Here is a 72,089-nt window from a genome sequence, read left to right on the forward strand (position 1 = left end):
AAGTAAAAATGCATAAAACTTACAAAGCCATAGAAAATATTTACTTACGACATATTCTAACGTAGAGTCCAACAAATGTGGATAATTGGATACTAAAGTGAATATGCAAGATATATGGCGGGATTATTAATATTATTAAGAAATTAATGGGAGCATATAGACTTGAACTCATAGCTCGAGGCCAACACCTGGCATAGACAGGAATATAGAAAGGAATCAGAAGATCCTATATATATAGAGCTTTCTATCACCTTCATTGTCTGTCATCTCGATGATGTCACTCAACTGCATAGTCAAGAAAGATTACCAAAAAATAAAGAATAAGCCATCTCATGTATCTGGATCAACTTAAACTTTTTGAAAGAAGAAGAGCACTAACAACTGAAACATACAACCAGAATATTGTACCAAGATATCGACATTTAAGTTGGAATAATAAATTTAAGAGTATTTGGGATGAAAAAAGAACAAAAACTAGATTCAACAGAGTGTACGTAACTGCCTAATAGAGAGGACGTGATGTTGTTTGCTGTAGAATATACTTAGAAATATTTTGGTGTTCTAGAACCAGACGACATCAAATCTAAAGAAATGACATTTCACAGAGCATTACATCCAAAACGAATAATGATCGACTCTACTTTAAAAAATGGCAAGATGAGTGGGTTGAAAGAACAAAAAAGACTTCGAAATAAGCATAACTTATACTACAGAAATATCGATCACCGCAGAGAGGAAAGAACGATATAAAAAACGAGGGACCCAGAAAAAGAATAGTGCGAAGTAAAAGCTTTTTCAGTACGATTCATAAGAATGACTTGAAGAGAATCACGAAGTGACTTGAACATGGTTAGTTAAGAAAAATAAAAGATGAACAGAGAAACAGAATCTCTACTGCAAAATTCATAGTACAGTGCGATTAGAACTGAGCACATTTAAGTAAACTTGATAAAGCACGGGAAAATAATGGATATATTACCTGTAGAAAAAAAAGACGAAACAATAAAAATATAAGTTTATGCAGCAAAAAGTCCCGAAAAAATATAATGACGACTGCATTGGTAAGGCCGTGCATCGGGAGTTCTGCTGAGGATTGAACGTCGAATATACGAATAAATTATTCAAACACAAACCAGAAACTGTACTTGAAAAGGGAAATTCCAAATTCCTTTAGATATAAATGGTGCAAATAATAAACCTCTCCCAGCTATACGACTGGATATTATAAGAATGAGCAAGGAGGAAACAATGTGTAAACTACCGTTTTAGCAGACCACAGTATGAAGTCCAAAGAACATAAAAATAAAGAATATGTGAAATTTGCCAGAGAAGTGAAACGAGTATGCATTTTGAAGAAAGTCAATATAATAGTAAATGTTATATGGGTTCTGGGAACGCTGTTAATGAACATGGAAAGAAGTATAAAAGAAATCTGAAGCAAGAGGACGTTTAAGCCTATGAATCAGACGCCAATTTGGAAAGCAGGTGAAATTTTACGAAAATCAGCGTGAGCGAAAATGAATGTATAGTAATAAGAAGCATAAATCAGCTATATAGCAAAAAAAGCAACTCAAGTTAAATAAAACACGCAAACTAGACCACTTGAGCCATAAAACTGTAAAAGTATAAAGTTACCACCAGCCCCACCAAAACAAGCAAACATAGGTTGTTGTGTAGGCATAGCCTGCCAAAAAACTAATAGTCCGTGAATCAAGGAGGACACACACACACACACACACACACACACATATATATATATATATATATATATATATTTAATAAGCGAGATAAGGCAATGATAGAATTCAGATGAAAAATCCTGATAGATATTACTTGAAGTACTACTTTTAAGGTAATCCTAGCTAAAACGGAGAAGCTCACTATTTAAGAATAGAGCAATATATAAGTTTCGTGGTCAAAATTTAAATTCTGAAAAAACAACATATAGAGACATATATTCTATTTAAGAATTTATTGATTGACAAATGTAATACATAGAAGGGGTTATTTTAATTTCCTTAGATCCATGGCTTAAGGAAATTAAAATAACCACTTCTATATATTCCTTTTGTCAAGCAATACATTCTTAAATCGAATATATGTCTCTATATGTTGTTTTTTCAGAATTTAAAATTTGACCACGAAAATTAAATTGTTTTTATTCTTTTTTTTTTCATTTAGTGCATGATTCTCATTTACATCTCTATATGTATTATGTGTATGTGTGTACGCGCGTACACAAACACGCACACACACACGTACACACACACATATATATATATATATATATATATATATATATATATATATATGATTACAGCATCTTGAAAGAGGAGTGCCACTACCTCAGACACTTAAAGTCCGTGAGCCCAATAATGACTTCCATCGGAACAGGACCATTTTAATAGACACATACCTGAGTGAGTATATATACAGAGATGATGTTACAGCGTCTTTGCTTTTAACGACAGCTAAGTCTCTCTTTCGGTTCAAAATGTTGAGATCCAGCAACAAGCAAGAGCAAGATCGCCAACAACAATTAAACAGCAGATCAGGTTAGTGCGGGTACTGGACTCCCGCTTTATGTTTTGTTTTAATCAGAGATTTGCTTCTCCTAGAAAGGTTGCCTTCACCACGGCTTACGGGAGCCCTCTCCACCCAAACACACACATACATACGCACAAACACAGGCGGTGCAAGTTGGGATTTGACCCCGAAAAGGGGTTCATTTACCCTTTGGAAGGTTTTGTTTTTAATCCTTCAGGGAGACTAGCCACTCTCCTAAACAAATATATTTATATATATATACATATATATATATATATATATATATATATATATATATATATATATATATATATATATATATATATATATATATATATATATATATAAACGAACGCAACTTCTCATTCGTCATACCATTCTACTACGTGCACGCAAATCCTGTTCATTAACCGAACAATATGAAGATACGGTCCATTTGTTTTTATTGAATAAAAATGTTTTTTTCAAAATATAATTTGTATTGATATACGTTTACTACTAATAAACAAAGGTAAACTCAATATACACTTTTACATATTTCGTATTCATTGTTTTACATTTTGTCCACACACACACCCACGCACACACACACACACACACATATATATATATATATATATATATATATATATTTATATGTGTGTATGTGTTTCATGCACAATCATGTGGCTTACTGTTATTGCAGTGTATCCACATGACGGTTTTTAACAGTTACAGACGTCACGACAATAATTACTACGTAATGGTTGCTTCAACACAATCTGCCGATTTTACAAAAGCAGTTGAAAGACATAAATTTAACTACCAAATGTTGCATACATAAAAGACTCGGTATATTTTATGAAAAACATCCCGAAGGTTGCTTGTGTTTCCTACGTGGCTATTACAATATCATCCAAGTAGGCGCAAGCGAAATCGAGGCCATTCAGCATGATGTCCATGACCTGCGTAAAAATTGCAAGTGCGACCTTGATTCCGAAAGCTTACCTTTCAAACTTGTAGAGTTCCATGTTTGTATTTATAAAGAGGATTTTTGAACATTCCACTTTGACGGGGATCTGCAAATATGCATCGGTCAAATCCATATTAGAAAATAATTACCACCGTTTAATTTGTTGAATATCTACTCTGGTGTGGAGAGTGGATACGTGTAATCTTTGTAGGGATGCGTTCAGACCCGTGGAGAAATCCGCACATATACGAACCCGGTTTGGTTTCTTGGTCACATATACGGCAGGGGCTGCCCAATCACTCCTGCTTACTTTCGATTGTATTCCGATCGCTTCTAGCCGATCGAATTCCTTGTCCATTTGCTCTATTGCTGCGAATAGGACGTTTAGTTTTTTCTTGAAAACAGGCAGAGTGTTTTCTTTTAGTTCGAATCTATGTACATTTTTCGAGTCCTGGTTAGAATACTTCCAGAAATCCACTTTAACTCGTCCTTCAGTTGTTGCTCCTCCGTAGACGAGTCTTCTAATTTATGACATAATTTATTTATAGGTTAGTCCCACAACTGTAATCGCTCCATCCAATCAGTACCGAACAGGTTATCGGATGTCCTATATACATACACTTTCACTTTTTTAGTAAAAGATTTAAATTCCACTTTATCACCTGCAAGATCTACAGCTTATTTTTTCGCCTTTCGCATGGTCTGCTTACTTAGTATTTTCAATGTCTTAAGGTTAATGATGGGCAGATCTGATCGGGAATCCAATTGTAGATGCACAATTTTGTTTGCGATCTTAACTGTGACAAATTTGCGCCGGTTCTTATCCGAATCCAAGTCGAATCTAGTGGGTCGAACGGTGTTCTTGACCTTGTTCTTCCTGCACTGGGTCGCTTTGTGGCTCTTCTTGCCACATTCGTTGCAGTGCTTGTATTTTTAAAAACATTGACTCGACCAAGGTTTCTCTTCGCAGCGATAGAACGGGCTTGTTGGGGATCCGGATTTGATAACTGGGTTGTACTTATTACGGTGTAACCCGAGTTTTTTTACTTCCAGCTCTGCTTTGTCGGGGTGAGTATTTTTCCGGTCTGAAGGTTGTCTTCATATGCATGTTGCGCCTGACTCCTCGGCGTGGCTCGAGTTGTTCCTTACTGTTGTGTGGTACAAATCACCCGTATTTGAGCACTACGTGGAATCAACCAATCCTTTGAATACCAATGGTCTTAGAGACTGAATGGAGACATTCATACCATGTTTAATCACATGCTACGACCACGTTCCTCTCCTACAAATTCAGTGGCTTCTGTATTCTTTATGAAAAATACATATAATATTTTGTACACTTTCCACTACTTGTGGTTTCTTTTATTTTTAAAACATACCACGGGTCTACACTACTTATGCAGATTACCCGCTGACAATCCTCGGTCAACTTCTGGAGGGTGAGACCCTGCTCGCTCTCAGCCTATAGAGAACACATTGTCTAATCTTAGGGTTTTTGGATTAGATTAGACCCTGCGCAAAAATGAAACACTGGAAGTTATTTGCCGATCAATCAGATAGAGAGAAATTATCGCAGTGTTTATTCACCACGGAAGCGAAGGTAAGGTAATCGTCGTCGGTTTTTTTTGTAGGTTCAAGCACTTCCATCTTCTATGAATTCGGGCTGAACATTTCGGATAAAAGTTTGACCGTTTCAGAAAATTCCAGTTAACTCCTCTTCTTGGGGAGAATACAATCCATAAACTTGCTATGTTCGATTGTCCCTAATTCCTCAAAAGTAGGCGAACTATCTTAGCGTTGCAACACTTTTGACAATCCTCGGTCAATAGGTCCTCATATCTCCGATAGAAATCGTCAAACGTCCCCTCAATCTCTGGTTGGTAGTTGAACCTTTTTATAGCGTTCCATATTGTACTTTGGGAAAAAGCAAAACTGTTGTCCCTGTGTTCCGTTCCATCGAATATATTTAAAAATATCTTTTCTTGTCTCTTTTGTTGAAGTAATATTTTCTCCTCCAACGTTTGTTGCCTTTCCTGATATTTTAACTGGAGCTGTTTATTATTTTCTTTTAAATTCTTCTAGGCTTTATCTTGCTGGTCGTCCTGAGCTTCTATTAGCTGTATTAATACTGCTTTAACGTCTTCCATTTTAATGCGTTTTTTTCTAAACGCGAGAAAGAAACATTTATTTCCGTTTTTGACTGGTTAAGCCAGATAAAATAAGAAAAAAAGAAAATGTCATTTTTGGAGTGTGTGCGTATAAAGGAGGGAGCAATGTACCCCTTTCTTATTCGAAAATCCTTAGAGATAACCCAATATAAGAGTGGACAAAGACAGATTTATTTGCGAAACAAGAATTAAAAATATATACTGTGATAGCATACATCTGCAAAAGAATGATATACTTGCGGAATTGTCAGGAAATTTACAAAAATGGCAGTTTTTTTATGCGTGTGTGTGTTGGGGAGTGGCCCCAACTCGGCAGGAAAAAAGGTTTTCACTATGAACCGACCGTTTAAAATAGAATATTACCGTAACTTCCACCCAATGAAAAAAATATCTATCTACTATTCCAATAAAACGAAAGGGGGGAGGGCATTTCTCTCTCGTTTAAATATGCATGAGTTTGCAGCAAAAAAAAAGGCAAAAAACTGTTAACTTCATTTGAAAGACAGGTTCAAATTTGACTACGCCTGAACGGTCGACATTTTACGATAGAATTGTTAAAGCGGTGAAAATTAGGTCAGATTTTTCTCTTTTTCTTTTTTTTTCTTTTTTCTTTCAATATGCAACCAGCTTAATTTTTCAACATTATAAAAAAATGCGTTTCGCCGAATTCTATTTAATTTAAATATAAACAAAAGATGACTTACAATATCGTCGATAACTGCTATGAGTTTGTTTTCTTTTTTTTAACGTAATTGCCAGCCGGATAGTTAGCTTTAAAATCCGAAGTTCTTTGAAGTCAATTCGAATGGAGTTTTTTATTCTGTGGAGTAAAGCCGTGTTAAAGTCGAATCATCGCCGCCAGTTGTTATGGGATTAAATGGTAATACACGAGAGGAACACAGGGTTTTTAGAAACGAACGTTTATTAACATAAATTACAGGCAAAGACTGATTGAGAATATCATTCTCAACGGTAGGCGTTTGCACACAAACTGCTTGCTCGCGTACCAATCTCAGACTGCCGAGCACCGGTACTTAATATGGAAATTGACGTCACTAGAGGAAGTGACGTCATGAGAGTCTAATTAATCCCTGTAGTGTCGTCTCCAACAATATTCTAAAGAAATAACATTTTAAACATATTTCGTCAATTAATATACTATATATATATATATATATATATATACATAAAAAATCTAAAAAAAAACATGAGAGGTATGATAATCCTTACAAGCGGTTTCGAAATAAGTTCATCCCCTTTTTTAACACGATTAAATATGTAACATTTGAAATTCTATTGAAGTTACAAAGTAAATAATAAGCGGTTAAAGAGTTAAGGATTGAATATATATATATATATATATATATATATATATATATATATATATATATATAGTCATCCACATACCCATATGCATATATATACAGTACTTTTTATTTATATATATGTATATATACTGTTTATTTCATATATAGAAACGCTACTGTTGAATATATACATACGCTATTGTTTCGCTGTTTCACAGCTCATTATTGTTGCTAGACAAGCAACTACCGCAAGACAGGGTCGAACCCGATCCCCAAAACCGCAGTCAGATCTTCTTACCATTGCGCTACATTGCTGGTGCTATGCGGGCAGGTAATTAACAATGTTTTAACAATGTCCATAGTACTTAGTCTCAATGTTTTTACACAATCAGCATCGCTTAATTCGCTGATGGTAATTTGTATATCACTTTCCAAATGTTGAACCTAAGAGAGAGAGAATTTTAGTCATCCAGATACAGAAGTGTTTCGCTGTTTTACACCTAATCAGTGCGGCTAGAAAAGCAATTACCTCAAGCCAGCATCAAAACCCGATCGGCCAAACGACAGTCGGAGCTTCCAACCATTTTACTATATGGTTGCTGCTATGCGGACAGTGAATTAATAACGTTTTCACAGTGTCCAAATTATCCAAGCTCAATTTGTTTACACAAAGATCATAGCTCCATACGCTAATGGTAATTTGTATATCACTTCCAAGGAGTTCAACCGAAGATAGCGAGAATTATATATATATATATATATATATATATATATATATATATATATATATATATGTATATGTATATATATATACATATATATATATATATATATATATATATATATATGAATGGAAATGTATAAAAAAGAATTCGAAAAGTATAAAATTTGAATTAATTAACAATTAATAAGGGCTTCATCCAAGTATGAACTGCACGAATTATGTATAAACGCTTATAATTTTCTTTATTCGTTTTCAATTGGTGACGTACAGGAATACAAAATTATATTATGAAAAAAATTAAAAACCTTTGCTTACAGGTACATATTTTCGACTGATCCTTCAGTCTTCATCGATGTAGTGAAAGTATGAGCATACACGGAGAAACGCGGAATGGAAAAGGAAGGAAAGGAGAAGAAGCAAGTATAGCCAATGAGAAGGTGCCGTCAGTTTTTAATATATACACATATAGGTATGCACATACACCCACACGCACACACACACCCTAATTATATATATATATATATATATATATATATATATATATATTAAGTAATGTGATTGATAATTTAAAATTTGAAAAATCAAATTTCAACTAAATTAAAAATCCGTTTCATAAGAAGGAACAACAACAAAATCAATTATCTGTACGATCGTTTCGGAAAACAGTGATTTTTACTGTGGTAGACATCCAGTTACGAACAATAATTATTACATATAGTTTTTTAATAAGCAAGGTCTCCTCGTCAGCAAATTTTGAAGGTTTTTATTCAATTTAAAAGATACCATAAATAAACCTAGCATTAAAAGTAAGGCAGATGTATCTTTTAATTTTTCGCCTTTTGAAATCAGGAACTATGGTTAAAATACTCATATATATGTTTGCTATAGTTTTTTACCTCTTTGAATGATGAATTTTAAAAGGGGGGACCTCCGTGTAATAAGTTATTTCCGTTAGCGTACTTTTGATTTAAAGACGCCCTATATATATATATATATATATATATATATATATATATATATATATATATATATATATATATATATATATATATATACATATATATATATATATATTAATGTGTTGTGAATCCGTTTCTTTTTTTAATCTTATTATATATTACTGTGGCGTTTTTATTTTTATTTTCACGATTAGTCTAAAACCACGTTTAATGTACAAAAAAACATATTTCTGACGCATGATATATACATTTTAATCTTACTAGTAGTTAAAAAGTAATTAATATATATTATTTAGTCATTATTATAAGATGGAAAATGTTTTGCATTAAACATTGTCAAATAAAAACAATTAAAACAATCGTCTTGGCATTGGATTATAGTCACAATATCTTTTGATTCCGATATTAGGATATATTGCAAGTATCAGGACATGTACATATATGATATCATTCCATATTTTATAGATTAAATACATGCTAATAAACCGCTATTATAATACATTTTTTCTTCGGATACGCATATCTTCAGCTCATAAAAAGTATATTATAATTCGTATGATAAGAATTATTGAATGCTTGCTAATTTTCTACTAATTTATCACGAACGGACTTTAAAAAAAGTTCGATCAGGAAACTTAGAAAAGATTGCATTTCGATAGGTCATTCTCATTTGTCAAGATGATGAGACGCCACATCTCAGACGAATCGTGATTTATAATTCCGCTCTAATCATAATTGTCAAAACAAGAAATGTGTAAAAAACATTAATCTCCGAGGAACACATTAATTTTCTTTGAATGTATTTGTTGGGTTTTATCGCTTTTGTATTATAATGTTATTAAATGATTTCTTTTATTATTTGAACTTTGGCAAATTTTCATCTGAATATCGAAGATTAGGAATCGCAATATAATACGAATGTTTTGCTTGATGCCTCTGTGCATGCGTATGCTGTGGTACCAGGTTGAGAAACATTCAAAGAAACACATAAAATAGTATGCATTCAAAATTAGTGCAGTTCATACTTGGATGAAGCAGTTATTAATTATTAATTACTTCAAATTTAATTGCACTCATTTTTATTTCTGCATTGTTTAGATGATAATTATTGATTTATATTAGTTTGTACTCATCTAAGATGTTGTTGTCTGCATTGTTTAGATGAGAATTATTGATTTATATTATTTTGTTCTCATCTAAGATGCTGTTTTAAGGACAATTCAATCGATGGAAGTTCTCACCTTTTTCAGCGGCGCCTTGCCGAATTCGGGAATCTTTTTGTCGGAGCTAAGAATGATTCCCGTAATTAGAAGGCTACCATTAATTTACTCCCGTAGTTGGCATGAACAACCATTGGCGACTATATGTCTTAAGTTGTTCGCAATTGCATTATGAGTATCGGCATTACTGTGATTTGAACTTTCACTTCCCATAAACATTGAAAAAGATAAAACTAAGGATAAATTATTTAATTAATTGGAATGTTTATTGAGATGAGTATACTTTATTGATTTATTGCGGACTATATTTTTAGTAGTTGTTTCACGACATTTCGGCCAACTATTCCTCTGGCCTTCGTCAGGTTGTAAGCATGAGGACATAGGAACTCCGAATGCAGTTAAGAGATAAAACATATATATATATATATATATATATATATATATATATATATATATATATATATATATATATATATATATAAATTTTATATTGAAAGGATAATTTCCCTGCATTATCATAAAGTTATGTCCTTACTATTAACTTGTGAATGATCGTTTGTTTTATTAAAAAGGAAACATCGTTATTTTGTATTTTTAAGGATTCCTTATCCGTTGATTAAAACGTGTCATTGCTCATTTCCTACATTCATTATTTATTGTTGAATTCTTTTCATTTTTCTGTATTCCCACATTTATAAATGCACATACATCATACTAGTTTTTATTTTTTGTTATTTATATTAAAACATGTTTAGAGTCAGTATAAATCGTATCGTGTTCCTTTTAATCTTTTTAAATGTAAGGTTAGTCTGAGAGGTGCATGAAATAAAATATTTTTACTTAAAAAAATAGTGTTTCCTTGAAAACAACCCTGCAATTTCTGAATTAACAAGTGAATCATGCATTATCCCCCGTGAGTGTACAGTGAATGAGACATCAAAATTAATTATGTTCAACATTGGCACCCCCTTATTTAGCCCAAGAGTCCCCAGGGGGCGTGAAATCCTAATGAAAATGAACAAACGGTGAAATTTTAGGCCTTAACATATGTAAATTTCAGCTCTGCACCATGCAAAAACAAATGATTAATCCATAATGGGCCCGCCCCTATTTAGCTCCTAAAATACCCAAGGTCTTGAAAAATATAAATCTGAGTTTAGCACCATGCGAAACTGCAAATAAATAGACATACATAGTAGCCTTTGAACAAATGTTGTAAAATACCCCCCAAAAACATGAGTGTTTTTATTAGTCCTAACATATCCCCTGGGGCACACTCAAGAATTATCCCGAAGTATAGACACCCAAAATTATATAGAAATCAGTTAGTTACACCTTTTCAGAAATTTTTATAAAAATCCTAGTATCATTTTTTTTAATAAGCACAAAAGTGTCAATTCTAGCAATTTTAACCCTAAAGGCACCTCTACGGGGAGGGGGGCCAGAAAATCCGTTCGCGTAAGTTTTTACATATATCATGTTTAATGTTTGTGCAAAATTTCCAAAATTCCAAGACGCAGTTATTGGTAAAAGTGAAGACAGACAAACAGACGAACAGACACTAGTAAATTTAAAGGTAAAATTTCATTTTATCGGAGAACCAATTATATTTTTCTAATTCTATTAAACTTATATTGAATAAATTCACTTACAGTATAAAGCATGTTTTTTTTTTCTAAATTTAACTGCAATTTTCAAACTTTTAATTATATTTTAAAGCTTTCATTAATCATCCATAGTATATTGTGTTTCACAGCTCAAGCTTTCCTATATCTCAGAGCTGACGCCATTTTTAATTAGCTAGACATGCTATTATGTCGATCCATATATAGTACTCTGATCTCTTATCTATACCCACACAAAGCTATACAATTTTTGCATAAATTATACTTATTTCATTTTATTAAAAACTATACAAATATTTATCCCGGAAAAATAAAGATAATTTTCCAACAGACAGTTTTTTAGCAATTAAAATTAAAATAAATTAACCGAATTTTTAGAATCTTATTATAATTTTAATCAACATCGATTATATAATTTTGAGGTTACTTTAAGTTTCGTATCTTTAGTGTATGAGGTAATTATATCGCATTCATGTGTTCTTTCTTTAATCACCGTCTAATTACTAACGAAAACTTTCTTATATGTCCGAATTCTTAAAAAAAATCTTATATGTCCGAATTCTCTGATATGTTCGAATTCTTAATGAATAAGCTTTGGTCCATTATGTTTCATAAACTCTTTTTTGATTAACTTAATAAATTTCAAGTTTGTCCATGTGAATTGTAAAATAGACAAGGTTCAATTATGTGGGAATTTTAAATTGTGTGACTTACCGAGGGTGGGTCGGTGGGGAAGAAAGTAATGCTGATAGCTGTGACCAACACGGCTGGTATGCCGTTCAGAAAAAAAATTTGGGTGCCTATTCCTTACAAGTTAAATATACATTGCAGTCACGCGTGAATCTCGTTGATGAGAGATTGGGTATATAAAAGGAGTGGCCGCTCTACTGTTGATGTTGTTGCTGTTTTTGTTGCTGTTGTCTTTAAGACAAACTATACTTAGACCATCGTTACTCATCTCTTACTTTTACAAGGAAAGCCTGCTTGTAAGCAATGGTGACATTTCGTTGCAAGACTTCAAACGTCTCCCCCCCTACTCGCCGGTAAGCTAATTCCGACAATAACCGCCTTCGACAACTAGTGAATATCTAGGTGAAAGAAGATGTGCCAAATTTCAAAGTTAAGTAAAATTCAAGAAAACCCAAGGTTGAAGACAGGACTTTCCCGTGTCAGTTAAGGTGAACGTTACGTGTCTTATGTTTGGGGAGAAGGAAATTACCAAATGCTATTTTCTATTAAAGAATAGATAGCATATCATGAATACGCCATGAAGATGTGTTAAAAAGACATCTGAAAATCAGAAATCATTCCTGTAAAAGGGAAGAAAAGGCCTAAATTCGGGTGTCATGAAAGAAGTTCGTATCTGCCGTTATAAACGTCGTTAGGAAAAGAATTGAATAGTTGTAGACATAAAATTATTGAGCAAACACGCTGGAGCCAGTGCCTTCAGCTGCTCAGGCGACCTACATATCATCAGTAGTAGTGGGACTTTTAAAAGAGCGATAACCCCAAATGAGATGGATGTTGCTGATGATGGGCTTTCAATTTTCATCAGCATCAGAGGTATCAAAGCTAACTAAGAACTTTCAACCTCCATTTAACAATTTGTAGTAAAGTAACTTAAATTTAACATAATCCAACGTTTGACTCTTTTGCTAGAAACAGTTTTGTAGGAGACGCCTCTCATTACGTCACTTCCTCTGGTGATGTCACTTCCGGTTGCAAGTATCGGTGCCCGGGGGCAGAGATTGGTACGCAGCTAAGCAGGTCGTGTGTAAAATCGCCGAACAGTTGGGGAATGGTATTGCTCAACCCGCCTGACCTGTAATATATGTGAATCCATGTGTGTTTCTACGTTGGCTGGTTGTTTTTGTTTTACGGCATATCTAACTTTTCATGTTATTTAATGCCGAATCCGGTGATTTTGAAGACATTTTTTTAATAGAATATATTTGTTTTTTGCAAGTCCGTTTCTATTTAACCCATAGTTGGGACCCTAACAGGTACTACCACCACGGGTCAGAGTAAACCTGGGAGCAATGGCACTTAAAGGGTGGTTCAACACTTCCAAAGCCGCAAACTGGGGCCTCGCCATCGGATATAGTTTAAGGTCATATCCAGGACCTTGTTTCTAAGAGTGATGTGTTCCTTTCGTTTTTATTACCATTTAACACAATAGCAGGTTTCCATATTCTTATGGAGCAGATAATTTTCTCAGAAACACGTAATAATATTAAAGCGAAAACGAACTTCATAAGCAAATGCATACACTTTATTGTGTGAATGTCGGACGTTAATTACATGAACAACAGTAAATAAATTAAATTCAGACTTCTATCGATGGCATCTTTAAAGACATTCCCTAATGGTGTTTTTAAATTTAGATTTTCGAGTTGCTCAGAGGAAGTGGGCGTTTACAATCCTATTTACGTGAAAACACGATATAAATGTTATCATCTTCCTAAAAATACAGTGACAGTTTAATTATTTATTTTGATAGAGAGTAGATAGAAAAGAATTACAGTCAGTAATTAAAACTTTGCATTCTGACAGCAACATCTATAATTTCAAATTGCGAGTTGCCCTAAATTATTTGATGAAAGTTATTATTAAATTCAATATCCTCCATAATATATTTTCTTCTATCTACGCACACGCAACACACAGACGGTAAAGACGAACACACATGCACAAACACAAAATGACTCAAGACACCAGACAGAGCAAATAGGTCATAGTTTACTAATGTAAATTTTATGATTTGAAACGGTTAAATTTCAAATCTAGAATTTTAATTAGATGCACAACAATACTGATAAAAATATATACTTACCAAATGTATACTTATTAAACTGTATACTTATTAACATGTATTTTTTTTGTTTTGCATATAATTAGAATTCTAAATTAGAAATTGGACCGTTTATAATTGAAAAATTTAAATTAGAAAATACCTGCACGCTCTCCTGTCAGATTGAAATAAAATAATATGTGATGTAAGAACTTAGTGACATGCAATATGGTGTCCGATCTGCTAGATCTACAGCAAATGTGCTAACATTTATTCTTCAGAGGATTAGACCGACGGAGGCTGTTTTTCTCGGGCAATTGCTCTTGACATGTCAAATTTTGATATGGTATGGTATAAAGTCCTACTTTACGAGATCTTCGACTAAGGCATAGCTGCAAACGTCTTCTCAGTTATTAAATAATTTATCTCTTACTGGGTTCATATATGTATATGTTAGTGAGTAGAAATCGAAAGGCCACCGTATTTTTACATGGTATTCAACACTTTTCAAGGCCTGGAAGCCATTCGGGGATAATAGTTATTCGTGTACAGTAATTAATGGGATAATATCGTAGTAATAATCGTAATGGAGATTTGATAAAGTGTCTTACTTAAGAGGGGGACGATTTATCAGGAATTTGTTTATGTTGGACTTGAAGACATCCAAGGTGGGGTAAAGAGGGTAACAGGCAAACGGTAGAGAGTTCCAGGGGCGTGCACTTCTTAGAAAAAAAACTTTGCTCATGGAATCTACGTTTTGATTTAGGCACAAATAGAGAGTGGGGGAATATTTGACAGTGGTTTCCGCTAGTTTAGGGTGTTTACTCGTGAAACTTTGGCGAGGGAGGACCAGGGCTTGGAGCTCGGAATAGCACTTGCCATAGAAATAACGGTAAAACAAAGACAGGTTCACAAAGTCTCTTCTTTGGGAGAGAGGTTGCAGGAAAGAGAAAAGCGCATCACCCACTAAGCGACGAAGTCTATTTTGTACTATGTAAAGGCAGCATAGGCTGTTTTTAGCAGCTCCTGTCGAGATGTGGCAGCAGTGCTCTATCCTTGGAAGTACTTGGCTTTTATATAGATAGAGAAGTGCATCAACAGTGAAATGTCTTCTGGAGCGTTAGAGGGGTCCTTCTAATGTTGGTGTATCTCAAGGGTTCATTCTGGGCCAACCTTTCTTCCTGATGTGCATTAATGATCGCCTAAATTACATCCTAAGATTATTCGTAGACATTTGATCTTACAACACTACCATACATACCGACACATCAAAGGCCGTAAATGACCAGGTTCTCTCTCATTCTCTCTTCGCTGATATGGAGCACGTGGTAGAATGGGGAAAAAGTGGCTGGTTTCTTTTAATGCATCTAAACCCAAGCTTCTTTCTTTACATCATAAACGTGCTGATGCTAACCTGGCGGCAATAGAAATGAATGTCGCTCCTCTTGGACAGGCTGCATGTTCTAGGTTTGACCTTTACACCTGATCTGATATGTAACATTTGCATCAAATCCGTTGCTAAAGTCGCTGTAAAAATGGTGGACTCCTTCTAGCGCTCAATTAAATATTTCACTGCTGATACAGTTCTCTTCTTATATAAGAGCCAAGTACGTTCACGATAGGGTATTGTTGCTATAACTGGGCAAGAGCTGCAAGAAAGCTTTTATCCTGCCTTGACAGAGTTCAATATCGACTTCTTAGCTTAGTGGAGGATGCCTTTTTCTCTCCCTGTAACATATTTACTACATATGAGACGTTACGATCTTGTCTATGTTTTATCATTATTTCATAGTAAGTGCTCGTCTGGGCTCCACTCTATGGTGCCTTTCGTAAAACTCTCACGAAAGACACTAGTTTATTTGAAAACAATGTCAATAAATTTCCCCACACTTTATCTGTGCATAAACCTAGATGTAGATATAATGAACAAAGCTATTTTCCAATAATTGTCCAGCTGTCGAACTCTCTTTTGTTTGCCTGTTAACTAGATTACTACAATTTGGTTGTTTTACACTCCAACATAAAAAAAAAATCTTGATGAAACGTCCTTTGTAGTAATAAAATTTACCAAATGTTCACTAATAACGATTGCTACGATTTTATCCCATTGACTACTCTACACCTAATATCCCTTATTCTCAAGTGACTTCTGACCCTTGAAAAGTGGTGATACTTATGTAAAAAAGGTGTCTCAAGCCATGCATAGACTAGAAATAGGAAAGGTACATATAGATCGAGTATTTAGACGATTTCAGGTAAGCAATATTCACAACATAAAAAAACGAACTGTTTAATTTTATGTGTAGTGTTTTCTGTTGTTGTTGTTGTTGTTATAATTTTTTATTATTATATTCTTCCCATTCTTCTTTTTCTTCTCTTTCTTGTTCTTGTTATGCTTGTTCTTGTTCTTGTTCTTGTTCTTGTTCTTGTTCTTGTTCTTGTTCTTGTTCTTCTTCTTCTTCTTCTTCTTATTATTATTATTATTATTATTATTGTGTAAGAGAGTACGTAAGCGCGTAAGCAAATACATATACAATAACGCCACAGGTAAAGTAATAGCCACTTAAGAAGGAGTAGCATGTTAGAGAAACTATCACCCTAGAGACGCGTATGACGTACGAGATCACCTTTGTACTCACGATTTACTCGGGAAAGTAAATGGAAATAAGTATCGTTGTTACAACGAAACTTGAGCGAGTTGAACTTCATTCTTATCTTTTGTCTATTTTTCAACTAAGTCTACAATGTGTTGGGAAACTTTATGATAGTAGTAACATTTTTTTTTTTTACAAAGGCATCACCACATTATCAAGGCCCAGAGGCCACTCAAGGATAAGGGTTAAAGAGTGTACAGTAGAAGTTGGTCAATATAGTAATCATTAGTAATGAAAATTTGGTAAATTTAATAACTTATATGGAACGGCTCATCAAGAACTTATTTACCTTAGACTTGAACACAACCATATTGTAGTCAGCCGGAAAGCAGGAAAACGGAAGACAATTCCACAGGCGTGCAGTTCTAAGAAAGAAGCTTTGTTCATGGAATCTATGTTTAGGTTTAGGCACAGATAAAGAGTGGGGGAAATTATTGATAGTGTTTACAGCTAGACGAGTGTTTCTTGTGAAAGTTTTGCGAGGGGGGACCATAGATTGAAGCTCAGTTGAACACTTCCATGAAAATAACGATACATCAGAGACAAACTCGCAACATCTCTTCTGTGAGATAGAGGTTGTAAGGAGGAGAAAAGGACATCTCCTACGAGGCTACGAAGTCTATTTTGAACTCTATCAAGGCAGGACAAGTCCTTTCTAGCAGCTCCTGCCCAGATGTGGCAACAGTATTCCATCCTTGGACGTACCTGGCTCTTATATAGATAGAGAATAGCATCAGCAGTGAGATATCTACTGGATTGATAGAAAGATCCCACCATTTTTCCAGCGGCCTTGGCAACAGATTTGATATACGTGTTCCATTTAAGATCAGGAGTAATGGTCAAGCCCAGAAGCTTGTCAAAACTTGAGGCCTCCTGAAGACGAGAACCATTCATTTCAATTGATGACAAATGTGGATTAAAATGTTGATGATGTAAAGAGAGAAGCTTGGTTTTAGATGCATTAAAAGTAACCAGCCACTCCTTTCCCCATTGTACTACATGCTCAAGATCAGAGGAGAGAGAATTGGAGAGTACTTGCCTGTTTACTGTCTTAGATGTGGTACCATAAATGGTAGTGTCGTCAGCATAAATGTCTACAAATGATGTAAGGATATGATTTGGAAGATCATTAATGTAGATCAGGAAAAGAGTTGGGCCCAGGATGGATCCCTGAGGGACACCGGCATTAATACTGTGAGCTTCTGATTTTTGCCCCTCAACTACTACTCTTATGAACCTATCAGAAAGAAATGATTTAATAATTGAGAAGACTTTTCCAGCTATACCATAGCTAGCGATCTTATGAAGTAAACCTTTATGCCATACCCTATCAAAGGCTTTAGATATGTCAAGAGCAATTGCCCTAGAAATATTGCCACCGTCGAGAGATTTGCTAATCCTATGCGATATAACTGTAAGGACATCTGCTGTAGATCTAGCAGAACGGAAACCATATTGAGTGTCACTAAGAAGGTTATTTTTGTTGAGATGTTTGATGACTTCTGTATTTAACACAGATTCTAGCAACTTACTAATGACGCACAGGAGACTTATTGGCCTGTACTGAGAGGGGGATGAGCGATCACCTGAATTCTTAAATACAGGGCATACTGATGAGATTTTCCAGGGAGATGGGAAACTATTCTCCTTAAGACAACGTTTAAACAGTTTTGTAAGTATGGGCGCTAGTTCAGGTTGAAGTTTTTTGAGTACTATAATTGGAATACCATCAGGGCCAGTTGCTTTACTGGAATCAAGGTTTTTGATTAGCTTGGCAACATCACGTACAGATATACGTATATCACATAGCGTGTTTTCTGATACAGGAGGAAATATTGGGGGTTGGCGGTCTTGGTCGCAAAGGGTAGAATTAGCTGCAAAGTTCTTGACAAAGAGTTTGGCTTTGTCTGATGCTGACGAGATTACCTCAGGTCCATTGATAATAGTTGGGATTGACCACACGCTTCTGTTCAGGATTCTGTTTGCTATTTGCCAAAACTGGTGGGAACCAAGCCGCTGCTCAGCTACTTTGGACTTAACAGATTGAGCATACAACTCTCTTGCGTTCCTTATTACTTTCTTACAATGGTTGCTGGCAGTCCTGAAAACGGCTTTAGTTTCCATACATCTATTACGTTTGAAGCAGTGGAAAAAGTGATTTCTGTGCGCAATGGCAGCAGCACATTCTTGAGAGAACCATGGCTGGCTGTTAGGTTTTTGCTGAAACTTTTTAGAGGGTATGAAATGGTCAATACCTACAATTAACCATTCAGTTAGGTCTAATACTATAGAGGACACATCCTTTTTAAACATGGAATGCAGAGGTAGATCAGATATAAATGTACGGAAACTATCCCAGTCAGCCTTAGTGTATCGATATACTGTACGATGAAGTGGTACGTCTGGGGACTTATTACATTTCATTTTTATCTTAATTGATACAACAGAGTGGTCGGAAGATCCAAGAGGCGACAGAACAGAAACTGAACATAGTTCAGGGCAAGTTGTGAGAAAAAGGTCTAGTAGGCTCGCATACTGGCCGTCATTATCGGGCACACGGGTAGGTTCCTGAACAATCTGAGTGAGGTCATAGGCAATGGAGAAATCATGACAGAACCTCCCCTCATCATCGGTCTTGTTTGAGTGGGTCAACCATTCAACGTTGTGAACATTGAAGTCTCCACATACGTGAATGTTAGCTGAAGGATAAGTAGAAAGGACTTGGTCAATTTTCTCAGATATGCTTTGAAAGATAGTAACTCCGCTGTTGTGGGGGCGATAGAGAGTAAATATAAATGCAGTAGTGTGAGCTAAAGCAACCCGGAAGCACATATAGGGTAAGTTAGGATCTTCCCTGGAGATGTTCCTCCCACAGTGAAAGCTATCTTTAATATAGGCACATATTCCATGCCCATGGCGATCTTGGGGGTCAGATTTAGAAGTTAAGTTAGAGTATCCTGTAATTGCAAACTCATCTAGGGAAATAGCCTGTCCAATGCCAGTTTCACTTAAAAATAAAAGGTCTGGTTTAGTCTCCTGTAATTGGGTTTCAACCTCTGGAAGGTTAGAACGTAGACCCCTGATGTTGGAGAAGGAGACATGGTAGTAGGGGTCTACGTTGGAAGTTGGAGAACCGGGTTTAATCGTGTATTTTTTCTTGAAACTTGTCATGATGAAATTTTGGAATTTGTGGACCAGGTCGACAGATTTACTTAGAGCAGGACAGAGAGGGGAAACTAAGAGAGAGAAAGAAACGAAGAATTTTTTTTTTGTACCACATGATAAGGTAAAGCCGTAACAATTACCCACTAGTATGGCATCAAGAGGCCCCACCAGAAGCTACTGCATGGTCCAGATTCCATTCACCAAATGGCAATACAGCAGCCCCAGTACTTTGCACCTGCTGATAGGACAGCCTCCTTAGTGGTTAATCCAAGGTTCGGGTCCCTGACTATCAGGCGGATAACGTCAGCCCAGACAAAACATTTACCTCCAGCACCCTTACTAGTGACATGGCTACAAGGATAGACATAGAAACAGAAAATTTCCACCAACTCTGCCAACTGTTCGCGCAAAAATACTGCCAACCTAGAAAACAGCTTTTTCTTCTCCCTTTGTCAGAAAAATCACTCATTTAAAAAATTTAAAATAATTGTTAAAATTTTTTAGACTTTGACAAATATGTCATGTTACGCTTTGTTTCTGATGTGTGTGATGTATCACCAACTAATCCTTGATGTTTTACATAGTGTGTAACTTTATATTTAGCAAAAAATACTTACGCAATGAAATAAGTTTGAAGAATTGTAGATGCACAGTATTCTAAAGTTGTTTGTGTACTTAAAATGTTTTACCTTACCAAACAACGATATATTTTTAGGCAGACAGGCGAAAACTAATTGAATTTATGGTATTCTTTTAAATAATTTTTATTGGTTTTCCTCTGACATGAATCTAATACAATCATAATATCTATAAACAAACTGCCCTTTCAGATGCATCTTTACGGTAGAACAAAATGCTACACAGCTATTTCCCTATAAAATTAAACGTATTTGTCCGGAACTAAAATATCAAGAATTATTCGTCGAGTTGTCGTCTTAACAAATATTCGTTGTTCGCAACAGTTATCAAGGTACTGTTCGTTGTCTCTCATACAATCTGATAAAACCCTGTCCTTCAGTTGGATTTAGGCCCGATAAATGGTGATTTTTCGCATAAAACTTATACTTCCTATCTGATCTGTAACGCACTAAGTTTGACATTCTCTGGTAAAATCTCATTAATTCGTTTGCAATATAAATGCTGTATTATAACTTTTTTGCAACTTTTCCGATCCAATAGATTTAACACACCGCATCCTATCCAATTTTACATATCAGTAACACGCATCGTAAAAATACTCAAAAAGGAATCAAGTAATCAAGATGGAAGCCTCAAAAACGGAGACTCTTCGCAAAGAAGATTGAAATTATACTATCAAGAGGCTGAGATCGATAAGGATATGATTGATTACTTTCTTCAAAAGGCTCCTTGACAACGATGATATTACTTTGTGTATATATATATATATATATATATATATATATATATATATATATATATAAGTGTGTGTTTGTGTGTGCATGTGTGAACATATGTGCGTGTGCTATTTGTATATGTGTTGTAAACTCCATAAAGAACGAATGACTTAAACATATTTGTATAGTTTTTTTTTAAGTTTGAAAAATATCTATACTAGCACGAATCGTTTCCCAGCGTTACCCGTGAGAATTTCCAAAAAGTTAACTAACATATTAAGTACACATTTATATATATATATATATATATATATATATATATATATATATATATATATATATATATATATATATATATATATATATATATATATATGCTCCGAACAATTATATTTGTTATAATTCATTAGTCTTGTTTCCATAAGAATTATTTTCAAATTAATGAAAGTGTATTTTTTGGTTTTAGTGATCTATGGTTGCAAATTCAGTGCTTGCCCTCGAATCGGTGATATAATAATTGTGTGCCTGATTTACAAGGCTGTACTTCTACATTGTTTATTACAGAATTTGCAACAGTGTAAACAATCAATTGGAAGGTAACTCTAAGCTCTATGTATAAAATGAACACTTCAGAAAAAATAACATGTAAACCATCTACCTCGTTTAATAATCAATTACTTTCCTGAATGTTTTGTCTTTATAGTTTATCAGAATATATCTATTAATGAGATGTATATTTTCAAAAAAATAAAATTTAAATAATTTCTCGGTTTATATATTAATTCAGGGTAAATATAAAACAAATAAACCCTCTGCATAAAGAAGGTAATATATTCTTCTGATTGCATTAAATAAATAAGAGGCAATAGCATAACGTAAAAACATAATATTCAGACTCCTCTTACCATTATTATCTAAAATGTTAATACAGCTTCTTTGGAAAATACTGCAACCAATGTTTTTTTCTTTTTTTTTTTTTTTGAACTAGATTGTTTCCGTAAAAGTGTGATATTAATCAAGAATATTAAGCTACTGGTATATTTTACAAGTACATCCCGTTTAAACTTCCCAGATAGTATTTTATAAACAGAGTTTTTCTTGGCCGTTTTCTTTAAGAACAAAGAGCAGTATTTGTTCTTATGTTGATCTTGCTCTATACAGTTCTAGATCAATGGCGTAGAAATCGTTATAAATACTACTGCTGATGTTTCATATATTTGTTCGTACGCATTATCCTATTTTTAGGGGGCAAGGTGTCTCACATTAGGAACTGATTTAGTGTCTATGTTTGGTAGGGTATGAGAGACAAATTAATAGAAACAAACACCTAAGTAATATAAGACATTATTATTTAAAAATCCTTATTAACCTGGAAACGACATGAACATAATAAAGTATGGTATACTTTCACCTAAAAATTTAAATGAACATGATACCAAATCGTTTCCCTCGCATCAATTACACGTTAGCCAGAATTAAACGAACATAACCGAAGACGTATTAACATCAATATCATTGCATTGTATTTGTAGTATATTCCTATCATTCTCTATCACAGATAATTACGTTTCCAACCCGTTTCCCTGACCAGCAAGAACAATACGCACCCCTTTTAGATGTGTTTCTGACCACAGCTGCTGATGATTATGTTACGAACGCCTACAGCTCACTTGTGAGTGCTGATCATGTGTGATAATAGTTGAACTCGACCTAAACTCTAGAGCAAAAACGGAAGAACCACTGTTCAAAACAACGAGATATTATAAAAGGGCTGACTGAAAAAGCCATCAGGGATCTCATAAGAGACACCCCATTGCGAAATATCTTTTCACTTCCTGCTAAACAGTGCACAAATGAGACCAGTGAATGGTTCAAAACAGCAACTTAAGTACATGTTCCCACGCGGAAATTTTATAGCAAGCACCCTCCCCAATGGTTTACTTCCACATGTGCAGCTTCTCTCGCGCAAAGCAGCATGCGTACCGCATATTTAATCGACATAAACCCACATCAACCAGACAGAAGTTACTGTAAGAAAGAATTTGCGATAGCTAAGAGAGAATTTACTTAAACCGCAAAAACGCATCGAAGCACAAAAATTAGGAACCCGTGACTTCTGGAAAATCTACAGCAGTGTAGTAAATAATCGGCAATCAACAGTTCCTTCAATATCAAACAATCATGAGGTTGTTTGCTCAGCAACCGAGAAGGCTAACATGCTTGCCAGACGGTTTACCTCCGAACCTGCTAACCAACCTTCCCTGACTTTCCTTTGGGGACAGACGTCACACTAAACGATCTGAAAACCACCCCTTCTAAGGTGCAGGCTATCATAAAAAAATCTTCACACTTCAAAAGCATGTGGACCTGTTCTCATCCCGCTGTGCTATTACAAAACTGCTTCGCCGAAGTAACCCCAATCCTCTCCTTGCTTTACAACAAATGTCTTAATGAATCTTGCTTTCCTGCCTGCTGGAAAACTGCTTCTGTGGTACCAGTTTTCTAGCATTATAGCGAAAGAACTGACCCAGTAAATTACCACCCCATTAGCCTCCTCCCACTTTTTGCCAACATATTTGAGTCCCTAATGAACCAAGCTCTCGTCCATCACTTTACAGATGCTAAACTTCTGACCGACCAAAAATATGGATTTAGACAAGCCTGTTCCAGAGCAGACATACGAGCGTATATTCTATTCACGTGATAAAGCAGGGGATGGTAGAGCGGTAGCTCTAGATATATCTAATACTTTTGACAGGGTATAGAATGAATGAAGATCTCAGGAAAATCAGATCATACGGTATCACTGGAAGAATATTTAACATAATTAAATCCTTCATAGATAAGAGAAAAAATCCTGGTTGTCCTCGATGGTCGTACATCAAAACAATATGATATAAATGCGGGAGTGCTTTAAGGGTATATCCTTAGACCTCTATTATTCCTTATATTCATAAATGACTTCCCTGACAAAATTGTCTATGAGATGGGTATATATGCTGATGACACCACGCTCTACAACAGACACGACAGGAAAACAAATGAACACATATTTAATGAAATGGCAGAGACACTAGAGGATGGCCTCCAATCTATAGTGGAATTGGGACAAAAATGGATGTTCACATTCAATACTGCCAAGAGTAAACTTGTTTACTTCAATAACTACAAGAAACTTTATCTACCACCAATAGTAATGGCCAAATACTCTTTATCTGAAAATAATCTTTTAAACTCTTCGGCCAAACGTTCACAGGTAACATGAGTTGGAACAATTACATTGAGAGCATTGGCAGGACAACTGCGAAAATGTGGGTTCACTCTCCCGTATTAGAAACCTACTTATGCCCGAAAGTATCCTGTACCTCTATATGTAATTCATAGCGATCTTGCTCTTGATGTTCCAAGTAAAGTCGTACTTTTCTTATGTCTTCATCTTAGGTGAGGATATTTGGTGAATTCTAATTGTGCGCCATATCATTATTATTATTATTTCGGACTCTGTACGAAAGGTAACAATAAGGAAATAGTCAAAAGGTTACCTTTTGTATATCAACTTGATAGACAATCGGCATCGCTAATTTATTTGAATGACAGTTACTCCGATTTAAACTATAATTAATATCATAATAGCTTTGTTGAGTGGGGTACCCAACCAGCTAGCTATTCTCCTCAACATTTACTTTAAATTCCTTATCCTATATAAAATATTTTGATTGCAGAAATTCCCCTCTGGACAAAATTACCGTAGGTTTGCAAGAACACATGCCACATACAAATTTATTATAGTTAAATTAATATCCACAATATCTAACTATAGAACGCCGTTATAGACACATCTATTCGTTAAAATAAACTCTATATTCTATCTTAGGAGAAAAATTTTCACAATCGTCATCATGTTTAGACGAATTAGTTCTTATTTTTCCCTCACTATCTGCAGTATCCTTCATAGGTATATATATATATATATATATATATATATATACATATATATATATATATATACATATATATATATATGCGTATACATATGCATATTTATATAAACATATGTATATATTTACACACGCACACACACACACACACACATATATATATATATATATATATATATATATAGTGGGAACCGGTGCATTTCCCTATGAATACAAAGGCCGGTATAAATATTTGTAAACTATTTGCGTGTTAAAAACAAATGTATACCGCATTTTAATTGTCCGCAAAAAGGCAATTTTTCGAATATTAAGCAATCTACTTTGTTTATTACTATTTTTGTAAAAAAATACAGTTGAGATACATCAAGGTGCATCAATACAAAAAATCATTTATAGAAACTTCAGTTGCTTAATTATCAAAACATCATTTTCGTTTACCTACGTATTTGTGACCCGTTTCGTTTAAAAATAACTAATAATCGAAGTTTTCGGGCAAGGTAATTACAACGAGTGACTTATTTGGTGGTAATTTTATTTTGCTTTATGATTAGACGTGCAATTTTCTTTCATTTTTTAATATTTTCCTAGAACGTCGCTACCCTCTACCTAAAAGTAGGTATCTTGCTATAGGTTTTTATCTCCATTTGGACATGAACAATTCGTCCATATTATAAAAGCTTCAAAATTTGTAGACGTAACATTTAATCACGTTCTTATTGAACATGTAATTATTCCATTCTCAAATTTTTAGATAGAAGCACAGATTATTACAAAACACCCTCCTACTACCTGTTCAGAATAGCGTTCAAAATAATAATAACATTCTTATTTTATCACGGAAACAAAATACATAATACCTAACATTTAGATTTTTCAGACAACACAGCACACACCAAATTTCAAGGTAGGTTCATAGTGGTCGCGGTTGGGATCATGTCAATGATTATCAAGGTAAAATTTGGGGCGGATATATTGACCCCGCCCCACATGGGATGTATGTTCTGAAAACCGTTCTTAACAGGGGAAGGTTGGGGGTTTCAATTACGAAAACCATTCTTACCATGCAGATATGAAGAGTTTGGGGTTGGGCAATACCAACAACAGCAGTACTAAACTTTTTGCGAGGGATGGCATGCTTCCACCGGGAAACGTTAGTTAATAGCTCCTGGTAGTACTAAGTAAAGTTTTTGTGGGTATATATATATATATATATATATATATATATATATATATATATATATATATATATATATATTTAGATATATATATATATATATATATAAATATATATATATATGTGGGGGGTGTATAATCTGTATTTAAATAGACTCGAGTATATATATATATATATACATATATACATATACATACATTTATAAATATATATATATATATGCATATATATATATATATATAATTTAAAGGAGATTAGAATAATAGTCTAAAGAGCTAAGTGTATTTTAATGTAACAGTGAAATTACTAGTTTAATTAAAATACAGGAAATGCTCGTTGTAATTTAGATATATAATAAGCTCGATAGTTAAATGTCCTAGAGCTAATTCAATATTAAGTAATATGATTTACAATTTAAAAATTTAAAAAAAAAATTAAAAATTTAAAAATCAAATTTTAATTTAATTAAAAATCAGTTTCATACGATCGTACAGATAAATGACTTTGTTGTTGTTCCTTCTTATGAAACTGATTTTTAATTTAATTAAAATTTGATTTTTAAATTTTTAAATTTTTTAAAATTTTTAAATTGTAAATCACATTACTTAATATATATATATATGTATATATATATATATATATATATATATATATATATATATATATATATATATATATGTCATCGCAAATAAAAATGATACATGTAAAACATATAATTCTCTTGGGTGTAGGAGATTTATAGATGATCTGGTATGCATAAGCGATAATGATGAATTCCCCCCAAAAAATAAGCATCTTGTATATCCAAAGGAGTTAGAAGTGAATTGTGAACATACAGTAAACAGCCTTCATTTCTGGATTGAGATATAAAAATTGAGGATGGGAAATTTCTTTATAAAATGTTATATAAAAGAAACTCTTTCCACTTTCAAATAACTCGAATGCCACATAAAGATAATGCCTGCCCTGATTTTATGTTTTATTGAACAATGATGTCAGAGTTTTTGAAAATAGCTAGCGTTTCTTTAAAATTGATAGATTTTATACCCCCAGTGTCTAGCTTAGTAATAAGGATAGTAAACAAGGCGGGGCTGAAACTAAAATATTTAAACAGTCAAAGAAAGCATTTGTTCTGTTATCCTGATGCTTTTGAATCGTATAAAACTAAACAGAAGACATTACTAAAGGAAATACAAAACTATATGAGTAATGTATAAAATGTATTATATAAAAAAATGTATATATTTATAAATATTTTTACTCTTTATATATTCTTAATTTGAAATAAATAAAAATATAAATATATGAAGTACTTATCATAGTAAGGGGTGATAAGTAGTCAAATCGATTGATCATAATCTTATGAATATAAGACTGGTAGATTTAAAAAAATATATCTATTTTGAATTTGGAAACAAATGAATCGCACATGTAAGAAATGTATTTTTATAACATGAATAGGCTATCCAAATTACGAATGAGAAACTAGACTAACATCTGTAACATTTTTTTCTTCTAAATATTAAGGGCGGTTGTGTTTCATCAGCATTGCTCGGGAGCCAAGATTAAATATACTGTTGTGTTGTGAAACCCTGAAACAGTGTTTTACAGTAAACAAATGATGAACCCTTAACTTAACATTAGTAATATAGTGAAGTTTTCCAAAGACTGATAAACGATATAAAAATAAAATAAGATTTTTATATAGTTTTAAGATTAAAAACTTGGAAAACAATATATATATATATATATGTGTGTGTGTGTGTGTATATATGGTTTGATGTATATATACATATATATATATATATATATATATATATATATATAATTTATATGCATTGACTTAGTATACTAACTAAGCAAACCCAATTTATTGTACTAATCTAAATTGAAATTGAAATAAATCAAATCCGACTGGATGGCAATAAATATTACAGGTATAGAATGTGCCGTATAGATAAAGTACAGCGTATATACGGAAAGTTGTTTAGATTGGCTCTTAAATTTTGCGATTTCCTCTCTATTGAAAAGTTATATATGTTTTTGGTCTAAGTTTTAAAACATTAATTAGACTATGAGAATAAAATATACAGATTATAACACGTATAGGTTTTCTTGAACAAACATAGACTCCATAGTTCGTTAATGTCCTTATAAGGTTTCAGTTATTCTCTAAAAACTAAAACTAAACGGAACACTTTACAAATACTCTACAGTATTTGGTAACATTTCACAGATAAAGAAATATTTTTTTCTAATTTAAAATATGTTGCAAATTTTTGTGGAGATTACTAAAATTTATAAATAATAAATATCAAATAATTAGGAATCCAGTTAACCGAACTGATTACGTTAATTTGTTGTTATAATATTACGTGCACTAACGTGCTTATATATATATATATATATATATATATATATATATATATATATATATATATATATATATATATTGGATACCTAAAATGCATAAAAATCCAGTTGGTACTAGATTTATTGTAGGTTCGAAGACGTGCATTACTAAACCTTTAAGTACACCTATATCTAAAATATTTAAATTAATTATAAATCAAATAAAAAAAATCACCTGAAAAGAAAATTCTATAGTAATATAAATCTATTTTGGGTAGTAAATAATTCCCAACCAGTGAAAGAAAAATTAGATAAAATAAATTCCAGAATCAAAGCAAAATCTATAGCTACTAATGATTTTAGTACGCTATATACTAAAATTCCGCACGAAAAACTTATAAAAGAATTAAATGATACTGTAGATTTAGCTTTTGAAGGCGGAAAAGCTACCAATATAGACTTTTCAAACTCTAAAGCTTTCTGGTGTACAAATAAAAACATCAAAACTAGTGTTTCTAAAGGTATTTAAAAATACTTGTAAGTCATCTTATTAAAGAATGCTATTTTCAAATGGGAAATAAAATATTACTCCAAACGATAGGTATCCCAATGGGATTGGATCCTGCGTCATTTTGGGCAAATTTGTATTTACATAGACTCGAGTGTATATATATATATATATATATATATATATATATATATATATATATATATATATATATATATATATATATATATCATCACTATTAAAAACACTTATATCTGAAACATATAACTTTCATGGATGTAGATTTAAAGATGACCTTATATGTATAAACGATAATGATGAATTCGAAAAAAAAATAAACATCTTATATATCTAAACGAATTAAAATTGAATTGTGAACATAGAGGACAACAGGCTACATTTCTGGATTTAGATATAAAAATTGAGGATGGGATTTTTCTTTATAAAATATTTGATAAAAGAAACGCTTTCCTTTTTAAAATAGTACGTATGCCCCATAAAGATAGCATCTTCCCTGATTTTATGTTTTATGGAAACATTATGTCAGAGTTTTTGAGAATAGCTCGCGTTACTTTAAAACTAACAGATTTTATACCACCAGTTTCTAGTTTAGTAATAAGGATGATAAAACAAGGTGGGGATGAAAATAAAATATTTAAACAGTTAAATAAAGCATTTGTTCGTTATCCTGATGCTTTGGAATCGTTTAAGATAAACCAGACTATATTAATAAAGGAAATCCAAAACTTTATTAGCAATGTATAAAATGTATTTATAATTACATATAATAAATTTATATTATATAAAAAAATTGTATATATGTAAAAACATTTTTAACCTTTATACATCTAATTTTAAATAAGAATGTAAATATACTAAATACATATCATAGTGGGCGTGATAAGTAGTTAAATGGATTAATCCTAATCTTATAAATACAAGACTGATAAATCAAAAAATAAAAAAAATGTATCCATTTTAATTGTGGTAATTGATGAATCGCACAGGTAAGAAATTCATTTTTATAGTATGAAAAGGTTAGTAATTGCAATTAATAATAGGAAATTGGATCCGTTATTTGTAACATATCTTCTTCCTAAAATTAAGGGTGGTGGTGTTTGATCAACACTGCTGGGCAGCCATGATGTAATATACGGGTTAGTGTTTAAATCCCCGAAACAGTGTTTCATGGTAAAAAAATGATGATCCCTTGAAAAATAAATTATCCATCACCTTACCTAATATATATATATATAATATATAAATATATATATATATATATATATATATATATAATACTTATAAAGACACACAAACTCAAAAAGACGCACTCACACATAAATAACTGCATACATGCATGCATATATATACATATATATATATATATATATATATATATATATATATATATATATATATATATATATACTGTGTGGTCGCTAAAAAAGCGGGGAATTTGCGGGTCAGCTTGAATCATGAATGAAATGCAAAATTGTTATTTCTTATGGGATATTTTGTTAGTTTTCTAGGTTAAGACGCTGAAGTGAAGTGCACCGACGACGTTTTGAGTATGCATGAGTATAATATAAGATTTGTCTTTGGAAAACTTTGTAAAAATTATTCTTTGTAAAGACAAATTACTGTTTGACAAACTTCCTGCTTTTCTAGCGACCAGACTGTATATATGTATATATATGTATATGTATATATATATATATATATATATATATGTATGCATATATATGTGTATGTATATATAGGTGTATATATATATATATATGTATATATCTATATATATAATTGTATAAAAATAACATTTACTACAAATAATACGCAGTGAACGATTTAATATATAATGATATATTGTGTTTTTATTTTCATGTTGTTCTGAATGTTGCCTTGAAGATAATTCTTATATTCTAACGAAACTCCCTATTAACATTTCCGAATTCAAGTTTTCTATTCACCACTTAAAATCGCTCATCGCATTTACAAAATTCTTTAAAATGCTTTAACACTTCTTACTGAACAAGGAAAAACGGATTTATTCCAGTCAATTCGTTTAATTTCGCCTGAAGACGATGATAAACCAGCTCTTATGTTTAAATGTTGCAACTCAAGTGTTGCTTTAAAGAATCGTATTCAGATATGTCAGTTTATGAAAACCCATTTTTCCTTTTTTAGGTTACGGCAGTTGGTGTATTTTTTTTATATTTCCTGCATATGGCTTAGTTTTGTACATTCATACAATTGAACATTTGAAATGTCAGCAAGAAAAAAACGGTTAAACAACTATTAATATACATACTTGCATGATTATCGTTCTAAGCAGAATATACAGTACCTTTTCCCATGATTGCATATCCTTCAGAATAACGCATGCGTATAAAACTCCCAGTGACCTTGACGTCAGTGATGTCGATTCCTATTGTTACGAAGGTGGCAAAAGTTATACATGATTTGCTCAAACCGAAATAGAAATTGATGATTTAACAAACGATATTAAAGCTCATTACTATCCATAAAATGCATTTGTGGTGTCTATAGTTTAAACATAACGCAATCCAAATGAAAGTATTTATAATAATAAAGTTTAATCGAAAAATATACATACATATTTTTTAAGGCAGGCTGTTTAAAATGATAATAATACCGAATGGTATCATTTAATTAAAAAGTAAAGCTCAAAATTAAAATCTCTAAATAAATTTATCAAATACTTATCTGACTAAACCTTTTTGTCAAATAAGTGTCTGCGTTCTTAATTCAAAAGAAAATATTGTAATTACATTCATTTCTAATATTTAAAAAAATATATAATCAGTATTTTATAGACAAGATTAAAAACTTAGTTTTACCGCATTTAAAGCGAAACAGTCCTTAAAATTCAATATTGCATTTTAACATTTATATTTAAAAAGGGAACAAACGACAGAAATCCTTTTTAAAACGTAAAACTATACATTAAAATAAGGAAAGTTTAGTTAACTGTAGTAATAAGACTTACTTATATATAATAAATAAACACATTTAGGCTAAACTGGCTTAGATATCTTGTTATTTTATTATTATTTCTTTTGATTGAAAACTATTATCTCCCACCCTAACCTGCAAACAAATGATTTGTGAGATAATGAAAAACATTTGTGTGTGCCGCTAACGTTCTACGATGGGACGCATGTGGCCGGCGGGAGGCGTGTTTGATATATCTGGAATAAGGATTTACATCGAATAAAATCAGAAACATTATATATGCCAAGATCATTCGCCTTATGCGAGTTCAAATGGTATCCTATTTCATTAATGGGAATACCAATGTCACAAGCAGATCTCATTCGTGTATATATATATATATATATATATATATATATACATATATATATATATATATATATATATATATATATATATATATATGTATGTATGTGTGTGTGTCGGGAAAATACGAGTCTGTTTTAGTTCTTACAAGGAGGTGTAAACGTCTTCCTATATATAGCACCTGGTATTCTTAAATGGTCGTCTATCTTGTATTGACCACAGTGAATTTATATACCTTTCCTGATATAACGATGACCTGTGTATAAACATGATCATATCATATAAAAAAGCTGCTCACTAAATGAAGCTATTTTGTTAAAATGTAAGTTTATAATTTTTTCTTTCCTTGTCTTTCCCATGCAATAGGTAAAACTTACACTTTTTTATTTTCAGTAAAATTAGAACATATGTTGATCATCAGTAGTAATGCTATAATCGATGCCCCCCTTATACAAGTTGGAATGATTAAATTGTCGCCAAGAAAAGACGACATGATTTTGTTTCCGTTTGATGAAAATCTGTTTGCATTTTTGGTTTCATACAATCTACTTGTTGGCCTGTTGTGTACGACTCTTAAGAGATATGGAAGCCTTTTATTATGTCTCAAAGTAACACAATGTTAAACGAGCGAGACCTGGGATGTGTTGCTATACAACTCATGCTCTCTACCGATCCAATAGCTCGCACCCTCAAAATGCAAATCCAGATGATTCAACGCTCGAGGGAATAGCTGATCAAAGCTTCCGATCACTGTTAAGAGGTCCTGATTATGCCCTTGGTGAGCTTTAAAGTGAGGGCCACACCACGACACATCATACCTTTGAAGTCGGCTTGTAACTCAGCACCTAAGTGTACATTGATGTGCGGAAGAGTGTGGCGATACTCTGGTGCTATTAGTTGGCTGTGTGACAAACCTGGGTATAGCGACAAGACTCGGTGCCGGCCCACAAGTTAAACGCGACCCAAGCTTGACTTCAGAAACAGCGATACGACTTTGCACCCGCTTTTTACTGGCCCTTCTCCTACCAGAACCTGAACCTGCTGAACTTCTCTGATTGGTCCTATGTCGGCAAATTGACCATCATGATCTCCCCAACACCCATGCCAGCTTGATCGCCGCCATCCGTCGAGCAGTAATCGAGCTCCCGCCATTGCTTTTGGAAAAGGCATGCTACCATTTACGGACCCGTATCGAGGCGGTTTTTTATGTTTAATATATATATATATATATATATATATATATATATATATATATATATATATATAAGTTATACCACATAGTCAAGTTAGCTGAAGTGATATTTCTAATAAAGGTTTTAAAATAACACTGTAGTGTTGTTTTATTTAGGGCGATAGATTTATCGTTCCACCCTGTAGATGAACTTAAGAATGAGAAATAAAAGCAATATCTGAATTTTCAAGTTAAAATTTATCTCATCAATCCAGGATAAGTAAAACGACAATTATAATGCAAAGTACCTCAAACCTCTATGTAATTATAAACTCACTCATTGAATGCAACAATGATTAAATAATGGAAACACTAGCCCTAAAAGAAATAATAAAACATGTAGTTTTCCGTTTAAATCCTCCCTTAACCGGAACAAAAATCGCTATAACGAGGTATAAGAGACCATCAGTGAGTGGGAATGAATAAGTAGTTAATGCGCTTTAAAACTTGGAAAATAAAGGGCATTTACGCATACCCCTTTTCCAAGGGGTCCCTGTCGGTGGGACAGTAGAATACGCCGACTGCCCCCCCCCTGCAGAGGGTAAAAGTCCCTCAATGGAGGTCCTGGATATGACCTTAAACTATATCCAGTGGTGAGGCCCAAGCTTGTGGGCTTTGGGGAGTGTGAAGCCACCCTTTAATTACCATTGCTTCCAGGTCCACTCTGACCCGGAGTGGTAGTACCTGTTAGGGTCCCAACTATGGGTTAAATAGAAACCGACGTGAAAACAACAAATATATTCTATTAAAAATTTTTTCTTCAAAATCTTTAATTTCGGCATTGAATACCCCGAAAAGGGTTGATATGCCGTAAATCAAAAACAACCAAGCAACCAAACCTTTTCAAAGGAGGCGAGGATTACTTAAAAAATCCCGTGACTGGGTTTGTACGATTAACAGTCAACACCACAACTGACAATGTGGGTAATAACGGAGACGTAACAGTAAATAATGCAATTAATGTGTTGCTAAGCAACGTGTTTCCAAACACAATAATAAACATCTTGCTCTTCTAGTTCATAGAAGATATGGGCGTGAACCCATTAATGGAAGCAAACATATGTTCAATCTTTCAAAAACTGAACTTACAGAAATTGAAAATAAAGTTCTGTCTAAGGGATTGGATATTCGTATTCCCAGAACTAGTATAAATAAAGAGCGAACATTTTCTGCCTTTGATGTTTTGTTCTCTCAACTGAGACGTAATGTTCCTACTTCCCCGGAAAGAATTTCTGGGATGAAATCTAGTTTAGTTGCTTTAGCTCACCGATACAGTGACACACCTGTTGATTATAGCGACTGTGTCTGGAACATAACGCAATTTAAATCTATGAAAGCGTTAAAATCTAATGCTAATATTTATATGTGCAAACCAGAAAAAGGCGCAGGAATGGTGATTTTGGACAAATCGGACTTCATTTAGAAAGTGGCAGTTATTCTCAATGATGTTTCGAAATTCCGTATACTCGGTCCTGTCGAGTTGACGGATAATACTTGCAAGAACGAGGCAAAAATGCAAAGATGTCTACTTGCATAATTTAAAAAGAAAGTTGGTCGGCACAACATTCTTTGGCTCAGTGGTTTGTGGAAATTCTGCAACCTGTGCGCGAGTTATATACCAGGCACTGTATCCTTGATTCTTTTCAGTTCGTTGATTGTGTACGTTGGTTAGATTCTAATGCAGAGACATATCTTATATGCTCATTTGATGTCTCTAGTCTCTTCACCAACATACCGTTTGATGAGACTATACGTATATGTACCGACGTGCTTTATGATGGCCGGCTGACTGCTCCACGTGTTCTTAAAGAGATTTTATTGAACTCATTTTAACGTGAACAAGATCTGTGGAGTTTAGTTTTTGTGATATTATGTACTGTCAGGTTGACGGGGTATCAATGGAGAGTCTGTTGACCCCAACTTTAGCGGATATTTTCGTTGGTTACAATGAATCCGTTCTGTTTAATTCTACAACAAAACCCACTTCATATTTCAGATATGTTGACGACACTTTTACTTTTTTTTCTATCGAAAAGTGAAGCGTCTATATTTTTGATAGGTTGAATTCTTTGCATGGAGCTCTAAAGTTCACTATGGAAAGAAGGATGATTCGCTTCCTATCTTGGATGTTCTTGTCGAACGTTCAAGGGGGAGCTTTCTCACTAAAATTTATAGGAATCCTACATTTACTGACCTATATGTGAACTGGTTGTCTTTTGTACCAAAATCATGTAACGTCGGCTTAATTAATACGTTCAGCTAACAGATTGGACGCCGAACTCGATAAGATCAGGGAAACATTCATCAATAATGATTATCCTGTCGACCTTATTGATGATTGTATTTTCAAAATGGTTGCGGATTTTAAATCCCCTAGAAAGTTTTAACGTTTGAAATGCCTGGTTTATTTAAAATTACCGTGGATTGGGGAAAAGAGTAACATACTTTCCAAACGGATTCGCAGAAGTATTTATGGCTGCTTATAGGCTGTGTCCTTGCGTTTGGTGTACACTACGAGACCTGCATATATATATATATATATATATATATATATATATATAATGTACACCGTCCCCCTATCATCAAGCCAGGTGTTATCATGATCCATCCATTGATGTTGGCTGTAGACGAATTGTACTGATAGACACATCCGCACACGTGAACGTTTACTAACATATATATATATATATATATATATATATATATATATATATATATATATATATATAGTAGTGTTCACGTGTGCGGAGGTGTCTGGCTGTACAACTCTTCTACATCCCACATCACTGGAGCGATCATGATTAAACCTGGCTTGATTGTAGAGGGACGGTGTGTATTATTTTTCAAGATTAAGGGAAATGTCAAAGTCATAGGTAATGTATATACAACATTCTACAGCACATAGCTCTGAAGCGATCATGACCAAAATTGACATGATGATAATCTAGCAATATATACCTAGTTAACACTATGGTTAAAGGTTAAGGCCAAAGGTCAACGGCATAGCGTATGTATATATATATATATATATATATATATATATATATATATATATATATATATATATATATACACTGTTACAGGAGACACCATTGGACAGATCATGACTGGCCATGTTATATAGATGGTCCCCTACCTAGAGATAGTGTACATTATTTTTCAAAAATCAAGATCATAACCTATGTATATATACTTCCTACAGCCCATCCTCTGGATCAATAATGGCCAAATCTGACATGATGATTGTGTCTTCAACCTAAATATGAAGTACACTATTTTAAAGGTCGAAATCAAAGGTAAAATTAAGGAATTTACAGTACACTCATGTACTTGCCAAACGGGTAATCGGGCATACAGCAAAACAGAGTGCGAAGTGCGGATAGTGTTGCTAGTATATATATATATATATATATATATATATATATATATATATGTGGGGGGGAGGGGGTGTATGTGTGTGTGGGTTTTCAGCGGAAACCTTTGCGCTTGTGCCCCCTCGACACAAATTCACACCTTAACCATTGAAAACCCTTGATGCCGGAACCCGTTATACTCGAATAATTTCATCCGGCAGACGCCGAGATATTGACATCCATCACTTGATTCCGGCTTTCCTGACTGTAGTAAACCACAGATGTGTAAATGAAAAATGAACAAACATCTCGATGTTTTAATCACCATCGTTCTTTTTAGATAATCCCCTATTTAGTATCTTTTTACGTTTAAGTTTGCAATTGGAATTCTCTTGGGGTGAAAAAGTAAAGAAAAATCTTAGCTGCCTTATTTTCACGTCTTACACGTCTTAAATTTCACGTGTAATGTTTTCGCTTCAGAGATTAAGAAAAAATGTTTTATACGATGTGTTAGGCTATACATATAAACGTATCCTTGTCTTGTTTATTATTTTGGAATTATTTTCTTTCTTCTTCAAACTAAGTAGATGCCACCCTGCTCTCATAATATATGTGTATAAATAAACAAGTAACTCGAATACGATGTGATCATATGATCAGCCGACTTTAATTTTGTATTTTCAGGTGCAATATCTTAGTAAGTGCTATGTACAAAATTTTGTTTTTTTATAGTTTAGAATCTCCACAATATTCATAAAACAGACTATTTCTACAAAAAAACTAGTGCTATTATAATTTCAAATATTTTGTGTCCGCTGCCGGATAATAAAATTAAAACAAAAAATAAAATAATAAATTAAGCACTAAAATGCCCCAGGAAATGGAAGTCTTGAAAGGCTGGCATTCATCAATTAGATGTGATCGGCAAATTGACTGCTATAATCCCCATTTTGCAAACATAATTAAGTTTGAAGCGAGGCTGGCAATAATTCTATTGCATTATTGAAAAATATATCCAAATAAAACCATCGTCACAATATCTGCATAGTTAAAGCGCTAAATTGCATTTTTTTAAAATTGCTTTATATTATTTTTTTTTAATTTCAACCGAGAAGAAATAGTTCTGCTTCAATTAAAATATGACAAATGATATTTTCAACGATTTTAGTAAAAATAAAATTTCCAGATTATTTTTATTAATTCTCTGAAAATAATAGAAAACAACAATAACAGATGGGAGCCATCTGCATTTTATCATTATAACGGCTATTCATATAAAAATGATTGTAAGGAATTTAAAAATTGACTACAATTATATAACATATCTGTGATTTCGTAAAAAGTGGCCCTTATATATTTTGCATATGAATTTGATCTATGAGCGATTTGAGTGCGCTCTCTAAACTCTAAGCCTAAAATTATTATGAAAATTGACACATTAATCTATGTATCTATAAAAGGGAACATGTCTGTGTATGTGTTTGTGTATATGTGTGTATGTGTGTATTTCCCTAAGTCCTATGTAAATTTCATGACTTTCGACGTGAGTTAGGCGTCAAAAATCTAAGCGATATCAAAAACGCACTCATCGACGTAAACACCATCAAAAGGCCAGGTGTTCACCTCAATGGCATAAATACATTGTTTTGCGTTAGTAAAAGTGCTTTGATTCTGATGGTGCTCATTTCGATCAGAAAGGTTTTGTTCGAGCCGAGATATGTTGATCTGAAAGTAAAAACTGCAGCCACTTGCTTGTCAACCTGATGCATATTACATATACCAATTTGTCCTTTCTTAAATTAAAATATTCAATTCCAATCCAGAATTTATTTCTTAAATATACATGCAAACAAAAAGATAGCATAGAACACACGCACACACACGCGCGCCCACACACACACACACACACACACACACATATATACGCATATATATATATATATATATACATATATACATTGTGTTTTTAACATTATGAGAATTTTTTGTGTAAAATTAAGAAAGACAGAATAACTATTATTCAATATTATGACTTTTTCTAGCGAAAATCTGTCGCTATAAAATATTATCACATATTCTCAGCATCAAGTCGAACTAATTGCTTATCACTTAAGTCCCAAATGTACTTATTAGTGTCAAGTTTTATTCACATTTGAGATTCAGCTTAACGCGGCGTATTATATTAACGTAAAGTCGGTACTCAACGCATTCAATCGTTATTTTTAAACAGGTTTAATCTCCTTGTCTCGAACATAAGGTCGTATGTTTTTACCACACATTTGCACGTTGTTTATTTCTAGGTAAAAACTGCTTGTCAATTTAACACACAATCTTCTGGAACATGATTCGTTATTTTTATTATTATTATTATTATTATTATTATTATTATTATTATTATTATTATTATTATTATTATTATTAATTTAATTGGCTCACAAGGAGATTTTTCAAATGTTATCAAAGACCTCTCCTTGAAAATAACATGTGGCGTTCTCTGAAGCTGAGTGAAAAAGTGTCCATAGATTTCCAGTAGTCTCCACCTCTTGCAATTATATTTGCAAATAAATTTGCATTATCGCAACAGCTGCTTTCAATTGATTTCTTGCTGGCAGCGACCATTGGTCTATACTGGTATTTGAGTGGTAATATCCGTCTCCAAGTTCCCAGTTCTTGTCCAGTAGAAGATTGGTCAGCATCCTCTCCTTATTCTTCAATCCTCATTGATCTTTCTCGGATATTTTGCATCAATCTTTTGGGGGTCGATGATGAGGAAATAAGGTGGGGGCTCGCGGACTTTTAGATATGCAACTTCAATGTTCTTGTTTTAGATGTAAGCCTTTATCTTTTGCCTCTGTAGCCGATGTGTATTAGTCTCCGCATTCAAGGGTTTTCCTTAATATTTTAGCTATTTTGATTATTGTTCTGTTTTCATTATTGTACTGTTTTTTTTTTCAAGCTATTACTCTGATTCCAATTACTTCCCTTCTATTTTTTAAGTTTTCGGAATTGTTCTGAGCGCTCCTACTATTATAGGTATTGCCTTTATTTTCTTCATCATACATATTCCTTATTCTCATTATTATTATTGGCTTACAAGGAGCTTACACGCAGTTCATCAACGATCTCTTCTTGAAAACAGTTTTAGCGCTCACTGTAAGCTGAGTGACAACAAGTCTCCCCAGATTTCCAGTACTCTCATACACTTTCGATAACATTTGCAAATAAATTTGCATGATCGTAACAGTTGCTTGACATTGATTTCTTGGCAGCGGCTATTGGTCTATACAGGAATTTGAGTGGCAATAAGCCTCCTCGAGCTCGGGCCAGTTCCTCGGTCTTTCCTCCCTACTTGACTCTACATAGCTATTTTTTTTCACTTGTTTTTTGGGGGACTGGGTAGTGATCTGGTAAGGTAGGTGAGGTTAGAAAACTCATAGATACTCGTCTTCAGTGTTCTGGGTTCCTTGTAGCGCTTCGTATTGTGCCTCTGCAGCAGTTTGTCTGACCCGAACTTTTCCTCTGAATGTAAGTCTCATATTCAATTTTTTTTTCTTATTATATCAGCTGTTTTCATTATTGTTATTTATTATTTTTATTATGGACCATAAAAAGGCTTTTCCTAAAGTTATCAAAGATCTCATTTATTACAGCCTGTTCTAACTCCCTGGAAGCTGAGTTACAAGTCTCCCCAGATTTCCCAGTACTCTCCTCATTTTTCAATAACATTTTCGAATAGATTTGCATTATCGCACCATCTGCTTGCCATTGATTTCCTTTAGGCAGTGGTCATTGATCTTTACTGGAATTTGAGTGTCAATAAACCTTCCCAAGCTACCAGTTGTCTCCACATTTATAGAGTGAAAATCTGGTCAGTGCTCACTCCTCGGTCTGTCCTTCCTCCTTGGGTACTTGTCTATTTAGTTTCACTCTTTTTGGGGGTAGTCATGTGGTGATGCGGGATGGGGTAAGGTTAGAGAACTTATAGGTATGGAGCTTCAATGTTCTTCATCCATGCAGCGCTTTATGTTTTGCTATGTGGCAGTTTGTCTGGTCTACGCTTTTGGTTCGTGCCTGTTAGTCTCGAGATGGAAGGGTTTCCTTAATATTTCAGCTTTTTTTCATTATTGTTGTTTGTTGCATTTTTCCAGTCATTCCTCTGATTCCAATTTCTCCCCATTCTTTTTTCTAAGTTTATCGATATTGTTCCTAGTATTCCTACAATTATAGGTATTATTCTGACTATCTTCATTTTTCATATACCTTTCATCTCTCTCGCTAGTACTATGTATTTGCTCCGTTTTTTCTTTTCTTTGATATTCACAATGTTGTGAGTTGGAATAGCAAAGTCTACGATTTGACACATTTTTCTTTCTTTTTAATTATTACATCTGGTCTTCTTGATTGGATAAGTTTATTAGTTTTTATGCCTATGTGCCATATGATTTTGTGATTCTCGTTTTCAAGTAGTGTTGCCGGTTTATGTTTGTACCACTTGTGTGTGCGTTCGAGCCGTAGTTGTTTCAATAATTCTAAGTGTACTTCTTTACTACTTGGTCGTGTCTGTTCTTGTATTCCTTTTGGGTCAGTTGGCTGCATTTAGTTAATAAATGGTTTATTGTGTCGTTTCGCTTTCCACAAGGTCCGCATTTAATTTTATTTTGTGTTGTATCGATATTTGCTTTGATGTGGTTGGTTCTCATCGAGTTACTTTGAGCACCGGTTATTAGGGCTTCAGTTTCTCGGCTTATGGGTCTTTTTCACACCCATGTCAAAGTGTTTTCGTTATTCTCATCTGTTGCCATTTTTATGAATCTTCCATGTTTTTGTTTTCCTTCCCATTTTTTTCGCGCCTTGCACTTTATCTCTCTGTTTTCTATTTTATCGATTTGTTCAGTGTTTCCAGCTTCCATGATTATCATGTTCGTGTTTGCGTTATGTATGTTTCAAATTTGTTTTGTGTGTCATGCACACATCATCCTATACAAACTAGCCCTCTTCCGTCTTCTTTTATTTTCACATAGAGTCGTTCAAAATCGGCCTTTGGGTGTAGCGCATTGTGCATCGTCATGTGTTTCCTGGTCTTCTGATCGAGGTGTCTCAGTTCTACTTTGATCCATCCTATGATCGGTCCTGATTATCTTTTTTATGGCACTGTACACGTGTTTATTCCTTTTATTAGGTACCTAGAAGTTTCCTCGTTTTCCCGGGGCATTCCTTTCCCATTCTCTGTTTCATTTTTGTTGCTTTGATTGCGTCTGCTTCCAGAAACACAAGGTATTTTTACGCGTCTTGTTCCCCGAGGTCACTCATCTCCGTTTGATTGGGTAGGTCGATGCACGCCTTTTCCTCCATTTTGCGATTTCTTATACCTAATAGTGAACACTTCTCTATACTCCATTTGGATATAATGGCCGCAGATTCCTCTAGTGTTTATTAGTGTTTTAGTTCTTTTTCAGTCCTAGCAAAAAGTTTCAGGTCGTCCATATACATTAGGTAGCTCATTTTTTTCCTCTGTATAAGAGAACTTGTATCCAGCTTAGCACTTTCTCAGTATATTGTCCAGGAACATCATAGCTATAATAATCAATAATTGTGAAAGTGAAGCTCCTTGGAAGATACCGCTTTATGTGTTATTTTCTGTTATGTGTTGTCCTTCAGCTGTCAATTTCTAGTCTCCAAGTACTCATTACGTTTTCTGTTACTTAGTATTTTATACATTTTTAAATATTTTATCATCCATATTCGTGGGATCTTGTACGCATTTTTGTAGTCGATCCATGGCATCGCTAAATACTTTCTCCTTCTTTTTACCCCCTTTAGGATCTTTTAAAACTGTGCATAGCTGGTCATGTGTGCCGTTCTTTCCTTTCTGGCATCTCCCCAATATCTTACACCAAGAGAGCTTTGTTTCTGTTGGGTTTTGTCGTTCGGTTTTTGTTTTCTACCGTCATGTTTTGATAGAATTGTCTTTGTTTTCAAATTGTTTTTCTTGCATCGTCCAAATTTGTATTTATATCGGCTCAGTTTCCCGCCTTTGCTGCTCTCCTTTGCTTCAGATCTTCGCGTTTTTTGTTTAGCCTCTCCTTGCTGGAAATTCTTGTAGAAAAATGTGTAAAGAAAGTCCTTTAAAAAAATTACTGCGCCCTCTGTAGATGTATAATGTTGCAGCAACGTAAAGCAATTCAGTAACCAGTAAACACCGGTTCTGCACGGAATCCAACTAGAAAGGTGCCTAGACGGACGCGAACGGTTACTCAGACCGGAACCAACAACGGTAAGATATCCTCACATGGCACGAGAAGCAACAGTAACACGATTCCCGACCAAGTCAATCATCGCTCTCCCAACGTCTTTCAATCACCCGCTTTTATGGCCGTTGTAGGCCTGCTAAATTTTCATATTGCGAGAATTCATGTGACTTTGCGAGATATCATCCTTTACAAAAGACGGCGGCCGCCATCTTGATCTTTCTTTATCTATTTTCGGTCGGCGACGCCGAGCCGGTCCCGAGGTAAGTCTTTCCTTTTCGTCCGTCTCTCTTACGCACCCACACAACACACAAACACGCGGGCGCTTGTCGTCTGGATGCACATTACAATTGTTCCGATTTGAAATTATATCCACATTACGTTCTTCCTATTCATCGTTTGACTTTTTTATTTTCATGTTCGCTGATTTGGGTATCTAGCTTCATTGCAATCCAGGTTTTGTTGATCCAGTATTACCTGGGTGTTTTTTTTTCTGTTTTGACCTTTATACTTATAATCTTGGCGCCTGCGTAGATGTAATTTTTAGATTAGTGATTTTGTACGTTGTGATGTGTGAAAGGAGCTTGTTTCCCTTCCCATTTTTCCGTTTGTAATTTCTTCTGCTCTTGATTCCTTAATCATGGGGACTTTGTTTTTGACTCGTTCATAAACTCTCTTATTTTTTCTATTTCTTCTGCTTCATCCTGTTTTCTCTATTTCATTGTTCTCAATTTCCTCATTTGTAGCGTCTAGTATTTCTGGGTCAACAGCCTGTGGTGCTTCTTCTTGTGGGGCTTCTACAGGTGTGATTCCAGTCGGGGATGCTCCATGCTCATGTTTATTGTTTATTTTCTGCTGTATTTCTGTTAATTCTCAGTTTTGAGAACCAATCTCTCTTGACTATCAGTCTTGCTTGAGTCGCAATCATTTGTTCTGTTGCATGGTAGTCACTGGTCTAGGGCCATAGCTCTTTTATTTGCCTCTTATAACTTTCATATCTATATTTATAATATAATATCATTCCATTACGAGCCTATTATCCTACATTGTCCATTTCTTCTTTCGGGTTCGCTTTTGTTGGTTATGTTGGCTATGTTCATCTTGGTTAGTATCATTTTGGTCTCTAGAATTTGAGATTATACTTACCTCTTCCTCGTCCGTGCTATCTGTGTTTCTGAAATAAGGAAGTGAGCCACTATTCACAGGATTACGACCGGGTCCCCTACGTTGGCCACCGTAGAAGCACCTGCCGTTCATGACCCTCGATCTTTCTTCTGGGTCCAACGGTCTGTGTAATTTGTATTAGACATTTTTCATGTGGTGTTGTTTGTGGCAAGACCAGACCGAGAATTGTCTCACCTATGTTTCTGACGCAGGGATAGTGTATAACTCTCATGCATATGAGAGGCATCATGCATTATCACACTTACATAAAATACATGAATTGGAAAGGACACTAAAACAAAACAAAAATAAGTATTGTACTTAGTATAAGTGCAAATACCTACGCTGTGGAAATGGATTTGAAGATGGGGTTCCCTAAAACCGTTGAATTTGTACGCTGGTACTCAAAAGTGTTGACAGCTTTATCTTTAATTTGTTTCCTCCTTTCCCAAATCGATTTCCTTTCCTGGGGAGTTTCATCTTAAGTGTGTTAGTTGTGTCAAGTAAAACAGGAAATCATATTAATTTAAGTTATTATTATTATTATTATTATTATTATTATTATTATTATTATTATTATTATTAGCATTAACATTAGCATTAGCCTTGCATTTTGTGTCTAGCATTTGATGTTGGCGATTTAATACTGAGGAACGGACTATAATAAACGAACATTGTATATCAACATCTCTTTGTCTCAGTATTCCAGTACTTTTTGCAGGATTCAGGCGGGCCCCAACATTTCAGTCTTTAAAGTACTCCAGCATGCAATGGATTCTAATTTTTTCAATCCACTTGTCTAATCATTTGGTTATACTTCTTATATATATATAATTTCCGCAATATTGTCCTGCCTCTTATATTTCTTTTGAGCTTATTTATTACTCACAACTACATTCTCACCTTTCAGGCTACACCGTCCACATAGGGGTCTTGGAGCTTCTTTATTAAAATACTTTCACATAATTTGCCATGAGTGCATGCTCCTGCCCGGCACATATTAGGGCCTCTGTCCCAATTTTTCCTCTCATATATAACCTATCGTCATCAGCTTTTGAGCGATGAGCTCCATTTATTGCCACCGTTTTTTCTTTTATTTTCTTGTTTAGGTTATTTTCCTTTCAATTAAAAATTACGAGTCTTATATCGAAATATAGCCACTGCACATGTGTTTACTGCGGATGTTTTGTTTCTGTTTTTCAATGTTGACCTAAGAGCCAACCATAGTCTTCTCTTTTATTCTTGTCCTGTTATTTCGTTTATTCCAGCTTTTGTTTATTTTATCTAATTGCGCAATTTCTAAGTAGGTGTATTTATCTACCCCAACTTATTATATCATTTTCACATTCAAAAATTTATTCCTATAATTTCGACTATTTCTCCCATTTTCATTTTCCAAGCACCACACTTCTCCCTGTGTAATTCTATACATATGCCATTACTGAACATTTTAACAGTTCTTACGAGTATATTGCGCTTGTATTCGCTCTTTGCCTACAACCCTTAAGTTATCCGTAAATAATAAATGGTTTCCCCACTCATAACACACATATTACTTTCCTAATAGAAACGATAAGTGTATAATATTCAAAACAAGTAACAGTGACAACCTCATCTCCTGCAAAATCACTCTGTTTAAACAATCTCTCCCAAGAACCTCTCCATTTGATTTTAATTGCACTTTCCATTGTTTCATGATTATTTACAAACCTCGCAAATTCGCCGCTATTTTAATTATTTGTAAATATTCCTACGTCAACCCCGATCCTATGGTTGTCGGTAATCTATCAATGACCGCATAGATTTGAGAATCTTCTCTTACAGTCCCGAAATATTGTCCTATTAATAAGCAATTGACTGTTGATCCTTCTACTGTCTTGTTTATATGTCTTTTCTTTCTCCAGTAAAGATCTATTGCTTTTCCAGATAATACTAAATATTATCTGCCAAAATGCCTGGCAGCAGTCCCTACATTAGGGAAGATAAGTGATGAGCCGATAGTTATCATCTGCATTGCATTTTGTAATATCTTTTCGACAGAGAACTGTTTCTACGGATGTTCAATTCAGGAATTACATCTTTTATTATTATTATTAATCCTATTATTATTATTATTATTATTATTATTATTATTATTATTATTATTATTATTATTATTATTGCTGTTGTTATCTATACATTACTACGCTAGTTTGCTTCGACCGTGATCATTTTAATATCATTTAAAAGGTAAGTGAAATATTCCTAATGGCAAATAAAAAAAAATGATTGGTTTCGCTATATAGCAAAACCTTCATAAAAATACTTTGTTGTTCACCTTATTCATTAAATATAACAAAGTTTTAATATAACAAAAGTGCTCTTGAAAAGTAACTTCTGATTGATGGACAGAAAAAAACATTTCGTTTTTATTTTAACTACTATATTTAATGTTACACTATTTTAGTATAATAAAAATGCCATGAAGCAGTATCTTCCAGAAAATTTTAATGAAATGTTCTGGAAAGGTCCATATAATAATCACCCCTCCGGCATCGCTATCGCAGTTACAACCACAACCATTGCCGCCGCTATTAGTTAATGATTGACAGCCAATGTGTGGCCGGTACAGATCACCACCAACATCAACCACCAATACCGTAGACACCAACACCACGCCCACTACAACCATCACTACCGCCACCACCAACCGCCAACATCGCCGAAAAGATTATAATCTGGCTAACGCCAAAATCGCCACTACCACAGCCACTGCAGCCATCAGCAAGGCCTCTATACCAACTGCAAACACCACAGCCGTCACAACAACAACCGCCAAAACTGGCACTACTGCACATATCACTGTGGCTACCACCATCTCAATGTTTACTGCAACTGCAACTACCATTGCCAACCTCACCACTGCCACCTCAACTACCGCCTCCTTCATCTCCACTCCAACTGTCACCAAGGCTGCCACGCCTGTGAATACTACCGCAGCATTCAGCACAACTTTAATCACTACCATTGTCACTACCAACGCCACAACCACTGCAATCACTAATACCGCCGCCACAATAGTCACCACTGTTCTAATGCTATCACCACTACTTCCGCTTGGACCACTGCCGCCAGCACCATCGCCAATACCACAACTACTACCTTTACAGCAAATATAGCCACATCAATTAGGTTTTAGCGTTTGCAGTAAGCCTAAACTAGGTCAATTTATGTTTGGTGGTGTCCGTTTTTCCATGGATTTCCGATGTTATGTAATGATTTCATAATAAAATAGTGTATTTCTGTATACATTTGGAACAACTGGAGATTTATTTTCACGAAATGACGTAAAAATCGTGCTAGTGGGGGTATAGCACGATCATGCTGCGTTTAAAAGTGATCTGTAGTTTCCAGGGATTACCAAACCTTTTTTAGGAGGGGAAGGAAAAGTACAAGATAATCTCAAAGGCATTATCTGTTCCGCTTTTCTTTAGGCGGGAGTGGCGGTCAATAGGGTTCGTTTTGTTTACTACATTAAAAGACTCCCAAACAGTGTTTTATTTTTCTTAGATTAGTAAAAGTTAACATGTGGTATAACTACTTATACGAAATAAAACACTCAGAAAAAATTACGTGTGAGGTACATAAAAGTAATTAACACCGAAATTTACGCCAAATCATCGCGTAGTATAACATTTTAAATAATAAATAAGGTGGATCTGCAGTATAGCACCTATATGAAAAAAAGCAACTCTTAGCCAAAATGTACACGAATGGAAGCACAATAGAAAATAAAATTTAGTAATCGATGAGTAATTTTTGAATAAGAATTAATGGTCTTGTACAGTAATCGAATCGAGAAATAACGTACTTGTACGGTATAGGAGCCAGATGAAAAAATATTATCTGTGACGTATATCAAATGGTTAAACTGAAAACCCCGTAAAAAAATTGAGAAGTGTGGGTTTTCATTTTTTCTCATAAACGTAGAATACTGTATAAGTACATTATTCTTTTGTAAAATATTGTACTAGTACCTTATTTCTCCTCATATTATTGTCGAAGAAAGGAAGTGGTATAAGGTGTCAGTCACGAAAATGGCTGGATCAGTTTACGATCTGAAAATCACTTAATTGCATATATATTTTTAGAGCGGAGTGTATGCTGTATCTTCCGCTAATATCCGAAGCAGTTTAAGATCTAAACATCACTTTTTCACATATATTTTAAAGAGAATGGAGTGGGCTATAAGGAATCAGTTCCTGAAATGACTGAAAGGATTTACGATAAAACTCACTTTATTTCATCTAACAATTAAAACATTCAATCTCATAATAAATTAATATTATTTATCTTAAATTATATGTATATATATATACATATATATATATGTGTATGTATATATATATATATATATATATATATATATATATATATATATATGCAAGCCTTCTATATTATTGGCCATCATCATACACTTATAGTTTTTATCCAAATCCCACAAATCGCACTACTTACTGATTCATTCAATATTATTACCACCAGGAAAATTTGTAAAAAGTTTCCCTGTAATATGTTTAATTAAAATCTTATGACTTACATAACAAATTATACGATCACCAAGACAACATTGCAGGTCATCACCTATCAAGGCCCGGAAGCCACTCGGGATAAGGGTTATATATGTATAAATCATAATATCTAAAAAAGGTGATGTCATTCTATAATTCTATGTCATGTAATAATATATCTTAAGCACTTCCCCCATTTGTTTAGAAAAATGATTTTTTTAAGTCACGTTCTAATCGGAACTAATATTGCATTGAGTATTCTATTGAAGAATAATCTACAGTTTTCTTTTGTGGTGATGTTTTCACCTAACGTGGAAATTCCACGTGTTCTGCAAATTATTATTGTACTGTGTACTTACAAGGATTGGTCGCACAGGTCATCATCAATGTGGTTGTTCTTTCAAATAACCCATGTAGTTTCATAAAGTCTGGTGACAAGTCTTAACAGATTCTCAGTACTCTCCCTTATCTTTTAAAACTTTTTGCAAATGCAGTTCCGTTGTCGCAACAACCATTTACTATTAATCACTTGCTGGTAATGACAATTAACTTTCATTGGTAATAGGGGTGAAAGTATTCTCCCCGGGGTTTTTAGTCCACTTCGCAATGATTCAATGGAGATATGCTTAGTGCTAGCTCTCTACAGATTTTTTATCTTCCTTGTATTTTAATGTATATTTAGTGTCACACTTGTTTATGTAAATACGTCAATTTTTTAGGAGTATTGATTTACAAGTTTAACGCCATAACCACTGGCGACAAGGACGCGATTTTTACACGAGTTTACTCCACAAAAATAAAAAAAAAACAAAATTCTAATTGACTTCAAAAGAAATTCGAATTTTCAAGCTAAGAATTCGGCTGGCAATTACGTTGTAAAATAGTAAACGAACTCATGGCACAGTTATCGAAAATATTGTAAGTAATCTTTAGTCTCTATATTTAAATTGAAAACAGCTGGGCGAAACGCATTTTAATAAGGTTAAAAATTAAGTTGGTTGCCTATTGAAAGAAGAAAGAAAAAAGAAAAAGAGAAAAATTATGACCTAATTTTAACCGCGAGAACAATTCAATCGTAAAATGTCGGCTGTTAAAGCGTATGCAAATTTGGACATTTTTCAAATGAAGGCAAAAGTTTTTTATTACCTTTGTTTTTGCTGATCATTTATGCAATATTTTAACGAGGATATAACTTTTCCTTTCTTTTTCGTTTAACTTGGGCTAAAGGAAATACTTTTTTCATTGCGTGGATTTTTCTGAAATATTCTATTTTTAACCCTCAGTTCTAAAGTGATTTCTCTGCCGCCTGGGGAGACCCACCCCAACACGCACATAAAAAAAAGACATTTTGGTTAACGATCAGATAATTCTTTAATTATTTTTATTATTTTGCAACTGTAGTGTACCACAGCAAATGTATCTTGTTTTGTTTCGCAAGTAACGAAAAAAGAAAAAAAAAATCCGCCCTAATATTTGGTTATTTCTAAGATTTTTACCAAGAAGCAAGGGATACATTGTTCCCTCCTTTATACGCTCACACTCAAAGAAATATATCTTCTTATTTATTATTATTTTATCTCTCTTCTCCAGTCAAAAACGGAAATATTTTTTTTATCGTGCGTTTGGAAAAAAACATTAAAACATGGACGATGTTAAAGCAGTAATTATACAGCTAATAAAAGCTCAGATGGACCAGCAGCAGGCAGCTGGGGAAAATTTAAAAGAACGTGATAAAAAGCTCCAGTTGCAATTTCAAGTGAGGTTACAAGGGTTGGAGGAGAAAATGTTACCTCAACAACAGAGGCAAGACAGCTATTATTAAACATATTCGATAGAACGGAACACAGGGACGACAGTTTTGCGTTTTCCCAAAGTAAAATACAAAGTATAGAAACGTTCAACTACCAACCGGAGTTAGAAGTGACGTTTGACGCTTTCTATCGGAGATATGAGTACCTATTCACTGTGGATTTTCAAAAGTGGAGCAACGCTTAAAAAGTTCGCCTACTTTTGAGCACATTAGGGACAACAGAACATAGCAAGTTTGTGGATTATATTCTCCCCAGGAAGACGAATGAATCGTAATTTTCTGATGCGGTCAAACTTTTATTCGAACTATTCAGTCCGAATTCTGCGCTCTTTCCTAGAATATGGAAGTGCTGGAACCTGCAAATAAGTGACGACGATGATTACCTTACCTTCGCGTCCGTGGTAAATAAACACTGCGATGATTTCCGTCTATCTGACTTTTCGGCAGATGGCTTCAAATGTTTAATTTTTGCGCAGTGTTTAGTCTCATCCAAAAAGGCTGAGACTAGACGACGTGTTCTCTCCAAACTTCAGAGTGAACAGGGCCTCACCCTCCAGAAGTTGGCTGAGGATTGTCAATCGGAAGGCTGCGTAAGGAACAACTCCAGACACGTGGAGGGGTCAGGCGCCACATTCATTAGAAGGACAACCTGCAGACCGAAAATATACTCACCCCGTAACAGCAAACCTGGAAGTAAGAAAATACAGACAACACCTAATAAGTACCACCCAGTCGCAAGGCCCGGATCCCCTAATAGCCTGTCCTGGATATGACCTTAAACTATATACCATGATTAGGCCCCAGCTTGCAGGCTTTTGGGGAGTGTTGAGTCACCCTTGATTTACCATATCTTCCAGATCCACTCTGATCCGAAGTGGTAGTACCTGTTAGTCCCAACTTTGGGTTAAATAGAAACCGACTTGAAAACAACAAATATATTCTATTAAAAAATTTTCTTCAAAATCTTTGGATTCGGCATTAAATAACCTGAAAAGTGTTGTTATGCCGTAAAACAAAAACAAACAACCAACCTAATAGCCCGTGCTACCGCTGCAGCGGGAAACATTCGTCGAATCAATGTTTTTACATATATAAATACTGCAACGAATGTGGCAGGAAGGGTCACGAAGCGACCCAGTTCAGGAGCAACAATGTCAAGAACAGTATCCGACAGACTAGATTCGACTTGGATTCGGATAAAGACCTGCGGAAATATGTCACAGTTAACATCGCAGATAACACTGTTCATCTACAATTGAATTCCGGATAAGACCTGTCCATCATTAAACTTAAGACATAGAAAAGGCTAAGGAAACCGACGATTCGGAAGACGAACACGTTAGCTCGAGCTGTGCCAGGCGATAAAGTTGAATTTGAGGGAGAGCTTACATTCCCGGTGACCTTAAATGGTGTTACTAACAAAGTGAAAGTGTATGTACATAGGACATCTAAAAAACTGTTCGGTACTTTTTTTTTACATGGAGTTCACCTCTTATCAAGGCCCAATGACCACTCAGGCATAAGGGTTATTGTGTGTACAGTAATCAAAGGGATAGTGTAGCAATAGTATTGGAGAATTGGTAAGGTGGCATTACTTAGGGGGGGCGGTTTATCCGGAATTTGTTTGTATTGAACTTGAAGAAATCCAGGTTGAAGTCGGGAGGGAAACAGGCATGCGGAACAGAGTTCCACAGGCGTGCAGTTCTAAGAAAGAAGCTTGGTGCATGGTATCTACGTTTTGATTTAGGCACAGATAGGGAGTGGGGAAAATTATTGACGGTGGTATCAGCTAGTCGGGTGTTTTTCGAGAAAGATAAACGAGGGGGGACCAGAGGTACTGATTGGATAGAGCGATTCGACTTATGGGACTCAGCTATGAATAAATTCTGTCATAGGGTAGAACCTCGTCTACAGAAGCGCAACGACTGTAGATCGAGTTAAAAGAGGAATTTCCAGAAGTATTCTCAGCAGGACTAGGAAAATATACAAAGGCTATAGCATTGTAAAATATGTGAATAGATGGTTTGTTTATTACCATTTAACCCCATAACACATTACTATTTTATATTTATTTAATTGTTATCTTTTACTAGTTTAATAGTATGTCGCTTTCATATTTTTGCGCAGACACATATAAATTCATATATTTGGTGTTTTATTTATATAGATTTGCTTTACTCGCTGAGTATAGGAACATTTATTTTAAACTGCGGTAATTTAAATACACCCAGTATAAAAATTAAAAAAAAGTGTTGTTGATAATATATCGTAGTATTTGGAAGGTTATCCATTTTTCGCGTTTTTTTTTTTTATACAAATCGGAGCTTTCTATATATGGTGCGTGCACCAGATACTCTTCTTTTGTGTGTACTTTAAAACAAAACAACGTTAATTCTTGTTTTATTTGCTGATGAATTTTGATTCCACCGGCTTTTCTAATTACCTAATCATTCTAAAGCAATAAGGGTAGATATTTGTGTTTTTCTTTTTTCTCTCTGTAATACTCTCAAATCGATTTTCATTAATTTAAATAAGTGTTTTGCATTTTCTTCAGGAAACGCCGGCACACAGTTCTTGCTAGTATATTTATAAATATATCGTGTCTAATACATAACACGTTCTTTGTTTATAGTGACCATATTGCTTTAGAATTTGTTAGAATTTTCATTAGATTCATTTGTCTTTTCTTTTTTTTTTTTCTATACATGTTCGAGAAAGCATTCTATTATTATTGACATCGCGGTCTCCTTGAAGAGTCCACCACAGAATTTGCATATCGTAATTCGTTTTTTTGTTTATGATGACAACTCATTGTCAACCTCCGGAAACAGATTGAAATAAACTAAACTGTTACACATTTTTTTCTGTTAGAACTGAATGTTTTCTCCATCTCCAAACTCTATTTTTTGTTTTACACCTTTTCTTCTATTTCCTAAAAATCGCATGTAATTATGAAAATGTGTCACCATAATAGGCGCTAAGATTCCTCCCGGCAAGACAGATGCTTATTACTATCACCTGGAACGCAATGCTTATCGCTGCGTTTCCAACCGCATTTCAATTGTCGGGTAAACAATGAAATTTGACATACCGCTGAACGTTGTATTGGTGATAGAAAGGCAGAGTAGGTGGACATTTTTATCAGGTGTTTCTATCTTTGCTATTTCGACCCTTCACACGTGTTTATGTAACACAGCTATTATCTCTCTTGGGAACCTGACATAATAACACAACTGTGGATAATAAATGGCATCCAATAAAAAGATAATTATCTTTGCTAATTATTGCGTAAAGTGTAAAGACAATTTAACGTTGTATTCAAGTTAGGTTAATCTAGTAATTGCTGTTCGGTTTCCACAGAATAAAATTTGCTTTCTTTTCGTTAAAAAAAATGCTTTCCGAATGAGAATGACCTTAATCATCAAAACATCGTGTACATATTTAAAAAAAAATGACGTATGAATGAAAATAGAATTTTCTTAGTACTTTCGGACGGAAAATGCACTTCCTTTTCATCAGGTATTATTATTTTATCTTGAGATTAACGTACTTTTAACTTCAATAATGTCTATGTTTATTTGGAATACTGCAATTAAAACACATAAAGGTGTTATTCTGTTGTTTTAATATTTCAGATACAGACGCAACGCTTGGTATTATCATACACTTACTAACATTATAACCTTCGACGTTCTTCCGGTGTGTTTTCCTACTCGGGAATATTTTCTCGAATTCGAGTCTTGTAACAGAATTTCCAACAAAGCAGTTGTGGATGTATGAAGAAACCAAACTACCCCAAATTGATTAGAAAAAAAAATTAAACTCATTATAACTACAGATCTCATGTTAAGATTTATACTGCAACATTTACGTATGACCGTTGTCAGGTTTATCTTGACAAACTCTGGAATCTTTCTGTCATCATCGGTAATCTGCAAGAAATTTCCAACCTGAGGGATGTCCTTTTCTCCTCCCTGCAACCTTTTTCCCACAAAAGATGCTGCGAGCCTGCATCTTCTTTATGTTTATTTCCATGGTAATTGCTTGTCTGAGTTTCATTCAATCTATTGTCTTCCCTGGCCTGACTTTCACGAAAAATATTCGTCTAGCTTAAGCCACTATCAATAATTTCCCCCGCACTTTATCTGGGACTACACCTAAAAGTAGATTCCATGAACAAAGCTTCTTTCTTAGAACTGCACACATGGGGAACTCTGCTCTCTCTTCCTGCTTCCCACATGGCTATAATATGGTCGTCTTTAAGTCCAATGTTAACATAATTTATTAGACACCCCTCTAAGTTATCCAAATTACTCAATTTTCAATACTAACGATTATCACGGTATTTTACTATTGACTACTGTACAATCATCAACACTTATCCTCGAGTTGCCTCTGGAACTGGATAAGTGGTGATTCCTTTGTAAAAAAAACAAGTAATTTCTTTAATGCACGGGATTTACTTCGCCTATTACAAAGTAGAAGTTCTAATAACTTCACGGTTTTATTTGGAGTAGAGCACCCACTGCACAGGATAGATTATATTGATCGAAACGTTTTACAATTAGTAGTTTAGAAATAGTAAGTAATATGAATTATATAAATATTAGGACATGATACCCCGTATCACAAATTAACCGAAAGTGAACTGCTTTATTATTCCTAAAAATAAAGATTGCCTTACAAATCACGTGACCGGATGTCAGAATAATAAGTTGGACGTGGATGAAAAAAGATATCAGCACATTTGTCATTTATATATATAACTTCTAATAAGGTCACTGTACTTCGGCCTTTAGCCCATAATTATTGGCAGTGATAACGATTTAATAAGTGATAGACAAGGGTACACATTATTTGTTCGACAAACTATGAAGTTTTCCAGTGACCTGCGGCGTCAGACAGCAGAAGAAATTGATGGGAACAGAAAGCAACTGGGAGTTGGATGTGTTCCATCTTTCTCATATTTCGATCATAATTTGGCGCAGAATCACAGATTCAAAAATAATTTAGCTTTCCTAATTAACACTTTGAAAGGGTCATATTTTAAATTCTTCATAATTATTGCATATTATTCATAGTCTGTTGTTATAAAATCATGTTAGTCGGATTTTATATGCTGTATGTTAATTGACCTTAAGTTCACTATTTTTACTGGAAAAAATAAAAACGCAAAATATTGTTAACAACAAAATAAAGTATGCATTCAATCCATGTTTTTTATACTGAGTGTAACAATCCAAAAATAAATGAAATCATGCAGTATTTGTATCTGTTTACCATAAAATATAGGAATGAGCTACAACAATAACACATATCGATGAATTGATTATTCTTATGTACTTAAATTCAATGCGAAAATGGTTTTCGTTTCATGTAGTAAATATTCAACTCCACTAAAATAGGAAAAGAGCCTTAGTTGAATGTAATTTATTCTTGATTTGCAGAAGGCTATTCAATAAGATAAATATAGTATCTCTTTTTCTGTCTTACATAGACATAACCTTCCTGGATATGACCTTAAATTATATCCGATGGTGAGGCCCCAGCTTGCGGGCTTTGGGGAGGTGGAGCCACCCTTTAATTGTCATTGCTCCCAGGTCAATTCCGACCCGGAGTGGTAGTACCTTTTAGGGCACAAAGTATGCGTTAAATAGAAACGGACTTGAAAATAACAAATATATTCTATTAAAAAAATCTTTTTTCCAAATCCTTCGATTCGGCATTACATAACCTGAAATGGGTTGATATGCCGTAAAACAAAAACAACCAACCTACATAGACATATTCCTACTCGGATTTTTCTCACATTCTTGATTAAAGGAATAAGCATACTAACATTCAAAGAACATACACCGATGGTCGGCATTTATACATTGTTAAAACTGACTATTGTAATGTTTTCTTAAATCACATCAGTTACATTAACAAATATATTTAAGGAGTTCAGGTATAGGGCACAGAACAAGGAAAAACAAAAAATAAAAGAAAATATTTTAGATATTAATCTGGGTTATAGTGATTATATTCTTTGCTTCAATTTTTCTCTCATTCTATTCTGTTTCCACCGCCATATTTCTATTCTATATTATTATTTTAATCGTAATTATACATCGATTTAGCTCTACTGAGCGACGTGTGGACGCGATCACCTTGATTTTTCCCATTTATTTTTTAAAATGATTATGTTAAAATATGATTTATATTTTGCTAGTATTTAGTTTTGTAGTTTTACACATCTTGCGTTAGTTTTTTGTGTATTTACAGATAATTTTAAGTCTATTGTAGTCACAGAGAGCGTGATTATAAATTTCAAGACAATGCATATGTCAAATGTCATTCTTAGTTCTTTCAGCAGAACTGAAAGAAAAATCTTTATTAATTTTAGTAAAATTCTATTCCACATCTTTCAGATACCAATACTTTTTTAAAGCAAACATCATTTATGTTGTTTAAATGCTTATTTATGCCGTTGGCAGAGTACAAACACCCTCGTAAGAATGATTTAACACGCTTATTTTTACGATATGTACAATGCGGAAACATTCGTCCATGAATTAATAGTTTGATCGCTAACATTTGGTAAATATAAATGCTGTCGCTTACATAGGCGAAGACATTTTCTGTTTTGACCATTCTAATGCATAATAATACCTATACATTAATATTGTTTGCAAAGTAAAATAGCCTCAGTTTTCATATTAATTTTTTCATAGTATTATTACGCTATTGTTTTAGAGGTGGGCAAACTTTGGTTTATCATCTTACTCGTTCTTACGTAGAAACATTAGTTAAGTATTCGAGCAGGGCAACTTCAATATAAATTATATTTTAACATCCCGTTCTGTTATAAACCGCGTTTCAGCGGTTAGAGTAAGAAATATTACGGAGGTTTAATGTTTGCTTAATACATTTATAAGTTAATTACAATATACAAGAAAGAAAAACGTGCATTTTTATTTTGATTCAACAAAATATTCAATAGTAACGGGCTGCCATCATCTATAAAAAAACAACAACTTTTTTTTCAAAGAGATTTATGCCTCTCTCTAGTGACGATATGATTTCTGCTTGAATTTCGTCAGAATAGGCCGGCGAATATTTGGGTTATCTCACATTTATCTTACGCTTTACAATTTCGTTGCAAGCATTGCATGAACACGGTTTCAATTTTTTCTCTGTATTTTATTATTAAATCTAATAACAAGTGTTGCAGATACATATAGAAAAAAACATTGCATCTGCGTTATTTTTTTTAATTTTGCAATATGATTCTATAACAGAAATAAATTATACTATAAATAAATAGCTGAAATAAAATGATAATTATCAAGTGTATGAAATAATATTTTACTTTAAAGACGAACACTCGAACATTGTACGATTCTTATAATATTCATGTACACAATTTTAATTGTTTCCTCAATACTAATTCGTAATCTCATCTTCATAAAAATATTATGGTATTTTTAAAAATATTTCTAGGAATATTGTATTTTTTAAAAATATTTCTAGGAATATCTGCCTTAATAAAATAATGCTTGTTTGTTTGGGAGACTTTGTTTATATATAAAAACATCTTTTTATCAAATTATTGTTCAAGCCATATTGTCAAGATTAATAAAAAAAACATCGTTTAAAAAGCGATCGTACAGACTATTAGTCTTGTGTTTTTTTTCCGTTTGGAACTGATTTATAATTCAGAATGATGAATCATTTTACTCAATATATATATATATATATATATATATATATATATATATATAATTTATTGTAACAATTTTTTTTATTTTGCGTAAAATCTCGCAGATTAACTATCTGCATTTCTTTAGATGCATGTTATTTATATAATTGCTTTTTTCTCATTATTCTGTTATAGACAGTTACTTTCACGTTCTTAGACATACCATGTATCATTCATGTATTCTAATATGTATATATATATATATATATATATATATATATATATATGTGCGTCTACGAATTTACACAAATAGTATTAGTAGAAAGTTGGTAATATATATGATCGAAGTAAATACTAAAAATAACAACTATTATTATAAATATTTGCTCATTCTCTATCCTTGTCTAAACCAAAACAATCTGTCTACAGCAAAACCTTTACTTCATTCAGGACAGATTGTTTGGGAGAGCCAATACCGGAGAGTGGTTTCTCAGGTAACTATAAAATTCGCGTTTTCCTGCTAAGCGTAATATACTGCTTCAGAAACTCCAACAAGAAATAGCTCTCCTACTGATAAGCTGTTTAAGCGTTATCTTAAGGAGCATTGCTTACCAACACCCAAGAAATCCCGATCATTATGCCACACATTCAAGAATACAGGTGATTGGTCATCTCCCTTTCAGTAAAGACAAATAATACTCTGAACGGCATAAGTAAATGACTTGAATATTTGTTGTATAGTCGACCACCTCAGTGATAAACACCTAGTTTGCGATATGCAATGTTTTACGTTTTGTTCGACTTACAGCAAATATGCTAACGGTCTGTCGCGGTACGTTTCATAATGGTTCATAGTCTGATGTGCCGGTCATTATTTCCAATGTAAACAATCACACATACACCGTTTCCCAGCCTATAAAGTCATTTCCGCTGAATGCTTAAAATAGTAACAACGCTTTTTTCTCGTTTTAATTGGATGAGAAAAAATTAAATTCAACCTTTTTTACACTAACTAAATGGAAGAGACTTTGTTTACGAAATGAATCAAAATTAAACAGAATAAATTCTCTTTGGAGGCTCGATTTGTTGCGAGTGAGTTAACGGGGAATTAATGCCATTCGTTTGTTTCCTTATTGAGAGCGACGAATGATGTAACACCCTCATCGCATGAATACGGCGCGGCTGTCGCAAAAAGACAAAAAAATCAACCGAAAACGCAGGAGGAAACTTTGGGCCGCCCAACCAGGACTTTCAGCAGCAGGAAGTCAATGCACCAGAAAGCCTTTTTCACAAACTCAAAGTTTTTTTTCCCCACAAACAGCCCTTTTTAGGGCTAACCTTCCGAAAGTTTTACTTTCCCTTTTTCTTCTCCTTCACTGCCTGCTGTCTGCGTTCCTGACGACTTCCAGCAAGTGGTGCCTTCCTTCTCCTGCAACCGCTCAGCACCAGTTGACGTCAGGCTATTAACTTCACAAGCCTGTAAAAAATCCGGTCTGCCTGCCAGATACCACTAACGTCCACCACAGCAGCATGCTGAAGCTCTCCCTGCCAGAACCATCGAGCCCACTGAAGATCTCCATGCCAGATACCACCGACGTTCACCTTAGCAGCCCGCTGAAGGTCTCCCCGTCAGATACCATCGACTTTCTTCTCAGCAGCGCGTTGACACTAATCCTTCCAGTTCCCACTCACATTCAGTTTCTGTTCCTGTGAATCATCCTTTCTCTCTTCATCCCCCCCCCTTTTTTTTGACAATCTTTCCTTTTGAGTTGTCAATAAACGAGGACGGTCATTACTGTCCTTTTAAACTAAACACTGTGCGTTTTGTCACTCTTCTTTTTCTATGCCGTCCGATTTCTTCGTTTCTGTTTAATTTTGTTGTACGATCAACCTGTTTTTTTATAATTGGCGGTTAAACCATCTACAACAGGTTATTTTTCATAGGATTCGTGAATCTCTCGACTGAAGCTTCCTTTCTAGGGTAATTACTCTTAACATATAAAGGGTTTTCATAGGATATGGTATAGCTGGCAATGTTGTTTCAGTTATTAAATCATTTCTGTCGGAAAGGTTCATAAGTGTAGTGGTTGATGCGCAGTAACCAAAAACATACAGTAGTAATGCTTAATTCCCCCAGGGACCAATTTACGGCACAAAATTCTTCCTGGTCTGTATTACTTATGCTCCAAATCACATCCTACGCTCATTCGTAGACATGTATGCTAATGACCCTATCATCTATAGTTATACTCAAAAGGCTGTAAATGACTAAGTTTTCTCTGAGTCTCTCTCCTCAGATCTTGGAAATGTCCTACAGTAGGTAAAGAGTGATTGGTTTATTTTAATGCATCTTAAAAAAAGCTTCTATTTTTTATACCATCAATGCTCTAATCACTGCTTGACATTAATTGAAATAAATGCACCTCTTCTTGGGGAGACTCCATGTTTTACAAGCTTGAGGGTTTTACCTTAACTCCTGATCTGAAATCCATCACGTACATAAAACCCGTTGCCAAGTTCGCTCGAAATATGATGGGGTCATTTTACCGATCTAGTAGATAACTTTACTGCTGATTGAATACTCCAACTTATAAGAGGTAATACGTCAAAAGAATAGAGTACGACTGTCACAGTTTAGCAAAAACTTCTAGAAAGATTATATCCTTCGTTGATGAAGCAAAAATTTATTTCGTAGTCTAGTCGGGTATTCTCTTTTCTCTTCGCTACAAACTGTTCCAAAAAAAAATGACGTTGTCAGACTTTCTATGCTTCATCGTAATGTTCATGACAACTGCTCATCTGAGCTTCACTCTATATGCTTCCCTTACCAATCCTTCACGGAAAACACTTGATAGATAAAACCATCAATAATTTTTCCTACTCTTTATCTTTGTCTAATGCTAAACGTAAAAACAGATTCTGTCTTAGGATTACACACCTGTTAAAATCTCTGTCGTTTCCCTGCTTTTCAGCAAACTAAATATGCTTATCTTCAAGTCCAACGTGAACAAGTTTTTCACTAGCCTTCCTCAAGTAATTCAATTTACCAAATTTCCACTGCTAATGATTTCTATTATATTGTCTCATTGACTACTATACACTCATTAACCCTTATACTTGTGTGACCACCGAGCCTTGACAACTGCTATAAGAAAACGAGTCCCTGCTGTGCTATCATCTGGATTAATACCTACGCAATTGTCAATATTACAAATCATCACAGTACGGTTACACATGACAGAAATTTAGCCTTATACTGCTAGTATTAATAAACGCTGAGAGCAGATGACCTTTGACCCTGGTGAACTGGTCTGGACGTTGATCGTCGATCTTCCGAGACGACTCAACAGAAATTCTCAGCGTCGCAGGCTTCGTGCTTACTTCTGCTGAAAATCATTTCGCTTTGCATGCCAAATAGAAAATAAAGACAAACTCTAAGGGTTCTAAAACTACGAGAGTTTTATTTCACGAAACTACAGTTTTTTTTTTCACATATGTACATTGTTCAGTTCGATTACACCAGAAACATCAAGCTTCTCCAAAATCTTATTCTTCGTTCTCCCGGATGGCGGTCAGGTGGATGTAGGGGATTTTGGCGTTCTTAAGAGTGTGTATCGAAATTCGGTTTCAATTTGCTAAACTCGGCACGGAATTCGCTTATAAACCAAGAGGAAGGGTTGGTTGGGACAATTAGCTAAACCAATCAGGGTCCAACACTTCTTTTGGGGGATCCCCAAATACTTTTTGCGTGTGTGCATGGCAACAGGTCTTCGATGGCCTGGGAATTCGGGACCAAAACTAATTCTATCTTCACATGCCCCCAAAAAGCCAACATTGACACCTTTCTCACCCAGAAAGCCAGTAAGTCTGATCAGGTCTTCCTCAGACCAACGAATGTATGATTAAATTTTCACATTAATCTGACATTTCCTGTCATTGTTTTTAAACAATAAAATATGTGTATGCTTTTTTTACGAAACACAATAACTTCATCCCCTTTGATAGGTGATCCGCCGCTGTCCGGGATTAAATCAACGTTTAACAGATAACCTCAGCATATTTCCCGGCCTTACTCAGGGTTTTAGGAGAACACGTCATAATTCTCCTCTTGCCAATCGTTCACGGAAACACTCGTCTAGATTAAACTACTATCAATAATTTCCCCTACTCTTTACCTTTGCTTAAACTTAAAAGTAGAACAAAGCTTCTTTCTTAAAATTACATACCTGTTAAACACTATGTCGTTTACAGCAAACTAAATATGGTCGTGTTCGAGGTAAACGTGAACAAGATCTTCATGAGCCTTCCTCTTAATTAATGTACCTATTTACAATGCCTCCCCACGGGACAGAGTTAGACACCAGGGTCGTTTTTTAACGTGGAGAAAAAGTACGAAAATAAAAATATATTGTTCGTATATAAGATATCGGCAAATCTTTATAATACTTGTATTAATCGGACTATTGTTCTCATTTGGAGAGGTATTTGTGAAACGTTTCGATCGGATTGTCCTTAGACATGTAGCTTATTGTTCGGCAAATAGAATAGTTATTGGGTAGGATGATGTTTTCGTATTCTTTGAGTTAGTCTCGATTGTATGGTTATTGTTTTGTATTTGTAAAAAAAAATTAGTTGACAACGGAGCGGCAATTCTAATATAGATCGAAAAGGGATTTATTTTCTTCCATCGCCGGAAAGGGTTATAATGTTTGCTTTTTTTATTTTGGCAATTAGTCTCATAAATGCAACTAATCTCTATTTCTAGCGTCGATTATCAAAACTCACTGTTCATTCTCTCTGCTTCGTCTGGAATAAAAGATAGCATCACCCAGTTGGCCACGTCAGTTTCTGTTCTCCTCACCTCACTGCCTGGTCACGTAGCTGTTACTTGCTCTCTAGCTTGAATGTCCCAGTATACTTAGTGTAAACCTTACGTGCCAATTAACAATCATATTTTATCCTAATTTTATGAAGACACGCTTATTGTTTTTATCAAAGTTTAATGTTACCGTGGATATATGACGACACTGGTAAAATATTGATTAATTTTCAACAGATTCTAGACAACTGTGTTACCAGCCAAATTGATTGAGTGTAATTATAGATATTTTCAACCGAAGAAGATGTTTTCTTATCTTGGCAGCTAGCACAATCAGGATATATGATTGCAATGTTAAGTCTTTTAGCGAATTTCAGGATGTTTTTGACAGATTCTAAATTATCTACTTCCTCACCGGATGTCCGGTGATCGGAATATATTTTTCGTTTGACATTCTCAGTTTTCAACATATTATTATCTCTATGTAGAATTCATTATATCTATATCTTTATCGTTTTTCACATTTATATATTTATTTTGTGTATACAAAGTTATATTGAAAATGCCGATCTAATTATTTTATTATCGGTCTATGACCGTTTATTTCACGATTGCTGTCTCAATAGATGTAGTACATATACGATTGTGTTAAACATTCTCCTCACACACACGCACACGCATAAACGTGTATGTGTGCATGCATGTATATTTTTAGAAGTGTTTTAAACTACAATCTAATGTTTATACGGTTATATGTCTGTCTAAACTTCTGACTATCTCCATATTTTCTAAGTCTATCTCCTCCGGAACGAAATATTGCTGACAGACATATAGACTGATAAGTTTTGAGTAAAACAAATAGTTAACTAAAAATAAAGAATGCTGTTTGAAACCCGGAAAAATACAAAAAACTAAATTTAACCTGTCGCAGACTTTGCACCTTTATAATCAGATATCTTTAAAATTCACAATTACAAAAGAGAAATTAACTATATAAGTAATAAAAAAAAGAAAGCCTTAACTAAAATTGACGCAGCCCTTTGATAAGCCGACTTCTCAAAAGTCTACAATTATAAAAGATAATTCAACTATACACGTATAAAACTACACAACTATTTTTTTTTAATTGTAACCGAGAATCCTCAGCTACCATGTAGCTGTTTAAGAGATTTAAAAACATGGAAACTGTAAAATACATGACCCTCACGTTTAATATACCACTTCGTCCAGATAAAAATGTAGAACAATACGGTTATTATTCATACTAATATATATTAGTATGGATAATAATAATTTAATATATTAAAAAATAATATATAAATAATACAGATTAATTTTTACAAAATTTTCTAAAATCAACTTTTATGTTCTACTCACAAGTACTTAAAATGTCGTCCTTGCACTTCACTGCAGCATCTTAAGCTAGAAATCCAAGCTCGTGTTGCGTTTTGAATGGTAACTTGTGGGATATCATTCCAAGCTCTTGCCAAGCACGTTTACAAGTCATCAATAGAGTTTCTGTCATTTCGACAGTTCTGCGTCTATGTTAATAACAGGCTCCAAGCACAATAATCCATGACATTTAAGTCTGGATTTTTTGAGGACCAATGAAATCCGGAGTAGATTGCCGAAGAAACTCAATAGCAATCACGCATTTTATCATGATCTAAGCTGACCTTCAACTTTCCCGCTTTTCTAGCGACCCCACTGTGTATTAATAATAAACTTAATAGAATTACACCACCTAATCTGCGACGTGTTAACTTTCATATACACGCTATGAGAATAAAAATGTATAAAAGCGTAACTACCTTATTTTTTGTTTTGATTACATTTTTACCCCAAACAAGGCAAATTGCCACTTTGGTGTAGACGGTTACTATCAGGGGCAACAACTACTGGGGTACTATGTAGGGATTTGGGCAGCAAGATGTCGGTTCACGTTACACTTGAACTTCTGCACGTCAGTACTGTTGGGGAAGCAGGGACCTGGAATGGAATTCCAAAGTCGAGCGGTTCTGGGGAAGAAACTATTGGAGTAGAAATATCTTTTACATCTATGGATCTCTACAGGAGGGGGTGGGATTTAGCAGCCTGTCGGGTTTGTAGAGGGTGTTCATGTCGTGGGGGCACAAGTGATTGCAGTTCGTCAGAGCATTCATCACTAAAATACTTGTAGAGCAGACAGAGGGATGCAACATTTCGTCGATTGGACAGAGGCCGAAGCTTAGATGCCAGTTAGGGGCCTATCAGAGTTGCGACTATCTTTTTAACCTTGTCAAGGAGCGAGAGACTAGTAGCAGATGCACCAGCCCAAATGTGACAGCAATACTCCATGCATGGGCGAATCGTGGCCTTATAGAGGTACACGATACTTTCGGGTGTCAGTAGTTGTCTAGCACGGTAGAGAGAGCCTACCTTTCTTGCAGCGGCCCTGGCAATGCCTTCGATGTAATTGTTCCAACTCATGTTTCCTGTGAACGTTAGGTCAAGGAGTTTGAAAGATATACTCTCAGATAAAGAGTAGTTGACTATTGCTTCAGGTGGTACAGAAGGTTTCTTGTAATTATTGAATGAAACTAGTTTAGTCTTGGCGGCATTGAACGTGGCCAACCATTTTTGTCCCCATTCCACTACACATTGGAGGTCTTCCTCTAGTATTTCTGCCATTTCTTTAGAAATGTGTTCATGCGTCTTCCTGTTTTGCCTGTTATAGAGTGTAGTGTCATCAGCATATGTATCCATCTCAGAGGAAATTTTGTCGGGAGGTCATTAATGAGTATCAGGAGCAATAGAGGTCAAAAGATAGACCGGGGCACTCCCGCATTTATATTATATTGTTTAGATGTACGACCGTCGAGGGCAACCTGGATTTTTCTCTTATCTAAGAAGGATTTAATTATGTTAAGTATTCTACCAGTGATACCGTATGATCTAATTTTCCTGAGGAGACCCTCACGCCACACCCTGTCAAAAGCCTTTGATATATCTAGAGCTACCGCTCTGCCCTCCCCTGCTTTGTCCAGTGCATGGTATATGCGTTCAGAGATTACTGTTAGGATGTGGAACGGGCTTGTCTAAATCCGTATTGTTGGTCAGTCAGATGTTTAGCATCTGCAAGGTGATGGACTAGAGCATAGTTAATTAAGGCCTCAAATATTTTGGCAAAAAGTGGGAGGAGGCTAATGGGTCGATAATTTAATGGGTCAGTCCTTTCGCCAGATGTCTTGAATACTGGTACAACAGAATCCGTTTTCCAACAGCCCGGAAAGCAAGCTTCATTAAGGCATTTGTTGTAGAGTTTGGAGAGAACTGGAGCTACTTCGGCTGAGCATTTTTTAATAGCACAGCTGGGATGAGATCAGGTCCACATGCTTTTGAAGTGTCAATGTTTTTTTTATGATAGCATGCACCTTAGCAGGGGTGATTTGCAGATCGTCTAGCGTGGCGTCTGTCCGCATAGGAAAGTCAGGTAGGGGGTAGTTGGAAGGGTCCAGTGTGGAGTTTGAGGCAAACTGACTGGCAAGCATATTAGCCTTGTCGGTTGCTGAGGAGACAACCTCGTGATTGTTGGTTAGTGGGGGAATTGTTGATTGCCCATTATTTACTACACTGTTGTAGATTTTCCAGAAGTCTCGAGTTCCTAGTTTTTGTGCTTCGATGCGTTTTTTAGTGGTTTCCGTAAATTCTCTCTTAGCTGCCGCTATTTCTTTCTTAACATTTCTTAACAATAAAATGTGTGTGTATATATATATATATATATATATATATATATATACACATTTTATTTTATTACCGTATTTTTCTGTTTAGTTACATTATTGTTTCAGCTACGCGACCGTTTTTTGGCCGTCATGTAGCCTCCTCAGACTTTTACAGAAAACGGTTTCAGTAAAAGTCTGAGGAGGCTACATGACTGCCAAAAACGATCGCGTAGCTTAAACAATAATGTAACTAAACAGAAAAATACGGTAATAAAAAATAAAACGCATATTTGCTCTACAACAGTATTGGCCACTTTCTTCGGGTTTTTATTAATTACCATTTCTACTAACTATATATATATATATGTATATATATATATATATATATATATATATGATTATATTAAGAACATTCGTGATTTTTTAGAATTTAAAAAAGTGAATAAAACAAATATACAACAGAAAAAAATATTGATACACACTCGACAACCGAATTAAGAAGTCATATTCTAACAGTCAATTATAATGGTAGAGAACCTTTTTAGTAATTCACAAAATCAAACTGCGTGATGAAGGGAGGAGAGTATATGTTTAAAATTTTGCTAAATTATTAAGTTGAAAAGAAAGTGGTTGCGCAGTGTTTATTTTTATTTAGAATAATGTATTTTCAGCTAAATTTTTGTTATAATACCCTAATGTTATATATCATTATATGTAGTTTTCTAGTCTTTCTAATAATTAAAATAGTAATCGTTTCAAATCAATTATTACTTCTTTTTATAACATTGAATCCAACATGTAATTACGCCGTATACAGCACGCGAAAACGGAAAATATAACTATTAGATTGATGAGAAAGTTATTCCAGAATGTTTAATGTTGATTTCAAATGATGTACTTTCAAATAATTTTTCGTTATAATACATTTGCTTTATAATTAGAAATACCCTTTTTCTCTATATAATCGTTTAAATTACAATTGTTTTAAATCAATGATCTCGTCTTTCCAGGACGTTGGATAAAGATGGAAAACAAGAAATTTCGCACTATTAGCTAATTTAAATTCAAGCTGCCCCGAAAAGTGCTTAATCGGCTCACGATATAAACAAAGCATTTTACGCAGGTGCCTCCACTGGACGCACATCATAATAATGGCGAAAGAAATTTACAGGTGGTGACGGGAGTCTTGAAGATAATGAGCCTAGTGATTGGGTATAATGTGATTACAATAATCGATTAAGAGACTTATTCGACTCCAATCCTCGCAAAACTGTGCGAGAATTTGATTCTTAATTATTTGCGACGGATACGAGAGATTTCGAACCACTTGAGAGAAATTGGAAAGACGATAGCAACTCGATAAATGAGTGTCGCACGAACTGATCGACACCTTCATAAAACACCAGTAAACCTGTCAACCTCCATTCTTTTATACAACAAGAACGACCCGTTTATCGACCGCGCTGTGTCTTGCGATAAGAAGTGTGTTATGTACGGCAACTGACGACCCTCTGCTTTAGTGGTTATATGCCAAAGAAAGTTCACGACATTTCCGAAGCCAGAGCTGCACCAACAAATATTTTCTGAGTGTTCCGTTGTCTGCGACCGGTCTCGTTCTTTACATTTTTTAAAATGTAAACTGGGAAATACTTCAAACAATGGATGAACTGCATCAGCAACTTCGAAAACAATATAGAAATTTATCCGCACACAAAATGGTTCTTCGAATGAATGTGTACTATGTAGATACAGTGAAAAAAAAACAAAGTTCAATCAATTTATATGATCAATAATTGGGAAAATGGGCAAATCCATAACTAATACGTATATTCAAGGATTAGAGCAAACACATTCAGTTCGTATAGAACTATAGATATTTAGGGATTAGATTGGAATTTCGGTCGGAAAAAATGCAACAGAAATTTTTACAGATCAATAGGGATTTTAAAACGGTTTTAAATTTGGAAGATTAATGTGTTTTTGTTTTTTTTTAGCAACGGTAAGATGAACCCTTTTGGTTCGAAGTTCATTTCGTGATGTGCTTTGTTCTAGGCTCAATTCGTCTCATGTAAACATTCAGCAAAATAAAATGTGCGACAGGCTAATTTTGAAGAGTAGTGCGAGATAGGGGCTTAAGGGAGATACAAGACAGAAAACTAGAAGTAGAAGTCAAGATAAATAAGTATAAATAAATGAAATACAAACTTTAAAGTGAAAACATACATTGAATAACGTTGGGGTAAAGTGATTAACATGATTACTATCTGGTAAAGTGAAATGAATGATACAATGGGAGTTATGAGATTATATAAAATACATATTTGAAATATATATATATATATATTATATATATATATATATAAATTACAATAAGTTTAACAAGGTAATAAAAATGGTAAACTTAAAATATATTATAAATATTAAAGAGTTAATATTTACAAGTAAAGTAATCTCAACCAGATGTAAAAGCTCAATAAAACCGAAAAGGAAATAAAGTTTATAATATGAACAAATGATTAATAAAACATGTTAAAAATATCTTCAAAACGAGTTAAAACATATTTAATTTTAAAAAGGATGCACAAGATAAGTGGATAGTCCTTAATCCGTAGAGTTTCATCAGAGGGCAGGAATAAGCAAAATGCGGGATCGGATTTTGCATGTAAACGTATTTAATAATATATATATATATATATATTAATTTTATTTATGCAAACATTAATGGCTACATATGTGCATGCATGTTTCTGTAATCACCCACGTTGGGGGATTACGTCTTCAGGCCAAGAATTACCGTCAAAAGTGGCATTTCCACCAAATACATTTTTCTATTCCGTTTATCAAGTTAAAATACCACCTGAATAGAATAGAATAGAAAAATGTATTTGGTAGAAATGTCACTTTTGACGGTAATTCTTGGCCTGAAGACGTAATCCCCAAACGTGGGTGATTACAGAAACATGTATGCACATATGTAGCCATTAATGTTTGTATAAATAAAATTAATATACCTGCTCTGTTCACTCATTGAGCACTATTTTGGTAGACACATGTTGTTTCATTAGATGTACTTCTAGGAAACTAAACTCTACTGGCTATAAATATATATATATATATATATATATATACATACATATATATATATATATATATATATATATATATATGTACACGATTATATTAAAAACATTCGTGTTTTTTTAGAATTAAAAATAGGTAATAAAACAAATATACAGATGAAAATTAATAATACGCACTCGACAGGGAATATAGAAGTCATATTCTTACAATCAAGTATAATGATACAGTACAATATTAATATTCACATAGTCAAATTTTATGGGGAAGGAGGAACGTATATGTTTTAATATTTTGCTAAAATATTAGGTTGAAAAGAAAGTTACTGTGCAATTTTCTTTATTTAGACTAATGTACGAGCATTTTCAAATAAATTTTGTATCAGTATATATATAGCTTCCGCGCTATTTAGGAATTAAAATTGCAATCGTTTCAAATCAATTATGACTTCTTTTTAGAACGTTGAACCCAACATGTAATTACGCCGTATACAGTACAAGAACACGGAAATCGAACTTGTAAGTGTATGAGAAAGTTATTGCAGAATTGGTAATTTTGATTTCAAATGATGTACTTTATGATTTATCGTTATAGTACATTTAATTTATAATGTAAAGGAGCGTTTTGCTCTACTTAATCGTTTAAATTATAATCGTTTTAAAACAATTTTGTCCTCTGTACAGGACGTTGAATAAATGTGAAAAACGATAACTTTCGCACTATTTTCTTTTTTCAATTCAAGCTAAGCCGAAAAGCTGCGAAACAGCTCGCGATATAAACGATGGATTTGGCACAGGAACCACTACTGGACACACATCACAATAATGGCGCAATAGATTTAGTTGTGTTGATGAGTCTTCAAGATGATAAGCCTATTAGATGAGGACAGCAATCGATTAGAGCCTTATTCGAAATCAATCTTCGCACAATTCTTCCAGAATTTGATTCTGGAGTATTTGTAACGTATACGAAAGATTTTGAACCACTTGAGAACGATTGGATATGCAAAAACAAATTGTTAAATGAGGGTCTCACGAATTTATCAACAACTACAAGAAACACCATTATGACCTGCCAGCCTCCATTCTTTTATGCAACAAGAATTTGTTTCTGGACGGGGCTGTGACTTTCGATTAAACCTGGGCACTCAGCTCAGTGGTTATATTTCAACGAAAGTCCACGACATTTTCCGAAGACAGATCTTCACCAAAAAAAGGTTTTTCTGAGTGTTCGGTGTCTGCGACAGGTCTCGTCCACTACAGTTTTTATTTTAATATAAGGCGGAGTAATACTGTCAAAATTATTTTAATAATAGGCGGAGAAACACTGTCAAAAATGGATGAAACGCATCAAAAACTTCGAAAACACCACCCAGAATTAGTCAACAGAAATAGCCCAATTTTCATCCACCACAATGCCCGACCACACATTGCTAAAGCGACTGTGCAGATATTGAACGAATTGAGTTACAATATTCTACCTCATCCACAAAACTCTCAAGACATCTCAAATTCTGACAGCTAGTTTTTCAAGGATCTTGACAACATTTTCCCTATGTTATTACTGAAATACTTAAAAGATATCGAAAACATCTTCCGCGACTTCATCGCCACCAGAATGCAAGATTATTATTTTACTGGCATTAATACTTTTATATGTGTTGGCAAATTTGTTTTGATTTTTATGGTGCT

The sequence above is a fragment of the Euprymna scolopes genome, chromosome 38 (genome assembly GCF_053919585.1).
Source record: "Euprymna scolopes isolate OS-2025 chromosome 38, ASM5391958v1, whole genome shotgun sequence".
In the NCBI taxonomy this organism is placed as follows: domain Eukaryota; kingdom Metazoa; phylum Mollusca; class Cephalopoda; order Sepiida; family Sepiolidae; genus Euprymna; species Euprymna scolopes.